This window comes from Gobius niger, assembly GCF_951799975.1.
Source record: "Gobius niger genome assembly, chromosome: 23".
Classification (NCBI taxonomy): domain Eukaryota; kingdom Metazoa; phylum Chordata; class Actinopteri; order Gobiiformes; family Gobiidae; genus Gobius; species Gobius niger.
In genome coordinates this window covers 2,657,775-2,729,481 of record NC_136874.1, presented here as the reverse complement: position 1 = coordinate 2,729,481, position 71,707 = coordinate 2,657,775, and the positions used below count along the sequence as shown (strand labels likewise).

At 43.3% G+C, this 71,707-nt stretch overlaps 2 protein-coding genes across 2 annotated transcripts in view; both read left to right on the top strand.

The window, feature by feature from the left end:
* Positions 1–30,436: 30,436 nt before the first annotated feature.
* Positions 30,437–57,548, top strand: LOC306981962 (sodium- and chloride-dependent GABA transporter 2-like; the record flags this gene model as incomplete). The annotated part of the gene is made up of 15 exons (XM_079581702.1): positions 30,437–30,484; positions 32,374–32,633; positions 33,990–34,124; positions 38,463–38,603; positions 40,923–41,013; positions 41,080–41,212; positions 43,006–43,140; positions 44,604–44,707; positions 46,686–46,810; positions 46,878–46,990; positions 48,236–48,373; positions 48,478–48,580; positions 56,167–56,267; positions 57,190–57,360; positions 57,423–57,548. Coding segments are annotated over exons 1-15 (1,878 nt in total). The 5' UTR covers positions 30,437–30,482.
* Positions 57,549–69,787: 12,239 nt separating this feature from the next.
* The window catches only part of adamts5 (ADAM metallopeptidase with thrombospondin type 1 motif, 5 (aggrecanase-2)), a 33,396-nt gene continuing 31,476 nt past the window's right edge, over positions 69,788–71,707 (top strand). The window contains 2 exon segments of the mRNA XM_079582007.1: positions 69,788–70,793; positions 70,795–71,067. Of these exon segments, the coding sequence (XP_079438133.1) occupies positions 70,032–70,793; positions 70,795–71,067 (1,035 nt within the window). The 5' untranslated portion in view covers positions 69,788–70,031.

Genomic DNA, 71,707 nt, shown 5'->3' with positions numbered 1-71,707 from the left:
ACTGTGTCTGCTTCTAAATCCTAATCCTGTAAAAACAAGTACTTGATCGCTCCAGAACTGGCCGTTTCTGTCCCAGCTTTGATTAGTTGCCGTTAGCGTTAGCGTGCTGTTGCTAGCTGCAGCATTTTGCGCGGCGATCAACAATTCAATATTGGAGGTTAAAACTAACTCAGTGATTGAATTCTCCAGATTCTGAGCTTCAAAATGACCTGCTGCATGTCCATGTTGACAAGGTTTAGTGAAACTTGTGTTTAACCTCTTAACTCCCACCTGAACCGAGAGGCTCTTTTTCCTCACGTCATCAGATTTTTTTCCCATAATTTTTTTGTTGGGTATTCAACTCATTTTTGTAACTTTTTTGTCTCATTTTTGTAATTTTTTCGTAATTTTTTGGTCAATTTCTTGTGACATTTTTGCCACTTTTTCATATTTTGTCACTTTTTTGTCACATTTCCATCATTGTTTTCGTCTCAGTTTTGTTGCTCTTTTCACAGCTTTTTTCCAGAAGCTTTTGGATTGGGGTAAAGCCAAACTGGAGAAAATGTGCTCGGTTCAGGTGGGGGTTAAGGGGTTAAAGGGGCTGGATGCAAGTTCGCCATTTTACACTCACTACTGCCACCTCAGGCCATATTTGTAACCGCACCTTCTGTATTAAGCTCGTGCATGACGGCAATTCGGACCCGAAGTGACACTTTTCTGAGTGCCAGGATTTTTGAGGCAGTTGTGGTGAACAGGTCTGAGCTCATTCTACACATCAGGACATGGCTGGAACATGTAGGGGGAGGAAAATACTTACTTTTAACATTTTTAAACTCCCTACAGTCCCTTTAACGAACTTGAAGCTAAACCCTTTTCATTGCGATGATTCTCTCCCCCCCTGAGGCCGAGGGAAAAAGGGGAAGTCTTTGTCATATTGTCGGTCCCGGAATTATTGGCTTTTTTGGGCGCTAGATCGGCCACTAGTCTGTTAGAGAAATAACAATGGTGTCCTGAGAGGATAGATGAAGAACAGGCAGCAGTCTGGATGTTTTATGCAGGAGACGTTTATTTACCATCAGTGCGGGACCTGGAGACATGAACTCGAGACATTGTGCTGGTCCTTCCATTCAAGTCTGTCTCTGCTTCCACAGAAAAGAGATAAATCCCCTCTCAGAGCGTCAGACTGATACACAAGCATTCAGTGGCTGAGAGCCTGAGCCCCACAGTCAAGGCTGTGACAGAGATACGACTGTACAGCCTGACCCAGTATGATACATAACAACTTAATGTTATCCTCTAACAGCCGATATTGTAAAATCGACTGGCTGATAAATCTGTCAGGCCTCAAATTTCCAGTCCGAATTTGTATATTACATATTTTTCACCAATAACTCACTTATTCATCAACTAAACAAAGTCTGAATGACTCAAACGCCGCCTTTGCTCTGCCCGATCCCGTCAGATCAGACGCTCAGCAGGGAAGGGCCTGATCCGTCTGTGGCTACAAAAGAAGCTTACCACCACCGAGTATGGAATGGTATGGAATTGGTAAAACAAATAAAGAGGAATACAAGTGTAAGGCATTATTATCATCATCATATACTGTATCACCAAAGCTTAAACCCACAGAAAGTTTGAAATGTACATCTTTCCTCAAATGTTTTTCTCCTGTTGCTTCACAATAATGATACTGGAGTACATGTCTTGACCTGCCGCTGACCCCTGTGCTGCCGCGCTCTGGGCTCCAGCCTCTTCCTCCGCCTCTGGTTTTTTGCCTGCACGGATCGGGTGAACATTGGGATTCAAGAATGTGTTATTTTGACCCATATTTTCCACACAGTCTGGGCGCTGCTGCTGCTGACTGCACTGGAACCGCCGCCGACCTCCAGCACGCACTTCCTCCTCTGCCCGCGTCCTCTCGGGCCGGGCGGGGCTCGACCGGGTGAACTGCGGAGAGGAGGGCGCCTGACCCGGGCGTGTCCGCGGAGAGAGGGCCCAGGTGGAACTGAAGAGACGGGAAGGAATGAAGCAGAGACGCAGATACTGTACGTTCACAAAGCTACGACCTCCTCCTTTCAAACGGCTCTTCAGGATCTCCACCTCACCCTGAACTTCTCCTGGTCCTGCTGGGCTGGTAGGTCACTCATTACTCTACGGCCCTTAGCACTGACTCTCACACTCCCTTATTCATAAACCGTCGTCATAAACCATTGGCTGATCCCACTATATCGTCTGTAAGGATTTGAGAGGAACTTCTTCATGACCTGCCTGATGCACATGAGTCTGTGGTAAATTCCATCCTTTGCTCCTGATCAGTGTAGGGGTGAAGTACGAGCGAGCACAAAAAAAAGAACTCAGTCACTTATAGGGCTGCAACTAACGATTATTTTGATAATCGATTAATCTACCGAGTATTTTTACGATTAATCGATTAATCGCTTGGCTGTGAAGCTAAAGTGGCATCACTTGAGGACATGTTGATGGGGCTCTTGGTGCCAATCCTGCTTTATGATTGGATGAGACACAGACAGATATTTATGAAATTTTCAATGTACAAAACACTACAAACCCAAACTTGAAAAACAAAGTAGGTTTCCATCAATAATAAAATATGTTCAAGTCATTTTTGCTCTTTTTAAGTCTGTGTTTACTAGAAAACTATTAATCGATTAATAAAATAGTTGACAACTATTTCAATAATCGATTAGTTGTTTCAGCCCTAGTCACTTATAAACCTTAATAAATCCTTAATAAATTAAATGGAAAATTCCCATGGTGCATTGCTTTTTGTAGTCCCTCTGGGGGTAATACAAGTGTTAATGGGATGATTGGGGGGAAGCCACAATTGCAACTTCGCTGCCTCTGGGTCAGAGTCACCAATACACACTAATGCAGGTATCTCCAACCAGTAGCTCGCCAAAGACTTTCTACATGTCTACACGCTTGATAACTCAAACTTTAAATGCATTTTCTGTTAGTTCTGAACATGCTGAACACAATCAGTGAACCGTTGGTTCAATACAGTAAAGTATAAGGACTAAACTCAAGTCACTTTCTTTGAAATACCATCTAGGCAAGTCATTCTTCTGGGTGAACTCCACCTAAGTTGTGTTTTTCTCAAGTGTTTTTGAACAAAAGTTGCTCTCCGATGTTCTTATTGTGTAAAAGTAGCTCGTCGGGTAAAAAAAGTTGGAGACCCCTGCACTAATGGAGTCACAAAGCTAACAGGCTAACACTGAAAGCTAACCGCGGGCTAGCGCCACTTAAACAGTGTTTACGTAGTACCTTAATTATTATACCAGCAACTGAATACAACCTTCATTTTTAGGTCTGGACCTTTATTATGAAATTTATATCAACAAATATGTTTATATAAATTTCAAATATGACAATGTGGATAATCTTCAATACCTTTTTTTTTTCTGGACATTTATTTTGAAATGTGTGTCAGTATATGAACAGTATATGAATGTATTTGCACTAAATTGGCACCAGTTGTTGACAGTATCTAACGCTTTAGCTCTTATCTCTTGTCATTTCCAGCGTCAGCCTTGAACATATTAAAGCCGCCTCTGTCGTCCGTACACATGTCACGATGAGGCGCTACACGCTGGTTTCTGTCGTCGCACTGGGATTCCTGCTCGTCCGTCAGCGTCGCTCCATTAAAACCTATTCACCGTCCACAGCTCGTCTCTCGATCCTGTCAGCGCCTCGCACGCATCGGGATTCCAACAAGTTCACCGCAAAGTAAACACAAAAACAAAGACGTGAACGGGACTTTTTTTTTACTTTTGGGGCCTCCGGTTGTTGCAGTGGCAGAGTGGTTAGCCCGTCTCGAGGCCGCGGCGGTGCGACCCCAGCTGTACCAGGCCGCCGGGGTCGTTTCCTGGACAGTACAGGAAGTGGCTGCAGGAGACGGGCTTTCCTCAGCGCTGAGTGATTGAAAGTGAAGTTGGAATAATACGAAGAGCGCAGACAGGAAGCAGTGGGAGATACGCCGCGTGGACGGACGGCACAAGGTCCCGCTAAATCGATCCAGCAGACGCTCCAGAGGAAAGGAGGGAACTGTACGGAGGATTTCTGCACTTAAAGGGATATTTCAGGGTTTTTGACATAGGGCCTCATTTCCTTATTATCCAGAGTGATCTTAACTCATGCAGTCCTTATATTTGAAGAGTTTAGTGGTGCGAGGCTAGTGCTAGGCTAGTGCATGTCTATGGTAACTAGTAGCCTGCATTAAAAACAGTCTGACCCAAGCACAAACACTTATAACACCAGACGACCCATATAAACGTCTGTGTCGACTGATGATGTTTGAAATATAACCATATTTTGCCTTTAAAATAACTTCCTGGTTGTAGCTACGCAGCGGCGGAGTGATCTTCTCGGTTACCGGATCTACTTGTTTACCTGCGGCTGCATCACTACACGTGGAATTCATAAAGGAGCTTTCTAAAAATCAGATATGGCAACGTTTGGAGGATGATTTAGAAGAGGTTTTTAATGCAGGCTACTAGTTACCATAGACATGCACTAGCCTAGCACTAGCCTAGCATCACTAAGCTCTTCAAATATAAGAACTGCATGAATTAAAACAAACAAAACACTCTGGATAACTTGGAAATGAGGCCCTATGTCAAAAATCCTGAAATATCCCTTTAAATTTGAGAAAGGAGTGAAACCGCGCCCCCAATTCGACGGTGGCCAAACAGTGTACTGCATCTATATTTATCATTAAGGAGGGGGTATTGTGCTTTTTTCACTCACACAGCACCAGTCTATATCACACTACAATGATGACCAAACCTTCTGTTGGTCTGTAACTGCAGTAAATTAGAATAACTGCCTTGTATAAAATGTCTCTCTCAAAATGGCTGTAGTGAATGTCTTGAAATAGGCCTCTGTCTCTTTAAGAACCTCTGACCCTTTAGACACGCCCCCTCCACACGCTGTCTGTGGCATCAGTGGGGAGGGGGTTCTGCTGAGGAGCAGTGGTTGGTTACTCGGCTGGTGACAAAAGCTCGGAGGCGTCTCCAGGAGGTGGGGGCGTTCCTAGGAGGACTCAGGCAAACCTATCCCTAAAATGGCCGCCATCAGAGTTTTTACAGAAAAAGTCCTTTTTGCGTAATACCCCCCCTTTAAGAATGAATGGGAGAAAGTTAGTCGACGTTTATCCACATTTCCAATACTTATTTTCTGTACTTATCGGCCTGCTATATACATATACTTTGTTATATATAGTAAAACTGACTAAATTACATTTGAGTCATATTTGACTGAAACTAAAAAGCATTTTCGTGCAGAAGACGAAGACTAAATCAACACTGCATCTCAGTATTTATGAGAGTTATTGAATATTTTGGTTTTCTTTACCGTTCGCAGCATCGAGAGGCCGACACGCAAACTCCTCTCACACAGACTTGACTTGGAATTCAACCCACAACCTCTTTAGCAGATTCCCAGCCCTGCTCCCGACAACGCCGAGCAATCCCAGCGATAGGAAATATTCGATTATTTCCCCCTCCTTGTGCGAGTACTTTTCCAGACCCTCCACTGACTCACCGACTTGGCCCGCGCTGCCAAACGCGCTGGCCTCGAAAGGCTTCGGCTTAAACGGAAAATTCCCATGGTGCATTGCTTCAGACGCTGTTGTAAAGTTTGTATACTGTGGGTTGAGGTGATGTCAGTGAGTGCGGGACACGCTCTGTTTACTTCGCCGCGCGTTACCGGGAAAAAGAAAGAACAGATGCAGCGATTTTTATCAAGAAGTAACATAAATATGGTTGAAAAGGCAAAAACAAACACTTCAGAAGTTCAAGAACCCTTTTTTTTCACCAGTAAAACCACCTGCAGTCTCACAAATGCTCATGTTTTCATTTGTTTATGGATGAAATGTCGTGCAGTGTCGCTTTAAGGTGTGTTAGTGAAACTGTCGAAATAAATAAGCTTCGAAACCAGTAAAAACTAGTGATGGGAGTTAATTATGGCCTTTATACTTAATTAATGCTATGCTTTATCACAGTTAAAGGGGGGGGGTGTTATGCAAAATGGACTTTCCATCATGTTATTATGTCATTCCCTCATTAAAAACATGGCTGAAGTGTTGCCTTGGCACATTCACGTATTTCTGAGTAATCTGTAAAAACTCTGATGGCGGCCATTTTAGGGATAGGTTTGCCTGAGTCCTCCTAGGAACGCCCCCACCTCCTGGAGACGCCTCCGAGCTTTCGTCACCAGCCGAGTAACCAACCACTGCTCCTCAGCAGAGCCCCCTCCCCACTGATGCCACAGACAGCGTGTGGAGGGGGCGTGTCTAAAGGCTCAGAGGTTCTTAAAGAGACAGAGGCCTATTTCAAGACATTCACTACAGCCATTTTGAGAGAGACATTTTATACAAGGCAGTTATTCTAATTTACTGCATTTACAGACCAGCAGAAGGTTTGCTCATCATTGTAGTGTGATATAGACTGGTGCTGTGTGACTGAAAAAAGCATAATACCCCCCCTTTAAAGCAGTACTAAGCAACTCATGCCCCTAGAGGCCACAGGTGTCCTAGCAGTAGAGCAAATACTAGAAGCCAAAGGGACAGAGGGATATTGTTCATCCAATTACACAATGGAGATAAGTTTTTTCACTCAAACTTTGCTGTAAATACTGTTTAAGTGGTGCTAGCCCGCAGTTAGCTTTGCCCGTTAGCCTGTTAGCTTCTTCCTCTACTGATTTTCATGGAGATGTGAGGCCTTTGTAACCATTTCAAACACTTCAATGACAGAAACAGCTTGATTTTTTTGGGAGAATGATCATTTTAACCTCTTAACCCCCACCGAAACCAAGGATTACCCAAATCTAAAAGCTTCTTGGAAAAATAGCGACAAAAACAAGAATGAAAACCCAACGAAAGAGCGACAAAAACGGAAAAGCAACAACACAATTTGGGAGACACGAGAAAAAAAAAACCATGTAAACACAGCACGTTAGCGTTAGCATTTAGCCTCTTCTTCTATCTTCACATGGTTTGGAGATATAGAGGAGAGGAGGCTAAATGCTAACGCTAATGTGCTGTGTTTACATGACTGAGGTACACATGAACTCGTCTAAGGTAAGAACATATCTCAGTCTGGAAAAACGGTGGCCTGTTCCTTTAAAAATGTGGAGGACAGTTTTGTTTTCCCTCTGTGACACAATAATAAATCAAATCCAGGAAATGCAGATGGAAGCGAAGCAGCAGAAGAAGAAAAGACTCATCAGATCTACTCCAGGTTTGCTCTAAAACCTGGTTAAAGCTCAGGAAGTCAAAAACCGGCATTTCCATCGTGTTTACAGTTTGACAAGGTCTTAGCGACGTATGCCCAAGAATGAAAGACACCCCCGACCCTCTCCTCTGCCCCCCCCCCCCTCCGAACCCCTGCTCCCTGCCCCACATCTGCAGACAATCTATCCACGCGCTCTGTCCAATGTTTCAGGCAGGAATCGCTGACTTTGCGCTTTGTTCTCCCTCTGTTTTCAGCCCGGCGATTACAGCGAGGAGTTCAGCGGTTTCGGGGGGATGACTCAGGCCCTTTTGAAGTCCGAGGACGCCGAAATGACTCGCGCCGCTCGCTGAAAAAGGTGATTTATGCTCTTTCTGAGGCTGAGGGACCGGATTCTACAAGTGGAGGATTCTCGGTGAAGTTCAAGCGTCGGGAAAGTGTCGGTTGAGGGGAAAACGAAAGCTACATTTGATGATGACGCTCGATGTAAAATTAGTCCTGAGCAGCTTGTTTGTGGAGGTCTGGGTGCTGCGCCTCCTGGGTTTGTCCCTGTTTCAGAGCGTGGTGTCCTGCACTGGTCAGCTCTTTCTCCGGTGCAGCTCCCTCCGCTCCACAACAGTCTTTCACCATCTTCTGAAGAGCATAGCAGACGAATATAAACTTATTCTCCAGTGAATGAACATTAGTCAGAGCAATAGTACGAGATTTGTGTGGTTTAGCTGGGAGTCTTGACCGGATACCTCCTCGTTTGTCCCTTCCTTGTTTCCTGTAGCACTTCTAAGACCGACAAAACTGTTGTCTTGTTTTCGTAGCTGTAGTTTTTTCCAAATTTTTCTTGCTTTTTAACACTTTTTTGCCATTTTCGCCACTTTTCGATCGTGTTTTTGTTGCTTTTTGTTCTTTAGTTCATCTAGAATCCACGGAACCTCTCAAAGGTCACAGCAAAGATGTACAGAAATAGTTTTTTGTTGGTGTCGTTGGAGTCGTTTTGTAATGCTAGCACAGTGGTTGTATTTTAAAGCAGTAACTCATGCCCCTAGAGGCCATAAGCGCCACTGCATGTTGTGTTTCTTTCACTTATTAATTGTCCGTGAGAGTCAATACTACGCTGACACTCAAAATTGGCTGTAAATACTGTTTAAGTGGCGCTAGCCCACACTTAGCTTAGCCTGTTAGCCTGTTAGCTTCTTCTTTGTGATTCTATTACTGTGTATTGTGCTTCCAGCTCAGTTCAGGGAAAGCTGCATTTGTGGTTTTCTGTCCAGAGACACCAGGGGGAGATGAAAGACCCCCCCCAATCATCCCATTAACACTTGTATCACCCCCAGAGGGACGACGGAGAGGATTTATTAAGGTAAACAAGTTGCTAGTACTGCTTTAAAGTTAGGTTTTCGTTCCACTCTTGCAAAAACATCTTCACTTCAGTCGCTCCTACAAACTCCACACTTTACAGACTTGGACTGAACAATATTGACAGAAAACCTGGCTCTATTAAGGGTGTATTCAGACCAGAAAAGTCCTTTGCTTCGCTTGTTTGTTCTGGATCAGAAGCAAACTTTTTTTTCCGTTTGCTGCAGTTGGTATTCAGACTGTACTTTTTGCAAGAGAACTATATTTTGTAAACACAGACACGTGTGTGACGATCGAGGCTGCCATTGGACGGCAAGGACCACAACAAATGAAATAAAAATGAACATTTGACGCTTACTGTGATAATAAAAGAAACGTGAGAGGCTAAACCACTGACCATTAACCTCAGCTTCACCGGAGCAGCTGGAGGAGGAGGTGTTTTGTGTGGATGAAGGGTCGTCTGAGCTGTTTGTTTCCATTATGTCCACAGGACAAACTGTTGGTCTTGATCCACTTTTCTTTAATGCGTCTGTACTTTCATTAAGTTTGGCGAAGTTTTTTCCACTTTGACACCACGCTGCGACGACCACGGCTGCTCAGGAGACGCTCAAAGCCTCTTGTGTTTGTGCATCTGCCCAAATATCCAGGAGCTCCAGGTCTGTCCACGTCTCATTGTTTGTAGCATCCATCCAGTATTAGCGTTAGCAGCCGCGAAGGGATAACTTTTCCCACGGTGCCTTGCTACGGTGGCTTGTTAAGCACAAAAAGGCGCATGTTTCCCGCAGTTGTTTATATTCAAACCTGGAGCAAACTGGACCAGAGTCCGTTTGGAAGCCGGACCGAGAGCGCCCCGGCCCAGTTGGAGTGTTTGCGAATACTTCACATTTTTTAGCACTACTGTCTTCCCCAGAAATGTAGGTCAAATTCCTTGAAACTCTGGAGAAAGAGGGCGGATGTTTTGGTGTTACGACACTAAACATTCAAACTCCATCCAAACTCGAACCCGGGACCTTCTCTCTGCGAGGCCAGAGCGTATATGCAGCTCAAACATCTTATTTGTGTGGGTAAATGTATCCGTACTACTCCCTGCTCGCCCATTCATCTTGTTTATGCTGCTTGTGGTGATGGGACCCAATCCAAAAAGGGTTCCCTCGAGGCCAGTTCCCGCTCCTCCACTCCATATCAGAGCATTGAACCCATCTGCGCCGCGTTAGGGAAGCAAAACAAGGCCTGCGAGCCGTCCGACTGCATCTCCGTGACCTCCACGTCGGCATAAAGACACGGGAGAGGAGCTGAGAGTTCAGGTCTAATCGCTTTCGAGGGTGTAGGCGCCCTGCGGAGTTAGATCATTTAAAGAAGTATGTCATGTGATGATGGAGTTACTTGTGGAGAAGATAAAAGTGAGTTTGAGAGGATTAGGAGGAGCTTTCTCAGTCTGACACATTTAGACTTCTCACTCAAAGCTTCTCTCCCAAACTCATGCTGCGTCCGAAACGAGCAGATTGGTAAGAGGTCTAACGCCAAACCGAATGTGGGTCAGTGTCCGCCATGATAAGCTTCCGAATCGATCTGTCAGTTAGGAAGGAGTTAGGGGAGGAGCCTCAATGCTAACTATCATAGCCACTTTAGCATAGGGACCTCTGGTGCTAACTATCATAGCCACTTTAGCATAGGGACCTTTGGTGCTAACTATCATAGCCACTTTAGCATAGGGACCTCTGATGTCAACTATCATAGCCACTTTAGCATAGGGACCTCTGATGCTAACTATCATAGCCACTTTAGCATAGGGACCTCTGATGCTAACTATCATAGCCACTTTAGCATAGGGACCTCTGATGCTAACTATCATAGCCACTTTAGCATAGGGACCTCTGATGCTAACTATCATAGCCACTTTAGCATAGGGACCTCTGATGCTAAGTATCATAGCCACTTTAGCATAGGGACCTCTGATGCTAACTATCATAGCCACTTTAGCATAGGGACCTCTGGTGCTAACTATCATAGCCACTTTAGCATAGGGACCTCTGGTGCTAACTATCATAGCCACTTTAGCATAGAGACCTCTGATGCTAACTATCATAGCCACTTTAGCATAGGGACCTCTGGTGCTAACTAACCGGTGATTAGGAGCTTTGTGCCGTCCCATAAGCCACTGCACCGCCAATCTTTTATCTTTCAAACATCACATGTTCATGTAAAAAGCAAAGATTAAAGCTAAACTGGGCTTTTTGTACAGAAGCCGTTTCTAAGCTTCACAGCAGGACGGTCCCGGGTTCGAACCCTCTGTGTAGTTTGCATGTTCTCCCCGTGTCTGCATAAAGTGTTAAATTGCTGTTTATCTTACTGGGTGAAGCTCTGCAGTGGGACTATCTCTGTCCCAGCCTTGACCTGGTGCTCAGACGTCCACCCTGAACCACTGAATGTTTCCCTCGCACATCAGTGTGACGCCGGACAGAGAGTTTCCCTCCAGCACAGGCAGCCTTGAGGGGTAAGGCGAGCGAAATGTCTCGAGTTCATGTTAATAAACTTCACCTGCATCAGACACCCCGGGCCAGAGCCTGAAGTTAGAAGCGACCAAGCTCTTCCACCAGTTTCCCTTGTTTTGAAGCGTGTGTTTTCCCATCTCTTCACGGGACAGTGCTCTTCGGGGCATGTCTGGCTCCTGTTGTTTGGGCGGGATGGGGATACACAGCCACATTCCTGACATATCCCGTTACACACACTGGTTTTGTACAGAAATTCCCTCCTGATCCCTCTTTTCTGTGGGACCGGGTGCCGGGCATGTCCAAGGAATTCGGGCTAAGTCAGCGGCGGCGGCGGAGCCTCCGGGAGATTTACGATTCTCGGTCGGGACGAGGCGCCTCATGGGAAAATATCGACACGTTTCCGATCGGTGATTCACGATCGCTTTACGTTTGTCTTGTATTAGCGACATTTTGGAAAGGTTTTCTCTAAAGGATGGGAAGGATTTCGGGGCCTGATTTATTGAGCTTTGAACAAGTTTGAGGATGTTTTTACACAGCACTATTTTTAAACAAGAACGTCTCTTGGGAATCACAGTTTTTCTCTATTGAGCCGTTTTCTGCCGGACTATAAACATATTTATCACATATAAATATTTATCCATCCCTCCTTCCCTCCTTTAATCCCTCCTTTAATCCCTCCTTTCCTCCTCCTTTCCTCACTCCCTCCCTCCTTCCCTCCCTCCCTCCTTTCCTCCCTCCTTTCCTTCCCTCCTTTCCTCCTCCTTCCCTCCTTCCCTCCTTCCCTCCTTTCCTCCTTCCCTCCTTCCCTCCTTCCCTCCTTTCCTCCCTCCTTTCCTTCCCTCCTTTCCTCCTCCTTTCCTCCTTCCCTCCTTCCCTCCTTCCCTCCTTCCCTCCTTTCCTCCCTCCTTTCCTTCCCTCCTTTCCTCCTCCTTCCCTCTTTTCCTCCTTCCCTCCTTCCCTCCTTCCCTCCTTTCCTCCCTCCTTTCCTTCCCTCCTTTCCTCCTCCTTTCCTCCTTCCCTCCTTCCCTCCTTCCCTCCTTTCCTCCCTCCTTTCCTTCCCTCCTTTCCTCCTCCTTTCCTCCCTCCCTCCTTCCCTCCTTCCCCCCTTTCCTCCCTCCTTCCCCCCTTTTCTCCCTCCTTTCCTCCTTCCCTCCTCCTTTCCTCACTCCTTCCCTCCTTTCCCCCCTTTTCTCCCTCCTTTCCTCCTTCCCCCTTTCCTCCCTCCTTCCCTCCCTCCCTCCTCCTTTCCTCCCTCCTTCCCTCCTTTCCTCCTCCTTTCCTCACTCCCTCCCTCCTTTCCTCCCTCCTTTCCTCCCTCCCTCCTTTCCTCCCTCCTTTCCTCCCTCCTTCCCTCCTTCCCTCCCTCCTTCCTTCCTCCCTCCTTTCCTTCCTCCCTCCTTCCCTCCTTTCCTCACTCCCTCCCTCCTTTCCTCCCTCCTTCCCTCCTTTTCCTCCCTCCTTTCCTCCCTCCTTCCCTCCTTTCCTCCCTCCTTCCCTCCTTTCCTCCCTCCCTCGCTCCTTCTCTCCTTTCCTTCTTTCTTTCCTTCCTAAAGACAGGATAAATACACAGGGCATGTCCAGACAAAGGGACTAAACGTTAGGGATGTTTCTCCAAATAAGGTTTTTGTCCTACTTTCCTCCCACCTGAACCCAGTGCAGTTTCTCCAGTTCAGCTTTACCCAAATCTACAAGCTCATAGACTGGAGAGCAACAGTGTAATGCCTCATTTTAAAGCAAAGGCAGTACATTTCCCCTTCATATTTATGTCTCCAGTAAAAGTTTGGAATGGATTTCTCTCCATTTGAAAAGTGTCTCTATCCGCCTGCAGTGTAAAAGCCTCTGACCCGGCCTGACTCCTCACGTCCTGCCGCTAACAGGACATGGGCAAAACTCCCCCGAGAGCTAAGTGTCTCCTTCCTTCCTTTGCCTGAGCTCCTGAGGCCTTTGGCCAGGCTTTCCCGCTCATTAACGCTGCCATTCAGATCACGCTCCCCGACTGCTTCTTTGGGACTGGAGTTCAAATTGGGGCAAAAAGAAAAAAAAAAGAAGAAAATATGGGGGGAAAAAATTAAAATGTGGGAAAATTGGGAGAAATTGTGGCATTGAAAAAAATGAAAAAAAATGAGAGGGAAATGGGGCAAAAAAAAGGGGGCAATATAGAAAAAATTGTAATTTACATGGGGGAAAATAGGGTAATAATAAGAAGGAAAAAAAGGGAAAAATTGGACAAACATTCAGGAAAAAAATGGGAGAAAAATATTTCATTTGAGCAGTAACAGTTACTTCCTTTTATACTGTCCCTGGATCAACAGCATCAAAACTGTGTGTGTGATTGTGTGTGTGTGTACTTGTACTTGCGACATTATGAGGACCATTTTTTGCCAACATATTTGGTGGTCCTCACTTATTTGAGGGACTGTTTAACCCCTTAACTCCCACCTGAACCGAGCACATTTTCTCCAGTTTGGCTTTACCCCAGTCCAAAAGCTTCTGGAAAAAAGGTGTGAAAATAGCAACAAAACTGAGACGAAAACAATGATGGAAATGTGACAAAAAAGACAAAAAAACAATGAAAAAAAAGTGACAAAAAATGTATGAAAAAGTGGCAAAAATGTGACAATGTGTGACAAAAAATGTACCAAAAATTGATTAAAAAAAATTGACGAAAAAATTGATGAAAAAATGACAAAAATGTCACAAAATGTGACAAAAAATTTACAAAAATGAGTTGAATACTCAACAAAAAAAATGATGGGAAAAAAAATCTGTTGACGTGAGGAAAAAGATCCTTTCGGTTCAGGCGGGAGTTAAGGGTCAAGATGTGGGGTTAGGATTAAGGTTAGGGGCCCTATCCTTAGGGTTTGGTCTGGGTAATACATTATGTCTGAGTGTCCTCACTAAGATAGAAGTACAAGTGTGTGTGTACTTGTACTTACGACATTGTGAGGACCAGTTTGAGTTTTTAACCAATTTTTCTCAACATTTTGGGTGGTCCTCACTTATTTGAAGGACTGTTTGAGGGTCACGTGTGAGGTTAGAGTTAGGATTAGGGTTAGGGTTATGGGGCCCTACCCTTAGTGTTAGGGTCTGGGTAATACATTCTGTTTGAGTGTCCTCACTAAGCTAGAAGTACAAGTGTGTGTGTGTGTGTAAGTTTTGGTGCCTGCTTTTGACTTTCACATAACTCACTCATCGCTGCGAGATATTTGGATGATCCGCCGCTTCAATCAAAAACATGAGCTCACGTGTCTCTTTTATAAGCGCCGTTTCCAAAGCCGTTTTACCTGTTCTCCGCATGAATGAACTCGACTCCTTCCAATGCAAACACCGGGGCAAACAGCATTTAATACAGTCAGAGTGAGTTTGCATTTTCCCGGCCTCGCCCACAGGTGTGCTTCAGGTGTGCTTCACGTGCTCCAGGTAAACGAGAGCCGACAGGCATCAGACTGCAGCTCGTGTGCCAGACCACGTCCAGGTGAGTGCAAAAACGTGTTTGATTTTAGCTCGGCAGCGATGATGATCTGCTCTTCGTCGCCTTTTGGGTCTTATGTGTAAAATCTTGAGATCCACGTGTTGTGCGTTAGTTTAGCAGCTCACAGTTTAGTTTTCTGCATATTTATCTGCTGAAAAAGTATAGAAATGACTGATATTTTTTGTTATAGTCGGTGTTTTTTGGCTGATGTAGTGATTACTCAACACTGATTTGAGAAAGAGGAAGGGAAGGAGAGAGGAAGAGAGGGGTCATAGAGGAGGGAGGGAGGAGAGGGGAGAGAAGGGAGAGAGCATAGAGGGGGAAAGAGAGGAGAGGGAGGTGGGGAAAGAGAAAGAGAGGGGTAATAGAGGAGAGAGCAGGAGAGAGGAAGAGAGGGGTAATAGAGGAGAGAGAGGAGGAGAGGGGAAAGAGGAAGGGAAGGAGAAAGGAGGAGAGGGGTGATAGAGGAGAGGGTGAGGAGAGAGGAAAAGGGGAGAGGAAAAGGAGTCAGGAGAGGAGAGAGGGAGAAGGAGAGTGGAAGAGAAGGGAGAGAGACTATAAAGGGGGAAAGAGAGGTGTAATAGAGGAGAGGGGTGATAGAGGAGAGGAAAAGGAGTGAGGAGAGGGAAGAGGAGAGAGAAAGGAAGAGAGGGGTCATAGAGGAGAGAGGGGAGAGACCATAGAGGGGGAAAGAGGAGAGGGAGGTGGGGAAAGAGAAAGAGAGGGGTAATAGAGGAGAGGGGAGGAGAGAGAGAAGGAGAGAGGAGAGAAGGGAGAGACCATAGGGAGAGAAGGGAGGGGTAATAGAGGAGAGGGACAGAGAGAGGAAGAAGAGAGAGGAAGAGAGGGGAGAAAAGGGGGAGAGACCATAGAGGGGGAAAGAGGAGAGGGAGGTGGGGAGAGAGAGAGAACTTCATCTGGCATGATACAACCCAACAGGTTTTCTTTTAATCTGCATTCAGATTCAGAAGACTTTATTTCTCCCTGAGGGGCCAAACATTCGTCCATCTCATATGTACAATCGGCCGAACACATACAAGTAAATAAAACAAGTCAGCGAGACGACAAACACGTGGAGCCATAACTGATCTAAACTTGTTATTCAACATTTCCCTCACGAGGCGACTTTCACGACCTTACATTACCTTTCATTACCTTTCATAACTTTCATAACTTTCATAATCCCAAAGCACGTGTTGTTAAAGTTCAAATATGTCTTGGCTTGTCACACATTCAAATCATCCCAGCCACTTCCTCTTCAGTCCTTTCTGTCAGAAACAACTATGGTTAGTGTTAGATCGTCTGCTCCGGAGGGACAGTCTGCTGTGAAAACGTGAGATGATATGACACAAGTTAAGGTTAGGGCCAGGGAAATGGTTTAACCTCTTAACTCCCGCCTGAACCGAGAGGATCTTTTTCCTCACGTCGTCAGATTTTTTTTCCAACATTTTTTTGTTGGGTGTTCAACTCATTTTTGTAACTTTTTTAGTAATTTTTTATCACATTTTTGTCATTTTGTCGTCAATTTTTAATACATTTTTTGTCACATTTTTGTACATTTTTTGTCACATTTTTGTCATTTTTTCGTCGTTTTTTCGTCAATTTTTTGTCAATTTTTCGTCCATTTTTCGTCAATTTTTCGTCAATTTCTTGTGACATTTTTGTGACATTTTTGCCACTTTTTCATAAATTTTTCGTCACTTTTTTGTCAATGTTTTCCCACTTTTTTGTCACATTTCCATCATTGTTTTTTTTTCCATCACTTTTTTCCAGAAGCTTTTGGACTGGGGTAAAGCCAAACTGGAGAAAATGTGCTCGGTTCAGGTGGGAGTTAAGGGGTTAACTTTAAGGATTAGGATTATTTGTTTTTTTAGACAAACCAACTCATAGATCTATACAAACTCACAGCAGACCGTCCCTCCGGAGCATACGATCTAGCACTAACCAACAACTAATGGCCGTCATTATTCAGCTTCCCTCGTGCACGGGTTTGCACGGGGATTAAAACAGCGTTGAGGATCTGCGGTCTGCTCTGATGCACCTCGAGCATCCTGACCACCGGCCGCAGAAACAATCCCACACGAGCTGCCCTCAGGCTACACTCGTCCATGACTCACCTGGGGGCGTGTCTGAGGTTGGTCACGTGACAAACTCGTGCGTTCTTGGCGGGGCAGGTGTCTCTCGGCATCACAACACACGCCGTTAGCTCGCTGCTATCTGCATATGTGAGCCAACTGCCCCAGGACCTGTGTGGATTGAGCATTATGTTCATTTCATGGCATTTATATCATTTATTTCTCTCTTTATTCTTCATTAACACATGACAAGAATGTACAGAGCCTCTCGTAGGTATTCATACACCTTGAACTTTTGCACATTTTGTCATGTTTACAACCCTAAACATAAAGATTTTGTTTTGATTTTTTTACTGAACGTTCACACACAAGTAACTGACAACTGTGAAGTGAAAGCAAAATGATACATGATTCTGTTTTTTTTTTTAAAATAGAAAAGTGAAAAGTGGGACTTGCATAAGTATTCATACAGCATGAATTAATACTTTGTGGAACCTCCTTTTGCTGTAATAACAGCACAAGTCTTTTGGGTTTGACTCTACAAGATTTGCACATGTAGAGACTGACATTTTAGCCCATTCCTCTTTACAAAACAACTCGAGCTCTGTCACATTAGAAGGAGAGCGTTTGTGAACAGCAGTTTTCAATTCTTTCTACAGATTTTCAAAAGGATTTAGGTCAGGACTTTGACTGGGCCATTCTAACACATTAATATGTTTTATTGAAACCACTCCATTGTAGATTTAGCTTTGTGCTCCGGGTCATTGTCCTGCTGAAGGTGAATCTCCACCCCAGCCTCAGTTCTCTTGTGACTCCAGCAGGTTTTCCTCCAAAATGTCTCTATATTTGGCTCCATCCATCTTAACAACTATTCTCACAATCTCCCCAGTCCCCGCTGAGGAAAAGCAGCCCCACAGCATGATGCCCCCCCCGTATATCTGACACTGGGGATGGTGCACTCAGGACCATGAGCAGTGTCAGGTTTGCTCCATACGTAACGTTTTACATTTGGGCCAAAAAGTTCAATTTTTGTCTCATCCGACCAAAGCTCCTTCTTCCACATGGAGCTGTGTCCTCCATATGACTTCTAGCAAACTTCAAACGGGATTTTTTATGGCCTCCTTTCAATAATGGCTGAATTCTTCCACTCGTCCATGAAGGCCAGATTTGTGTAGAGTATGACCATGTACAGATTCCCCCAGCTCAGCGGCAGGACTTCACAGTTCCTCCAGAGTTATCTTGGGGCACTTGGTTGTATTTCTCACCAGTGTTCTCCTTGTTCGCTCTGATATTTTATATGGACGACCGTGTCTTGGTAAGTTGGCAGTGGTGCTATACTCTTTCCATTTCTGAATGATGGATTGAACAGTTGCTCCGGGTGATGTTCAAATCTTGGGAAATCTTTGTATAACTTAACGCTCCTTTAAACGTCTCCACAGCTTTATCCCTGACCTCTCTGGTGCTCCTTGACCTTCATGATGTTGTTTAGTGACCGATACACTCCGACCACAGCTCTGAGGGCCTGAAAGAACAGCTGAAATTAAACTGAGAGTAGATTACACACAGGTGGCCTCTGTTTAACCGTTAGGCCAAGGTGTGAACATTCTGGAGTCATGAGGAATGTTTTAAAGGCAATTTATTTCACTCAGAAAATACTGTATGAATACTTATGCACGCCCCACTTTTCACTTTTCTATTTTTTGAAAAATAACATCATTTCGCTTTCACTTCACAGTTGTCTGTTACTTGTGTGTGAACGTTCAGTAAAAAAATCAAAATAAAATCTTTATGTTTAGGGCTGTAAACATGACAAAATGTGCAAAAGTTCAAGGTGTATGAATACTAACGAGAGGCTCTGTATTTAGTGGCGATTGGGACTGATGTGAGTTAGCCTTTAGCTCAGAGGACACAGATGCTAATCTCAAAAGGTCTGTATTCATTGAAGATTTCTAACTAGTTTTTGACCTCAACTAAATGTGGACAACAGCTGAGAACATCCTTTCTTTCCTTCTTTCTTTCTTTCCTTCTTTCCTTCTTTCCTTCTTTCTTCCTTCTTTCCTTCTTTCCTTCTTCCTTCTTTCTTTCCTTCTTCCTTCTTTCTTTCCTTCTTCCTTCTTTCTTTCCTTCTTTCTTCCTTCTTTCCTCCCTTCTTTCCTTCTTTCTTTCCTTCTTTCCTTCTTTCCTTCTTCCTTCTTTCTTTCCTTCTTCCTTCTTTCTTTCCTTCTTTCTTCCTTCTTTCCTCCCTTCTTTCCTTCTTTCTTCTTTCTTTCTTTCCTTCTTTCCTTCTTCCTTCTTTCTTTCTTTCTTTCTTTCTTTCCTTCCTTCTTTCTTTCCTTCTTTCTTCCTTCTTTCCTCCCTTCTTTCCTTCTTTCTTCTTTCTTTCTTTCTTTCCTTCTTTCCTTCTTCCTTCTTTCTTTCTTTCTTTCTTTCCTTCTTTCTTTCCTTCTTTCTTCCTTCTTTCATCCCTTCTTTCCTTCTTTCCTTCTTTCCTTCTTCCTTCTTTCTTTCCTTCTTTCTTCCTTCTTTCCTCCCTTCTTTCCTTCTTTCCTTCTTTCCTTCTTCCTTCTTTCCTCCCTTCCTTCTTTCTTTCCTTCTTTCCTTCTTTCCTTCTTTCCTTCTTCCTTCTTTCTTTCCTTCTTCCTTCTTTCTTTCCTTCCTTCTTTCCTTCTTTCCTTCTTTCCTTCTTTCATTCTTTCTTTCCTCCCTTATTTCCTTCTTTCCTTCTTTCTTCCTTCCTTCTTCCCTTCCTTCTTCCCTTCCTTCTTTCTTCCCTTCCTTCTTCCCTTCCTTCTTTCTTCCTTCCTTCCTTCCCTCCTTCCTTCCTTCCTTCTTCTTCAATTGAATCATTTTATTCCTGTATCGTCTGTGATTTCGATCCTGATATCTCCTGCACTCGTCTGGGACTTCGTAACTAACCTGTTTCTGTGCCGCCGGTTTTGCCTTATTATCGGGTCGACCCAGTGCCCCCCGACGCCGGACCCGCCGTTAAAACCTCCCCATAAACCTTCGCAGAAATCAGCCGTAAACCTTTGCAGCGCGGTGTAAAAATCACGATGGGGGGGGGCGGCTGTGAAACAATGAGGACTATGTATTTCCTGGAGCCCCCCCATCGCAAAGCTAACGGGGATTTGCTCGGGCCCGTGGGAAGAGAGGGAGGAAGATCGAGCGAGCGAGAGGAGGAATGCGGGCAATGTTTCGGAATTGCAAAAGCGTTTTACGACTTCCCGGCTCCTGACCTGCGGGGAAATAATTGGACAAATGAGGTATGGCTGGAGTGGGCATTGTTACCGGGGCCAAGTGGCATTGACTGGTTTTTTCGCTTTTAAAAAGGGGCCTCTTGGAAAGAAAAAGAAAAGCTCTACGGCGGAATTCGTTGTAATCCGTGGGTTAAGGCGAGACGCTGCAGGTGAATCGGGAAACTTTTTAAAATATCCATTTAAAACTTCTGCTGAAGATCAGAAGGAAAGGAAGGAAATGTATTACAAGTTTTCTGTCATTGTGTGTTTTAACCTCTTGCCACCCGCCTGAACCGAATGTGTAACACCTCATTTGAAAGCCACAAAGCTGATCTTTTTCCTCGCGTTGTTGCTGTGTTGTGTCACCTTTTTTATTTTTATTTTTTGTCACATTTTTGCTGAGTTTTTGTCTTTTTTTTTGGTTGAATTTTCGTCACTTTTTTGTTGAGTTTTTGTCACATTTGTGTTGGATTTTTGTCACATTTTTGTTGATTTTTTGTCACTTTTTAGTTGAATTTTTTCACATTTTTGTTGCATTTTTGTCACTTTTTTGTTGAGTTTTTGTCACATTTGTGTTGGATTTTTGTCACTTTTTTGTTGAGTTTTTCTCACTTTTTGGTTGAATTTTTGTCACTTTTTGGTTGAATTTTTGTCACTTTTTGGTTGAATTTTTGTCACTTTTTGGTTGAATTTTTGTCACTTTTTGGTTGAATTTTTGTCACTTTTGGTTGAATTTTTGTCACTTTTGGTTGAATTTTTGTCACTTTTTTGTTGAATTTTTGGTTGAATTTTTGTCACATTTTTGTTGAATTTTTGTCACATTTTTGTTGAATTTTTGTCACTTTTTGGTTGAATTTTTGTCACTTTTGGTTGAATTTTTGTCACTTTTTGGTTGAATTTTTGTCACTTTTGGTTGAATTTTTGTCACTTTTTTGTTGAATTTTTGGTTGAATTTTTGTCACATTTTTGTTGAATTTTTGTCACTTTTTGGTTGAATTTTTGTCACTTTTTGGTTGAATTTTTGTCACTTTTTGGTTGAATTTTTGTCACTTTTTGGTTGAATTTTTGTCACTTTTTGTTGAATTTTTGTCAAATTTTTGTCGAATTTTTGTCACATTTTTGTCAAATTTTTGTCTAATTTTTGTCACTTTTTGTTGGATTTTCGGCACATTTTTGTTGGATTTTTTCCCCATTTTTGTCACATTTTTGTTGCATTTACATCCTTGTTTTCTTCTCATTTTTTGTGGCTGTTTTGTTGCTTCTTTCCCCAAGAAGCTTTTTGATTGGGGTAAAGCCAAACTGGAGAAAATGGGATCCGCTCAGGTGGGAGATAAGGGGTTAACATGGAAATAAAGCGGTGACAAAATCTGAATAATTGATCGAGCCAGGTTTCAATTCAGGATGATTTTTTGTTGATATAAAGACTTTTTCAGAGAAGATTTTTTTTTTTTTTTTTTTTATTAGTGGGGAAATTTGGACAGAATTTAGAATTCACCTTGTTTTATTCAACAGAAATGAGATATTAAATAATCCCTCTGAATAAAACCTTGATATCATTTCAAGGCTTCAAAATGTGAAGTTTGCAGGAGAGACTAAAGTGGAGATATTGTGGCACCGATATGAGAAAAACGCAATTTCCCAAATAAATCTATGGAGAAACATTGAATCAGTGAATACATGATTTACTGTACTATACAAATAAAGCATTTCTCTAAAGTAAAAAGTGTCCATGTTTTTGGTTATTTTAGCCTTAAACTGTGCCCTCCAGAGCAGTAGGTGGCGCTGTGCAGGTGTAAAGTCAAATGCCACTGATTCACAACAAGGAAGAAGTTTTGTCGGCGTGAATTCAGGAGCATTTTTTCATGTTTTTGAAGCTAAAGTTAGTTTTTTCATGCGGTGGTCGATGCTAGTTTTCATGTCACTGTTTAAGTGGCGCTAGCCCGCAGTTAGCTTTGCCCGTTAGCCTGTTAGCTTCTTCTTCGTGATTCCATTAGTGTGTATTGGTGACTCCAACCCGGTGGCAGCGAAGTTGCTATTGCGGTTTTCTGGCCAGAGACACCAGGGGGAGATGAAAGACACTCCAAATCTCCCCAGAGAGACGACAAAAAGTATTTATTAACCTCTTAACTCCCACCTGAACCGAGCACATTTTCTACAGCTTTACCCCAATCCAAAAGCTTCTGGAAAAAAGATGTGAAAATAGCAACAAACCTGAGACGAAAACAATGATGAAAATGTGAAAAAAGTGAGAAAAAATTGACGAAAAAGTGACAAAAATTTGACAAAAAAGTGACAAAAATTTGACAAAAAAGTGAGAAAAATTTGACGAAAAATGACGAAAAAAATGACGAAAAAGTTATAACAATTTGACAAAAAAAATGCGAATAATTTGACTAAAAAGTGACAAAAAATGAACAAAAAAAATCGAAAAATTTGACGAAAAATTGAGAAAAAATGGACGAAAAAGTGATAAAAATGTGACAAAAAAAATGCGAGAAAGTGAAAAAAAAATGAACAAAAAATCGAAAAATTTGACGAAAAAGTGAGAAAATTTTGACGAAAAAATGGACGAAAAAGTGACCAAAAACTCACGAAAATTTGACAAAAATGAGACGACTGCCCAACAAAAAAAGTGATTTAAAAAAAAATCTGATGATGTGAGGAAAAAGATCAATTTAGTTTCGTAGGTCTTAGCTTTCAAATGAGGTGTTACACTGGCCTACAGGATTTGGGTAAAGCTGAACTGGAGAAAATGCTCTCGGTTCAGGGGGGAGTTAAGAGGTTAAGGTAAACAAGTTACTTAGTGCTGCTTTACAAAAAAACTTTACAATATTGACAAAAAGGCAAAGACAGAAAACTTGCAATACATTTTTTTCTTTCATTTATAAAAGTAATGGATGAATAGATTTCCCTCCATTACATTTGTTTCCTGATTCACTTGCAGCGCCTTAAATGAGTCCATTGTTTGCACTTGAATAACCATGATAATAAGTACAAGTAGTAAAACGTGCTACTATGAAGTACTTTGTTTGGTAGTAAACCCCGTGTTGTGCCGGTGTAACCTGAGCGGCCGCGTCGTTGCGCCGGAGCCTGGCGTTTTTACTGCTGCCATAAAGAGGAGATGGTGATAGACTGTGGAGGGAGCTGTGCAGGAGGAAGAGGAAGGACAAGGTGGAGCTGACCAGTGCAGGACACCACGCTCTGAGACGGGGACCGTTTCAGATGATCAGAGGAGACAGAGGGCAGCTACAGTTTCTCCATCCTCCAAGGTCATGCGGGTGGAGTGGCTGAAGGACAACGAGATCATCGACCCGGCCGAGGACAGGAACTTCTACATCACCGTGGACACAACCTGATCATCAAGCAGGCGCGTCTGTCCCACACGGCCAACTACACCTGTGTGGCCAAGAACATCGTGGCCAAGCGCAAGAGCTCCACCGCCGTGGTCATCGTCTACGGATTTCCCATCAACCAGTGCTCCTCCTGTGACCAAAACAGTGAAGATGGCGGCCGCGACACAACGATCTTTCACCAAAGAAAAAAAAAGAGTGGAAAAAGAGTTCTTTCACCAAAGAAAAAAAAAAGAGTGGTGCGCACTGAATGGGTGCTGCTGCCGGATGCTCTCTCATCGAATGCAATTTCTCCATCTGTGAGATCAATAAAGTACCATCTTATCTTATCTTATCTTAAAAGCCGCGGTGCAATGACACACGCCGTTAAACGCCAGCGCAGAGCGGCGGCGAGGCCGAGGCGCCCGCCCGCTCTCACCCGAGCGCCGAGTTCAGGGGCCGTAAAAGAAACAGAGGCGGCTAACGCGAAACAGAGACGCTCGGCAATTAGCATGTTAGCCTCAGGTTAAACCACACGGCGCAAAACAAGGGCCGGTTAATGAAGTACTTACATCCAAGTACACTTTTACTTTACTGGAGTACTTTTTACTTCATTTCAGAGGAAGCATCTGTACTTTCTACTGGTTTAGTCCTGGTTTAGCCCTGGTTTAGTCCTAGTTTAATCCTGGTTTAGCCCTGGTTTAATCTGGGTTTAGTCCTGGTTTAGTCCTGGTTTAGTCCTGGTTTAGTCCTGGTTTAGCCCTGGTTTAGTCCTAGTTTAATCCTGGTTTAGCCCTGGTTTAATCTGGGTTTAGTCCTGGTTTAGTCCTGGTTTAGTCCTGGTTTAGTCCTGGTTTAGCCCTGGTTTAGCCCTGGTTTAGCCCTGGTTTAGCCCTGGTTTAGTCCTGGTTTAGCCCTGGTTTAGTCATGGTTTAGTCCTGGTTTAGCCCTGGTTTAATCTGGGTTTAGTCCTGGTTTAGCCCTGGTTTAGTCCTGGTTTAGCCCTGGTTTAGTCATGGTTTAGTCCTGGTTTAGCCCTGGTTTAATCTGGGTTTAGTCCTGGTTTAGTCCTGGTTTAGTCCTGGTTTAGCCCTGGTTTAGTCCTGGTTTAGCCCTGGTTTAGTCTTGGTTTAGTCCTCGTTTAGCCCTAGTTTAGCCCTGGTTTAGTCCTGGTTTAGTCCTGGTTTAGCCCTGGTTTAGTCCTGGTTTAGTCCTCGTTTAGCCCTAGTTTAGCCCTAGTTTAGCCCTGGTTTAACCCTGGTTTAGTCCTGGTTTAGTCCTGGTTTAGCCCTGGTTTAGTCCTCGTTTAGCCCTGGTTTAGCCAAGGTTTAATCCTAGTTTAGTCCTGGTTTAATCCTGGTTTAGCCCTAGTTTAACCCTGGTTTAGCCCTGGTTTAGTCCTGGTTTAGCCCTGGTTTAGCCAAGGTTTAATCCTAGTTTAGTCCTGGTTTAGCCCTAGTTTAATCCTGGTTTAGCCCTAGTTTAACCCTGGTTTAGCCCTGGTTTAGTCCTGGTTTAGCCAAGGTTTAATCCTAGTTTAATCCTGGTTTAGTCCTGGTTTAGCCAAGGTTTAATCCTAGTTTAGTCCTGGTTTAATCCTGGTTTAGCCCTGGTTTAGCCCTGGTTTAGTCCTGGTTTAGTCCTGGTTTAGCCAAGGTTTAATCCTAGTTTAGCCCTGGTTTAGTCCTGGTTTAGCCAAGGTTTAATCCTAGTTTAATCCTGGTTTAGTCCTGGTTTAGCCAAGGTTTAATCCTAGTTTAGTCCTGGTTTAATCCTGGTTTAGCCCTAGTTTAACCCTGGTTTAGCCCTGGTTTAGTCCTGGTTTAGTCCTGGTTTAGCCAAGGTTTAATCCTAGTTTAGTCCTGGTTTAATCCTGGTTTAGCCCTAGTTTAGTCCTGGTTTAGCCCTGGTTTAGTCCTGGTTTAGTCCTGGTTTAGCCAAGGTTTAATCCTAGTTTAATCCTGGTTTAGCCCTGGTTTAGCCAAGGTTTAATCCTAGTTTAGTCCTGGTTTAATCCTGGTTTAGCCCTAGTTTAATCCTGGTTTAGCCCTAGTTTAATCCTGGTTTAGTCCTGGTTTAGCCCTGGTTTAATCTTTTGTTAATTTTTAAGGATTTCATTAGGAAATCCTTAAAAAAAAAACAGACAATGCTAACCAGGAAGCTAATGCTATCTTAATGCTACATACGCTAACGTTAGCAACGAGTGCCGTTTTTTTGCTTCTACTGAACAATTTGCTGAGAAAAAACATCCAGATTTTGACTTGACTTTGACTTGAAAAATTTCGACTCCCATGAGAGGTTTTTTTTTCTTCTTTTTCTTCTTACCTCTATCTACGTCACATCCTGTCAGTCGCTTAAAAACAAACCAAAATAAAACGAGAATAATCACAACAGTTCCATCTCACAAGTCATCTGTACCAAAGCCTTAACCCTGTCATGTACTTCATCCAGCAGATACTTCCTGGTGTAATAAAGTACACAGGCCTGTTATTACTCGCATGTATCGCCTTGTTCTGCACACGCTGTAAAGCCATAAAAGCATAAAGCGTTTCATCTTCAGCGTCGGCGCTCGTGGAGGGACTGAACGGCCCGTCCTGTCGTCGTTAATCAGTTCTGAGCTCGAGGTATGTGGCTCCTGGACCCACTTACTCGCTTTGTTTCGCTTCAGCACCGATGTGTGAGGAGCGCGGCCCACGTTAGCGCCACGTTAGCGCCACGTTAGCGCCTGAGGCTAGTCTGAGGTAAGTGTTTGAGCCGAGGACATGGGACAGACAAACCCACTCGTCAGGGCCATTCGAGGTCACGTTTTTACAGTTTCCACATTCGTTCTGGATAAATAAAGGTAAAAAACAAGATGTGAAGGTTCGTGTGTTGGGGTTTTGTATTGAGGAGCCAGTTTAACCCCTTAACCCCCACCTGAACCGAGCACATTTTCTCCAGTTTGCCTTTACTCCAGTCCAAAAGCTTCTGGAAAAAAGGTGAGAAAATAGCGACGAAACTGAGACGAAAACAATGATGGAAATGTGAAAAAAAAGTGACGAAAACGTTGACAAAAAATGACAAAAAAATGTGACAAAAAATGACAAAAATGTGGCAAAAACTGAAAAAAAAACTGGAAAAAAAAACTGAAAAAAAGGGACAAAATAGGACCAAAAAAATAGAAAAATGTGGCAAAAATGTGATAAAAATTTGACAAAAAAATGTGATAAAAAATTTACCAAAAAATAATAAAAATGTTATTAAAAATTGACAAAAAATGACAAAAAAAATGACAAAAATGTGATAAAAATTTGATACAAATTTGACAAAAAAATGACAAAAATGTGGCAAAAATGTGACTTTTTTTTTTTTTACAAAAATGTGATTAAAATTTGACCAAAAAATGACAAAAAAATGACAAAAAAATAAGAAAAAAATGACAAAAATGTGACAAAAAAATGTGACAAAAAAATACCAAAAAATGACAAAAATGTGACAAAAAATGACAAAAATGTGATTAAAATTTGACAAAAAAATGACAAAAAAATGACAACAAAAAAAGACGAAAATGTGACAAAAAAGTTACAAAAATGAGCTGAATACCCAACAAAAAAATGATGGAAAATAAATCTGATGACGTGAGGAAAAAGATCTTCTCGGTTCAGGCGGGAGTTAAGAGGTTAAGGTTAAAAAACACAAAGCGTCCATGACTTGAAAGTTCTTCAGGTTAACGGCACAAGGTCTTCCTGAGTCTGCAGAGCCGCGCCGGGACAGGGGTCTGCGGCTGAACAAGCTCCGCCCCCTCCTCGCCGTGCAGGCAGGGGTAGGCAACATCAGACCCGCGGGCCAATGGAATGAATTGGGACCACAGCTGATAATTTCATTTATTTACTTCCTCTTTCATTGTATGTAAAATCAGGTATCGGCCTTTAATGCAGCGTTGTGTTCATGACTTTAGTTGCTGTTGGAATTGCTGGGTTGTAGTTGACATCACAGCGTTCTAAAGGCCTGTACTATTATATACAGGAAAAATTATTTTGTTGTTGAGGAAATTTTTGGTGTTGTACAGAGAGATCATAAACCCAGTGACTGATATTAACGATCATTTTCCAAATTCATATATTTTCTTTTAGCTACGACTTGTGAAAGTGTAATGCGTTTAATAGGAATAACTGGCTCCTGGTCCGGTGACATCATCACATTCTAGAACCTGCAACCCAGCAATTAATGATTTTTTATAAATGTTTTCATTTACAAATGGGACCTTGTTTCTCCTCGTATGGTCCGCGGGGAAATGTTCTTGGTTCTACACCAGCACAGGCAGCATAAAGGAGGGTACTTCCCTCATAAAAAGAGATTCAGCCTGAACCTCCGTGGGATTTTAAAGAGGGGGTATTCTGCTTTTTTCACTCCCATAGCACCAGTCTATAACACACAACAATGACGACCAAACCTTCTGTTGGTCTGTAAATGCAGTAAATTAGAATAACTGCCTTGTATAAAATGTCTCTCTCAAAATGGCTGTAGTGAATGTCTTGAAATAGGCCTCTGTCTCTTTAAGAACCTCTGAGCCTTTAGACACGCCCCCTCCACACGCTGTCTGTGGCATCAGTGGGGAGGGGGTTCTGCTGAGGAGCAGTGGTTGGTTACTCGGCTCGGAGGCGTCTCCAGGAGGTGGGGGCGTTCCTAGGAGGACTCAGGCAAACCTATCCCTAAAATGGCCGCCATCAGAGTTTTTACAGATTACTCAGAAATACGTGAATGTGCCAAGGCAACACTTCAGCCATGTTTTTAATGAGGGAATGACAGAATAACATGATGTAAAGCTTGAAAAAGTCGATTTTGCACAATACCCCCCCTTTAATATATGTTCCCAATATATTTCTTGTACTTTTTTCCCCTCCCCCTCAGCATATTTCATTTCTGTGATAAAAATGTTTGATAGTCTGTTTCCAAACACATAAATAACAATAATTATTATGTAGCTTATTAAATCGTGCACCTGCTTGGTGAAGTACTGTTGTTACAGAGGACATACAAAACCAGGCTGCTGCGCGAGACAGCGACTTCCCCTCGTCGGTTTGCACGTTTGGACGCGTTCTCGGGGATAAAACACTCCACTTCCCATGAATCCTTGATGTTGATTTAGTAATGTGTTTGATAACGCGCTGCGTGATGCCTTCACTGACCTCAGCCCGTTACACGCGATGGTACAGTCGGCTCACCGCTGTAGCAGCTGCGGCTAGCCGGGACCGCACCACTTCGCGCTCCGGGGGTGGCCGCTGTTAGCTCACTCACGAACACGCCAAAGGTAGGCTCTAAATTAAATCTATCTGTATTTATATAAGGTTTATCACATATTTCGACGCATTTTCGGGAAAACAGAGCTTACGTTAAAAGAAAATGGCGGTGATAATGAGTCGTTTGTGTCGCGAACTCCCCCGTTTTCTCACGAGGAAGCGGTTCCCACGCTGTACATGTGGGGTATTTGTGGAAAGATTCATAGCGGCTGAATACTTTTCATTTTCGGGGGACTAAAGAGTGTTTTAATCCACTCCCCGAACATTCCCCGGGCGTGTTCGGGTTTCCGCCACGACATGGTGAAAGCCCGAGGCAAAGGTTTGTGTTTACAGGGAGTTATTGCCAATTTCTGAGACTCACAGTGTGGTCACGTTATTGTGGTGAAAATAGCGGTTGTTTCGCGTTATCAAACATATCGATGAGCCACAGCTTTGATCCATTTAAATCCACTCATGGAGATCGATTATTAGCTTTCTGTTTGATTATTTATCATCTGAGTAATGGCTGCATCAGGAAGTCAGGTTGTTCGGCTGTACCTGTGTAAATAAATGGCTAATATGACGGTAATAAGTGTCATTCCCGGTTTAAAACATGTGGTGTTTTTTCTATTTTGTGATGCTGTTAGTTAATTATATACCTCTGATAATATAATTTAAAACGCTTTTTGCATAATATAACTTGGGATTTGGATAATTTTGGTTGTGTCATCATTTAACGTGAGCCTGTGGGAGATTTAAGCTCTTTTTAACCCATTTCTAAGACTTATGTTACACATCTTGTGTTTTTTTGGTCATTGCTTCTTTGTTGTGTTTTTGACACTTTGTTTAACATTTTTGTCACATTTTTCTAACTTTATTGTCAATTTTTTGTCATTTTTTTTGCCACATTATTCTCGAATATTCGTCACATTTTTCTTACTTTTTTGTCACATTTTTGTACATTTTTCCTCAATTTTTTTACTCAATTTTTTGTCAATTTTTACCTTATTTTTTGTCACATTTTCATCACATTTTTCTTACTTTTTTGTCACATTTACGTCAAATTTTTGTAAATTTTTCCTCAATTTTTTGTCATTTTTTGCCACATTTTTCTCAAATATTCATCACATTTTTCTTACTTTTTGTCACTTTTTCGTTAAATTTTTGTCACATTTTCGTACATTTTTACTCAATTTTTTTACCTAATTTTTTGTCACATTTTCATCACATTTTTCTTACTTTTATGTCAGATTTTTGTCACATTTTCGTAAATTTTTCCTCAATTTTTTTGCTCAATTTTTTGTCACTTTTTCGTCACATTTATGTCACATTTTTGCAAATTTTTCCTCCATTTTTTGTCAATTTTTCCTCAATTTTTTGTCAATTTTTCATCACATTTTCATCACATTTTTCTTACTATTTTCTCACTTTCTTGTCAATTTTGTGCCACATTTCTGTCAAATTTTTTCCCCTAATTTTCGTAAAATTTTCCTCACATTTTTGTAACTTTTTTACTCCTCTTTTGACAGTTTTTTCAAGAATCTTTCCGATTTGGGTAGAGCCAAAATGGAGGAGATGTGCTCAGTTCCGGTGGGAGTTCAGAGGTTAATGTAGTTTGACAGTACTGAAGAAGCCTTTGTATATTTGCAGTACAACACAGTGATAGAATAATGGCCCATTGGTACAGTATGAGCCCATAATGAATCAATAACAAGCATTAAACCATGGGAAACTCAGAAAATTATCACCCAAATCTTGAATATTGTTGTGCTTTTGTTCTTGCGGAGCGAAGTGAGGATGACGCTCATGAAGCCAAACAATATCCTGTCCCGGTGCGGCAATAAAAACGGTTTTAACAGGATGACCGTCTAATATAAAGATTATTCTGAGGGCCGCAGCCTTGAGACGCCGGAGGTTTGGCGAGAGCTGCAGCTCACAGATAAAACCCACACACCCACGACCCTGAGCGAGATAAGTTTCCCCAAACCAAACCGTTTCCAAACAAAAGTCCACTTGTACTGGGACGGTTCTCGCTGCGAAGATGTAAGTCGACGCTTCAGTTTGTTTATGATTCCGGAGCCTCTTTTCTTTCTGCTTTTCTTTCTGCGTCTCACTGTCACTCGAGCCGCTGTGAGTGAGTGATGTTTTTGATCTCGCCTGTGATGAAGGGTTTGTGAAAGGCTTTGGAGGTAGAAAGGACGTGGATGTGTGGGTCCATATGCCGTATGAAGGAGCCGCTTTCGGATTCTTGGCGGTGCCGGTCGGCGAGCGCCACGTGGAGCACAAAGAGCTTTAGGCTGATCCAAACCTCACACTTTATCTCACATGTAGCAGACTGTGGGCTCTGTTCGCCGATTAGCTCAGGGCTGTTACTTTGTTCTTTTCCACTGAGGTTACATTTACTCATGTACTTTTTGAAGTAATCGGACTTCTTAGAGTTAGTGTTAACATATGGTGCTTTTCACTTGAAGTATCTGTACTCTCGAGTAAGGAAGATAGTTACTCTTTCCCTCCACAGTGAGTAGGTAAATAGTAGATAGGGTTTCAGGTCACATGACAGCGTTCTGAAGGCCTGTAGATACAGACGACATCTGGGGGGAGGGAAACAATCATTCAAAAACTACTTTAACAAACGCTGAATTATGAATTTACTTTTCTACTAAATAAAGATGCAAAGACATGGAGAGGAGCAAAGTGGTTCAACAGCCCATAGATACATTACAAAATGGAGAATGCTAACACGATGCTACGTGTTCCTTTAACCTCTTAACTCCCGCCTGAACCGAGAGGATCTTTTTCCTCACGTCATCAGATATTTTTCCATCATTTATTTGTTGGGTATTCAACTCATTTATGTAAAAAAAAAAATGGTCATGTTTTCTCACATTTTTGTCTTTCTTTTTTTTTTTTTTTTTTTTTTGTTGTTAAATTATGTCACATTTTTGTCATTTTTTTGTCCTTTTTTTGTCATTTTTTGTCACATTTTTGTCATTTTTTTTAAATCAAATTTGTGTCATTTTTTTGGTCATTTTTTTTGTCATTTTTTGTAACATTTTTGCCACTTTTTCATCCATTTTTCTGCGCTTTTTTGTCAATGTTTTCTCACATTTTTGTCACATTTCCATCATTGTTTTCGTCTCAGTTTTGTCGCTATTTTCACAGCTTTTTTCCAGAAGCTTTTGGACTGGGGTAAAGCCAAACTAGAGAAAATGTGCTCGGTTCAGGTGGGAGTTAAGGGGTTAAGCAGCGATAAAAAGAGAGAAAGGACATTATTACTCTCACTCTGCCACTGATAATTTACCAAAACTGTACCAAAAATGTCTATACAGAGTGAGCGCTCGCTTTCAACAAACAATCTTTGAAATTGCCATCACTGCAGCACGTAAGCTCCGCCTCCAGGTCTGTAGCCATAGGTAAAGAGTCTTTCTTTTTCCATTTGCCTAAAAAACTACTCTTATTCAGTCCTGGTTTAGTCCTGGTTTAGTTTAGCTCTGGGTTTTACAACCGGTGTCAGTCAGTCTCAGTCCTGACGCAGACCGTGGATTTGCCATCGCTATTACAAAGGTTTAGGAAGTTATAGCCTCCATTTGCGCTGAAGCGGCTCATTATCTGCACATGTTGTTGTTTTCTTAGACTCGCTGTGAGTCATATATATTGTCATCTGGAGAGAAAAAGAACCGAAAATTAGCACCGAAAGAATTTTAGTTTCCCCCGACCGGAGCTTTTCGGTCGGGGGAAACTAGTTGCATTATGTATTTATGGGCTGTTGAACCACTTTCCTCCTCTCCATGTCTTTCTTTATTGGGTAGAAAACTATATCAATAATTGTTAAAGGGACCAGATGCAAGTTGGTGTTTTTTCTACTCACTGCTGCCACCTCAGGTCTTCGGCGTAACTGCAGCTTCTGTATTAAACTCGTCTCTCTCCTCCAGGGGCGTGTTTGTTTCGCTGCCAGAGTCAATGATGGTGGACCAGCCGTCTCCGGAGCCGGGTCACACGCTCCTGGCCAAGGCGCCGCGGACCAATGGGAGCCTGGCCAACGGGAAAGACTCCGCCCCCTCCAGCGACCCGGAGCTGCTGGCCCGCGGGCAGTGGGCGAGCAAGGCGGAGTTCCTGCTGGCCGTGGCGGGGCAGATCATCGGCCTGGGCAACGTGTGGAGGTTCCCCTACCTCTGCTACAAGAACGGAGGAGGTGCGTGCTGCTTTACCCAAATCTAACAGCTTCTTACAGCCGACAGGCCAGTGGAACGCCGACAAAACTGAGCGAAATTGATCTTTTTCTTTACAATGTTGTCGACAGATTTTTGCCACTTTTTCATTGTTTTTTTGTTATTCTTTTGTTGCTTTTTCCTGGCTCTTTCTCTTGTGTTTTGGACCCATTTTTGTCACTTTTTTGCTGTGTTTTGTTGCTTTTTTTCTGCATTTTTTAATCGCATTTTTGCCAATTTTTTATTGTTTTTTCGTGATTATTTCGTGACTTCTTTATTGCATTTTCGTCACATTTTTGCCACTTTTTCAAATTTTTTTTGGTTGCTTTTTTCAGCATTTTTTTATCGCATTTTTGCCACTTTTTTATACTTTTCTGCCACTTTTTCATTGTTTTTTTTGTCACTCTTTTGTTGCTTTTTCCTGGCTCTTTCCCTTGTGTTTTGGACCCATTTTTGTCACTTTTTTACTGTGTTTTTTTGCTTTTTTTCTGCATTTTTTGATCGCATTTTTGCCAATTTTTTATTGTTTTTTCGTGATTATTTCGTGACTTCTTTATTGCATTTTCGTCACATTTTTGCCACTTTTTCATTTGTTTTTTTTTTGCTTTTTTCAGCATTTTTTTATCGCATTTTTCCCACTTTTTAAAATATTTTTTGGGACTTTTTCATTGTTTTTTTTCACTCTTTTGTTGCTTTTTCCTGGCTCTTTCTATTGTGTTTTGGACCCATTTTTGTCACTTTTTTACTGTGTTTTTTTGCTTTTTTTCTGCATTTTTTAATCGCATTTTTGCCACTTTTTTATTGTTTTTTTGTGACTTTTTTGCCACTTCTTTATTGCATTTTCGTCACATTTCTATCACTTTTTCATTGGTTTTTTTGCCACTTTTTTGTTGCGTTCACATCCTCGTTTACCTTTTGTTTTTGCCGCTATTTTGTCAAGAAGCTTTTAGAAAATGTAAAAAAAAAAATGGAGGGAATAAATTTTGAAAATACGGAGAACATGGGGAGAAAATTGGGGTAAAAATTGTAAAAAAAAAAATATATTGATGTTTGCCATTTTGCATATTTATGACTGTTTATCGCTTCATCATCGTTATCAAGAAAGTCCATATAGATATAGAGGTTTTTATTATTTTATTATTATTATTACTGAGAGGGCAATGGGTTCACTCCAGTATCTTTATGACGACTTTTACTTTTGCCCATTATCCGGAGGGTCAGTATTAGGCTCATCTTTCCCCACACACTCTTGCATGCGGCGTTAAACTGGAGACAAGGGGGTGGAGCTAAAAGAGGAAAATCTAGACTAAATCTGACCCCCTGCTCTCTGTTGATTCCAGGCGTGTTTTTTGTGCCGTACCTGCTGTTCCTGGTGCTCTGTGGAGTCCCCCTCTTCCTCTTGGAGACCTCGCTGGGACAGTTCACCAGCCTGGGGGGAGTCAGCGCCTGGAGGTCCATCTGCCCCCTGTTCGGAGGTGCGTCCCGCTCAAACTCATAGTGCTGTAGATGGTAGATTTTATTGATTTGGAAGGGAGGGGTTTTTAAGACACTGGCCTCGATGCTGTAAGCTCCAGTCAAGAAGCTTTTAAATTTGGATAAAGCTGGAGAAAACATGAAATTACTAAAAACTTGCAATACATTATTTTTCTCATATTTATATCACTAATGTTCAACAAAGGTTTCACATTAACATCTCAACATTTAATTTTTTCCCCCCATTCACCTGTAGCGTTCTTGCCTTAAAAAGGGATATTTCAGAATTTTGACAAAGGGCCTCATTTCCTAGTTATCCAGACTGAATTTTTTTTTTTTTTTATGGAGTCCTTATATTTGAAGAGTTTAGTGATGCTAGGCTAGTGCTAGGCTAGTGCATGTCTATGGTAACTAGTAGCCTGCATTAAAAACAGTCAGTGCACCTGAGGCAAATCACTTATAACCAGAGGTTACATAACCGAACATTCTCCGTCATTTACGGACTATTTTTTACTTTGACGGAAAATTTCAAAGGCCGTCCGTCATTTTGAAGGATTGAAAATCAAGTCGTAACGAAAAGAAAAACGCAGCTCTGCTGTTGTTCATAACGCGCGGGCTCTCTCTCTCTCTCTCTCTAAAGTTTCACACCGCGTCTTGTCTTGGATGAGCTCTTACAAGTTGTATCACTGCCTCGCTAGCGAACTTTCTTAACAACAACACGGGGAAGAAAACCACGATGCAAACGCCGTTAAAGGCTAATAATATCCTTCCCATCTGGAGCCGCTCTTCTCACGTACGTCTCAGGACGAGCTCATCTATGTCTCTCTCTCTCTTTCCCCCCGCGTGTGGTAGCGGCGGCGCTAGTGCAGTGATGTGAACTGGTAAACATTGTCCCGTTCACCCATCGTCTCTTACATTCCGTTAAAATTGAACAAATGCAAATAATAAGCTCCACTTTACATTTGTATGAGCGTAATCTGAGCCTTGATATTGAGGAGCCGGTGACTCTGAAAGTCGTCTCCTCTGAGACTTTTACGCACGAGTTTATACACATTTCTGTTGCAAAATGTACCAAGACTGTTCAGATCAGGTTTAGTTTAGCTCCATTTATCCTGCAATCTCACATTTTTACTAACATATAATATGCAGCCTATATATATATATATATACATTTATTTTAAAAAAAAAAGCTTATGAGAGATTAATTCATGATATTAATTCATTATATTTGATCAGCTTCCTGGTTGTTAGCAGATCAGCGGCGGAGTGATCTGCTCGGTTACCGGATCTACATTAGTTTGTTTACCTGCGGCCGCATTACTACATGTGGAATTCACAAAGGAGCTTCTACAATTCAGATATGGCAACGTGTGGAGGACGAGCCCATGATTTTGAAGAGGTTTTTAATGCAGGCTACTAGTTACCATAGACCTGCACTAGCCTAGCACTAGCCTAGCATCACTAAACTCTTCAAATATAAGGACTGCATGGACTAAAACATATATATCTTCAGAAATCAACAACACTCTTACTCAGGTCTTCTGGTGATTTATTTGAATCTTTATGACCTTACATCTCAGTCCCGACGCGCCGCCTTGTTCTCGCGGTTTCGTGAACTTTGTCGTTCATCACCCGCGCTCCTCAAACACACGGCCCTGATGTGCTGAAGTCTTGGCACGGGTTCAACCTCCGCTTATCACGGTGGCACCGCGCGCCCAGCAGCGAGACGCACACGCCGCAATCTTGTTTTGATTTGTCACTTTTGCTTTTTGCTTATCGCTGGGCCCTGACGCTCTAATGTTGACTTTCGGGCGGAGCTTTTGCACTTGAGGTTTGATTTGCCATTAGTATTATTTATTTACCAAGGCAGAGTTCAGTTCAGAGGCACACAGGGTTTCCACATTAAAAAGCATTGACTGGACTTGATTGTCGTTTTTTTAATTGCTATTATTATTTTTGTATTTTGTTTTTGAAGCACTTTTGTGGCTTTTTTGTCCCTCTTGTTTTCATCCCTGTTTTTGTCTCGTTATATCCATATTTTGATGCTTTTTGTCAAGAAGCTTTAAGATTTGAAAACGTGCCCAATTAAGGTGGGGGTGCCGACAATCCAGACCATTTTTCATGGTATTTGTAGCAGAGATGGCAGAGCCGCGGTCTGAGCCAGGACTAAACCAGGACTAAACCAGGACTAATCCAGGACTAAATAAGAAACTAGACTCTTAGACAAAGAGAAAAGTAGTGACAATGAGAAACACATGAGCTTTACCTTTAGCCGCAGAGCCTGAAGTTACTGCTGTTGTTTAAACTCCAGCTGCACCGGAGCGTTTGGATCAAAGATTGTCTCTGTAAAAGGTGAGGCTCACTCTGCATTAGCCATGTGTGGAACAGTTATGGTGCTTTGTCAGTGACAGAGTGAGCGCTCTCACTATGTAGCAGATCTGTGACGTGTGAGGAGCTTTCACTGTGGAACAGCTCAGTGAGTTTAGAAAAGTTTATCTTCAGTAAACGGTCCTGATGTGGATCTGGTCTGTTCCTGCAGCTCAGGAGGGAATAATGTCCCAACTCTCTTTTTATCACGGCTTTAGTGGGAATTCTGCTCAAAACATGAAGCTCCAGGTGACGCTGCTGCTCCTGTTTTCTGATGTGCCGTGTTTGAACTTCCTCCTGAACCAGACTTTTCCTGCACATTATTTTAACTCAATTAGAATAACACAGGTATCGAAAAAAGTACCGTTAAGGCACCGGTACCGAAAAGCAGGTATCGCTAAAGTAGTGGTATCGAAAAAAAAAAGAACGGTACCAGCCCTAGTCGTGAGCGTTAAGCGGCTGGAGAACTTCACGATTTGGTTGAATGACGGGATCAGGAAGTCGAGTTATGACCAGAGTCTGTGTCACTGCAGCTCGACTCTGTAAACAGCCTTTGATTCGTCAGCATGTCAGGAAGTGTTGAGTTCTCGTACGTCTCTGAGGTGAAGCACAGACCCGGGTTGTGGAGACGTTGTTGACGGCTCTTATCGCCGTGTCCATCGGGCGGAGGGAAAACACGGCGCTCACTCACACAGGGGTGTTTCACACAGAGGTCGTGAAGTTTCTGTGAGGGCGGGGTCTGCCCCCCCGCCTCACAAACGAGTCTGTGATAATTAAACTGTGCGGTTTGTAAAGAGTTGTTTATTTAACGGATCATTCTCACATTATATTTGTTTGGTGATTGTGAATAGATCCGGTGCAGGAGGTGTTTCAGTCCGTTGTGCCGGTGTTTGTAGGTTTTATGAATCAGCTCGTGGCGACATCACTTCCCGGTTCATGGGTAGGAGAAGAAGGAGACAGGAGAAGGAGACAGGAGAAGGAGATAGAAGAAAGGAGGATGAGACAGGAGAAGAACGAGAAAGGAGAAAAGAGAAGGTGGAAGAGAAGGAGACAGGAGAAAGGAGAAGGGAGAAGGTGGAAGGAGAAAAGAGAAAAGAGAAAAGAGAAGGAGAAAGGAGAAAAGAGAAGGTGGAAGAGAAGGAGACATGGGAAGGAGACAGGAGATGGAGACAGGAGACATGGGAAGGAGACAGAAGAAAGGAGATGGAGACAGGAGAAGGAGACGGGAGATGGAGACAGGAGAAGGAGAAGGAGACAGGAGAAGGAGACGGGAGATGGAGACAGGAGAAGGAGAAGGAGACAGGAGAAGGAGACGGGAGAAGGAGAAGGAGACAGGAGAAGGAGATGGAGACAGGAGAAGGAGAAGGAGACAGGAGAAGGAGACGGGAGATGGAGACAGAAGAAAGGAGATGGAGACATGGGAAGGAGACAGGAGAAGGAGACAGAAGAAAGGAGAAGGTGGAAGGAGAAGGAGACAGAAGAAAGGAGACAGGAGAAGGAGACAGAAGAAAGGAGACGGTAGAAGGAGAAGGAGACAGAAGAAAGGAGAAGGAGACAGGAGAAGGAGAGAAGAAAGGAGAAGGAGACAGAAGGAGAAAAGAGAAGAAAAAAGGAGAAGAGAGAGGGAGAAAGAAGGAAAAAGAAGGAAAAGAGAGTAGAGAAGGAGCAGAACGTAGAAGAAGAAAAGAGAAAAAGAGGAGAAGAGAGAAGGAGAAAGGTAAAGGAGAAAGAGAAACTTGAGAAATGTTCAACTTGTGTCACTGTCTCCGAGCACAACCACCATTCAGCGAGGGTTTAATGGACAGAATCATCCACAGAATAACAAACCACAGCCTCTCTTCAAACCTCTTCAGCTCATCCTTTTCTCCCAGAGCTCCAGACACTTGTGTGGAGAGGCTTCTGTGGATGAATGAGCGCTTTGTCTTCATGTCGTTAGCCTTTAAAGCTGTTTCTCTCTCTCTGTGTGTCTGCAGGTCTGGGATACGCGTCGCAGGTGATGATCCTCCACGGCTGTGTTTACTACATCATCATCCTGGCCTGGGCTCTGCTCTACCTGAGCTACAGCTTCCAGGCGGAGCTGCCCTGGTCCCACTGCAACAACTCCTGGAACACTGGTTAGTCCTCACAGTGCGTGAATTACAAGGCATGACAGGCATTCAATATGTGCAGTTTATTTGGTGGGGAAATGGTGACATTGAGCTACTTTCTTACTCCGTAATTCCAAATCTATCATTTTGCTTTTTACTGGAATGGATACACATCTTTAGAAATGAAAGGAAAGTCTGACTGGGCTCTTTCCAATGCAAAAAGTCAGGAAGTGCTTTATTTGTCATTGTACAATTGTCATCCTCTGAAACGGGGCACCACCTCCTGGGTTTGTCCCTGTTTCAGAGCGTGGTGTCCTGCACTGGTCACCTCCTTCGGTTCTGGAGATATCGGACTTTTATCTGCATTATATCGGCCGATAGCTTATTGTAAAATACTTGGGACGATGGTAAATCAGGCCCAAAGAGCTTTACAGTGAAGAACCAGTCACCCATTCACTCTCATTCATACACCTATGAAGTGTCTTGCCCAAGGACACAACAACAGTGCGCACTATCGAGAGCTGGGATTAGAACCCCTGACCTTCCGATCTTGAGACGACCTGCTCAACTACCTGCACCATCGCCCCAGTGCACTCACCACGATACACTCATGTCCAAAACGTATCGCGATACAAGATATTGGTCCAGGGACTTGGTTATTTCAGCTAAAATAAATATTTTTTAATTTATTTTCCCCACATTTTTCATTTTATTTTGTCCCTATCTTTAGATTTATTTCCCTTAAAGGGGGGGTATTATGCAAAATCAACTTTTTCAAGCAACATCATGTTATTCTGTCATTCCCTCATTAAAAACATGCCTGAAGTGTTGCCTTGGCACATTCACGTATTTTCGAGTAATCTGTACAAACTCTGATGGCGGCCATTTTAGGGATAAAACGCCTGATTCCTTCAGGGAACGCCCTCGACCTCCAGGATACGCCTCCGACCTTTCGTCACCAGCCGAGTAACCAACCACTGCTCCTCAGCAGAACCCCCTCCCCGCAGTGTCTACAACTACTCGAAGCAGCCTTTACGATGATCACACAATGAGCCTGGCTTTACGCATTTGTGGTTTATTGCAGACTTTTCATCAACAATGAGCTGTAGTCGATTATAACAAGCTAACTGGTAACCTCGAAAAACCATTGTCCACTTGCGGAGATAATGTCCGTCTTTTGAATCGTATGGGCTCCTGCAGATCCTGGTGTCGTCCATGGGGGTATTGCTGGGTTGCAGGTGACATCACAGTGTTCTAAAGGCCTATGCGATTGTATAGAGGAAAAAATATTTTGTTTTTGAGGAAATGTTTGGTCTTGTACAGAGAGATCATGGACCCAGTGACTGATATTAATGATCATTTTTCTAATTCATACATTTTCTTTTTAGCTACGACTTGTGGAAGTGTAATGCTGTTAATAGGAAAAACTGGCCCCTGCCCCCCACTAGGTCCGGTGACATCATCACATTCTAGAAGCTGCAACCCAGCAATAGTTAGAGATCCATAGGGCATGGCAGTTGCAAAGAGATAACCTCCAAACAGCAGTTATTTTTCAGGCAAGAGCCCCTTCCAAGCGTCCGGTGTGGAAGGTTCGTCTCCAAATCATATCCTGTGTGGCCATTGTTCCCAAAGTGATAAACAGTAGCTCCTTTCCAACAATAAAAATTAAAATGCACCGATCGTAGTTTCAATATTGTTGAGACAACGAGCGCAGTGTTGTTGTGATGCCACAGACAGCGTGTGGAGGGGGCGTGTCGGAAAGGGTCAGAGGTTCTTAAAGAGACAGGGGCCTATTTCAAGTCATTTGCTACGGCCATTTTGAAAGAGCAATTTTATACAAGGCAGTTATTCTAATTTACTGCATTGACAGATCAACAGAAGGTTTGGTCATCATTGTAGTGTGATATAGACTGGTGCTATGTGACTGAAAAAAGCATAATACCCCCTCTTTAATTTTTTTTTACCAATGTTTGCCCCATTTTCCTAAAAAAAAATCTTATTTTTTGCCCTCATTTTTTCTCATTTTTCCATTATTCTCCCTTATTTTCGCTCACATTATTCGTAATATTTTCCCTATTCCCGCCCAAGTTATTCCCACATTTTTTTCCGCATTTTGCCACAATTCCTCCCAGTCTTCCCCCATTTTGTCCCAACTTATCCCCCATTTTTCACACATTTCTTGAACCCGTAAATGTGCAGATCTTCCACACATTATTCTTCTGTTTTGGGACACAGTATCGTTCAGGTATCGGTATCGAAAACCAAGTATCGTTAAAGTACTGGTCGATCCGATACACTCATCACGACACAGCTGCATAAATCCGTGTTCTTTTGTCTCTCTTTCAGCCTCCTGTTTCCTCTTCGACCAGGCGAACCGCTCCTCCAACGGGACGGTCCTGCCTGAGAACGCCACCTCCCCCGTCATGGAGTTCTGGGAGTGAGTTCCCGTCCCGTCAGGTTTGCACAAACATTAAACAGATTAAACAAAGCGCGGTGTTTCCAGGAGGGAGGTCCTGCACCTGTCCGATAACCTGGACCGCCTGGGGCCCGTGAGCTGGAAACTGGCCGTGTGTCTGCTGGCGGTTTGGGTCGTCTGCTACTTCTGCGTCTGGAAGGGAGTCAAGTCCACAGGGAAGGTACGGGACGGGCCTGCGGTTTCGCACGCCGTGTCTAATGGGCTTCGTCAGGCTGGAACTCGCGCCTCGGTGTTGATTTGGGTTTGGCAGCAATTAGCGTCAATATATCAGGGTTTGATTTCCTGTGTTTGTTATTTATGGAGGAGAGTGATGAAGGTTTAAACATTACCTAATCAAATTCCTGCTAAAAACATTTGCGTTGCCAGGTCTCAGCAGCTAAACCTGCCCAGAACCAGGAGATAGACGGCACCGATGCGGACTTTTATTATTATTCAAATCTTTTTATTGTTTTAAATTTAAGAACAACAAACACAAACAACAATAACAATAAAACAGCGGCAGTCGGTGCTCACAAATAAGGACAAAGACAGATGAAACAAAAGGGAGACATCTAATTAAGCATAAGTGATATTGTTAGAGATGATCGTTATCAACAAAATAAAATGGTTACATACATGATACAATAGGTAGAAAGAAAGTAAGTAAAGAGATATGGGCTATACTCTGAAATCAGACTTAAAAAAATTGAGGAATGGTTGCCAGATCTTGTAGTATGTTTGGAGGGAGCCATTCACGGTATGTCGTAAATGTTCTAATTTTAAATGAGACATGACTTCCTCCATTAGGCCCTTTAAAGAAGGTGGGGCATTTTTTTTCCAATTGAGTAGAATCAAGCGTCTTGCCATTAATGTTATAAAAGCTGTTGCACAGGCCTGATGCCCCGTTACAAAGATAATTACCGATGCGGACTTTAACGGTTCCGACCACGGGCGTAGGTTTGAGTGGGGGCCGTGGGGACACAGTCTTTGTTTCGTGTTGATTGGGCAAATATTAGCGGAGAAAGTGGTGTTTTCGGGAGCTTCTGTCTGTTTATGAAGCCTTGTTACATGAGATGCATTTATGTGGATGAGGGGAAGAGAGGAGGAGAAGAGAGGAGAGGAGAAAAGAGGAGAGGAGAGGGGAAGAGGAGAAAAGAGAAGAGAGGAGAAAGGGGTGTTTTCGGGAGCTGCTGTCTGTTTATGAAGCCTTGTTACATGTGATGCATTTACGTCTCTGACGGAAACAGAGGAGAGGAGGGGAGGAGGGGAAGAGGAGAGAAGAGAAGAGAGGAGAGAAGAGAAGAGAGGAGAAAAGGGAAGAGAGGAGAAAAGAGAAGAGAGGAGAACAGAGAGGAGAAGAGAGGAGAGAAGAGAAAAGAGAAGAGGGGAGAAAAGAGGGGAGAGAAGAGAGGAGAAAAGAGAAGGGGGGAGAGAAGAGAAGAGTGGAGAGAAGAGAAAAGAGAAGAGTAAAGAGAAGAGAAGAGGGGAGAAAAGAGAAGAGTGGAGAAAAGAGAAGAGAAAAGAGAAGAGTAAAGAGAAGAGAAGAGGGGAGAAAAGAGGGGAGAGAAGAGAAGAGAGAAGAGAAGAGGGGAGAGAAGAGAAGAGTGGAGAAAAGAGAAGAGAAAAGAGAAGAGTAAAGAGAAGAGAAGAGGGGAGAGAAGAGTGGAGAGAAGAGAAAAGAGAAGAGGGGAGAGGACGAGGAGAGCATAAAACGGCATAAGAATCGCCAGAACTGTTAGCCGCGAGTTAGCGGCTAGTTAGCAGCATTGCCAACATTAGCCTGTGTGTTGTAAACACTGCAGACGCTGCAGCGCTAACAACATTTAGCTCTGGTTAAATCCAGCTCAGACTCTGATTTAGGGAGTGTCGTCTGTAATAAAGTCAGATCTATGTGGAATATATAAACATAAGGAATAGTTCTTCATACACTTGTTAAGTAGTCATTAAGTGTCGCATTCATCTCCTGTGTCGTAGGTGGTGTATCTGACCGCGACCTTCCCGTACCTCATGCTGTTCGTGCTGCTGATTCGAGGGGCCACTCTTCCCGGAGCCACACAGGGAATCATCTACTACCTCAACCCCAACGTCACCCGCCTCGCAGACCCACAGGTAACCCGGCTTTTTAGAGCGAGAAATGAAGCCTGTGTGAGCAGAAGATGCTAAAGGGAGGCTCCGCTCACCGTCAGCCCTATAGATTTCCATTGACATAACACTAAACACCACTTTAGCTCTCGTAAACCCACATAATGAAAGCTACAATCACCTTTTGCCCTTTTGAGCGCTCGGTCCGTCAGCGTGGACCGTTTTTAGCTCGAGCGGTCCCTCCCAAATGTTCTCAAATACACCGCCTCCGGGCCAGAGTCTCCCTGGTTTTCTGAATAAATCTGAGAGGGATTTGGAGCAGAGGCGTAGGTTAACGACAGCAGCATGTTCCGCCCCGGGCCACACTCGTCTTAACTTTTTGGATGCGGTTCAGAAAGTTGGAAGCGTCCGGTGTATTTTTGTGCTCGGAGTGTATATTGTCTTTAGTCTGGAGGGAGAGGAGGAAAGTGAGGGACGGGCTTTTGCAGACGGCGGATTAGATCATTTTTACAGACGGGGCCTTGAAGTAGATTTTGTTTCATTTCACAGTTTTCAGGGAGTCTTGTTCCCAGAGTTGACCCCGTTGTACATGTTTTTAATGGTGAGAAATGAGGAAACATGCAAACTACTCATAAAGGACTGAGACAAGTGTAGGATCAGGACTTGGTCTGGTCAACTGTGGGCAGAAATCTTTACTGTCACTGATGAAGCTTCTTGGATGAGGAGAGGGGAGAGGAGAAGGAAGAGAGGGGGAGAAGAGAGGAAAGGAGAAGAGAGGAGAGGAGTAGAGAAGAGAGAAGAGAGAAGAGAAGGGAAGAGAGAGAGGAGAGAAGAGAGGAGAAGAGAGAAGAGAGAAGAGAGGGAAGAGAGAGGAGAGAAGAGAAGAGAGAAGAGAAGGGAAGAGAGAGAGGAGAGAGGAGAGGGGAAGAGAGGAGAAGAAACCTTCTCTGATGAAGCTTCTTGAATGAGAGGCGTTGTGTTCTTCCACTTCAGCTGCAAAGTACAGATGTCATTTTTTTGCTAAGTTTTTGTCACATTTTTGTTGAATTTTTGTCACTTTTTGGTTGAATTTTTGTCACTTTTTGGTTGCGTTTACATCCTTGTTTTTTTTTTCATATTTTGTGGCTGTTTTGATGCTTTTTTCCGAAGAAGCTTTTTGATTAGGGTAAAGCCAAAGGAAAGAAAATGGGGTCCGTTCAGGTGGGAGTTAAGAGGTTTAATAAAGATTTTAAAAAAATATATATAATAAATAATACTTTGCCCCAGTATTTAGGTATTAAATAATCATGAGGATTAAATGTGACTTCCTTATGCCTGTATAAGCCCTGATTTGTATTACCTCCTCTTTGATGCCTTCCTTTAGTCTTGAGTGTTTATTTTGGGATATTATCCATGTGCTCTGGGGTCTTATTAAAGTCACTGCTTGGTAGAAAACCTTCATTTCTTCTGAAGGAGCGACTTGTAACGCCCGCCTCTGCTCTGTCCTGCAGGTGTGGATGGACGCCGGCACTCAGATCTTCTTCTCCTACGGCATCGGCCTGGGCAGCCTCACCGCTCTCGGCAGCTACAACAAGTTCAACAACGACTGCTACAAGTGAGACGCAGCTCTGAGCGACTCGTGTCCGTCCCGCTGGCGCTCGCTTCGAGTCTTATCTCCTGTGGGCGGAGTCTCGGGCTGGAGCTGCAGGAATGGGAGGAATGGAAAGAGAAAACACAGACCACACCTCAAAGAAAAGCCCTCGGTTTCCCATAGACTGACTCGCCCACATTCACCCAGCTGAGAGCTCCTGCCGCTGCAATCACCGTCTTTAACTGCAGACGAAAGTATAGCAAGAACTTTTATTGCGTTGTTAAAATCAGTGTCTCTAATCACGTCGACATCGGTGGCCAATCCAGGCGTTTTGAGTGAAGACTGAAAAATGAATTTGCATTGCGATTTGAACATTTTATCTTTAGCTTATGTTTTATTGCAGTTGAGCTTTGAGCTGACAAAAAAAATGACAAAAATGTGACAAAAAAATTGACAAAAATGTGACAAAAAATGACAAAAAAATGACAAAAAATGACAAAAAAAATGACAAAAATGTGACAAAAAATGACATCAAATTTATTAAAAAATTGACATCAAATTTATTAAAAAATGACAAAAACATGACAAAAAAATGACATAAAATGTTGCAAAAAAATGACAAAATCTATTTAAAAAATTGACAAAAATGTGACAAAAAAAGACAAAATTTATTTAAAACATTTTATCTTTAGCTTTTGTTCTATTGCAGTTGAGCTTTGAGCTGCAGGTAAACTTCTAAAACACTGTTAAACATCTGCATGAAGCTGAGATATAATCAAAAAGACACAAATCTGCGAGAGAGCTGTCAGAAAAACTGTTTTAATCAGTCTATAATAAATGTGACCGCTGTAGCTAAAGCCTCAAGGTGGGGGGGGGGCATAGCCTATATATTTCATCCTTGGATACAGGCCCTGTCCATGCAAAGTCAAGCTGAGGACCAAACACAAAGATGTTTTATCAGTCCAGTGTATCGTCCATACGAGCCGGCGTTTTGAGGGTCTGTAACTGAACATTTTCCAAACCAGGTCCCAGAGGAAAGATCTGAAAACGCCGTTTACGAGGCTCAGTTGTTATTTTGACTGAAACGATGACATCACAAAACTGAGACGAAAACAACCACGGAAATGTGACAAAAAAGCGAGAAAACATTGACAAAAGTGACGAAAAATTGATGAAAAAGTGGCAAAAATGTCTCAAGAAATTGACAAAAAAATGATAAAAAAATGACAAAAATGTGATAAAAAATGACATAAAATTTATTCAAAAATTGACAAAAAATGACATAAAATGTTGTTATTTTGACTAAAACGATGAAATCACAGCTCCAGAGTCTGTGATCCATAATCTACTGACCTTATAATGAGTTTTCCTCATGGATCTATGATGGTTTGACTCCGCCCCTCTTTGCTCCACTGCCGTCCACACGCCACGGCCAAGTCTGTGTTTTTGGACTGACAGTAAAAGTCGCTGACAGGTTTCTCTGCTTGAGTCCCGTTACGTCTGAAGAATAAACTCTCCTCCTCACCCATAGACTGTAAAAAAATAATGGACGTCTTCTGCTCACTCCTCCCCGTTTACCATAATGACCACGGTCGAGGGGGAAGTCATGGATGATTTACAGACTCCTCCTCCCCAGCTCTGACGAAGCATGTTCCTAAATAGGGCATAAGGGCGGGATTTTCACCGTAGACTCCGCCCTTGTGTGACGTGTAGCTCGCGCTGCTCCAATGCTAACAGTCCAGCCCTCATTAAGTACGAGATTTCTACAATTCTTCTGACAAAAAACAACCTGAAAAGCAGCGGTTATATGTCTTATATTCGCATACATGGATCAAACTTTGGTGAATTGTTGCTACGCTCACACCAGCAGGACGCCTCTTTCTCTCCTCCCTCTCTGGCACCTGTTCTCTCCTTCCCTTCCCTTCGGCGTTGGGCAAAAACTTTTAATAAATGGCACCATGAAGCTTCCGTGTTTAACGTGTTTCCTCCGGTCTTGTTGCAGAGACTCCTTCAAGCTGTGCCTTCTCAACAGCGGCACCAGTTTCCTCGCCGGGTTCGCCATCTTCTCCGTCCTGGGCTTCATGGCGGAGGAGCAGGGGGTTCACATCTCCACGGTGGCTCAGTCAGGTGCAGTAACGCTCAGACAGGTTTAAACGCCGTGGAAAATGACTCTAATCTAATGTTGTGTTGACAGGTCCGGGCCTGGCGTTCATCGCGTACCCCCGCGCCGTGTCCATGATGCCGCTGCCGCAGCTGTGGTCGGTTTGCTTCTTCCTCATGATCATCATGCTGGGACTCGACACACAGGTGCGAACGACAGGTCACTGCTACGATTAAAACTCCCACAACAAGGTCTCTGGGAGCTTTCACAAACCCCGTCTGAAGCCTGGTCCGGTTAAGACGAACTCTGAGTCATTTGGTTTGTGAAAGCGAGCGAGCCAGAGACCGGAACAAAAACAGGAAGTGAAAGTTGCCGGAACTCTCTTTGGGGCATCGTGCCAAACCAAACCAAACCGACCCAACCAAAGCAAACAAGAAGCACAACAGAAAACAGAGGAGACTTCAGATTCAGAAGACTATTAACCCCTTAACTCCCACCTGAACCGAGCACATTTTAAAGCAGTTTGGCTTTACCCCAGTCCAAAAGCTTCTGGAAAAAAGCAACAAAACTGAGACGAAAACAACGACGGAAATGTGACAAAAAAGCGAGAAAACATTGACAAAAGTGATGAAAAATTTATGAAAAAGTGGCAAAAATGTCTCAAGAAATTGACAAAAAATAAATTGACAAAAAATTGACCAAAAAATGACCAAAAAAATTGACAAAAAAAGACAAAAAAATGACATAAATGTGACAAAAATAGCCAAAAAAAGACAAAAATGTGACAAAAAAATGTCCAAAAAAAAGTCAAAAAATGACAAAAAAAAGGCAAAAAAATGTGACAAAAAATGACAAAAAATGTGACAAAAATGTGACAAAAAAATGACAAAAGTGTGACAAAAAAATGACAAAAATGTGACCAAAAAATGACAAAAAATGTGACAAAAATTGACAAAAAAAGACAAAAAATGACAAAAAAAATGACAAAAATGTGACAAAATTTTTTTTTTTTTAAAGTTACAAAAATGAGTTGAATACCCAACAAAAAAATGACAAAAAATGACATAAATGTGACAAAAAAAAAGACAAAAAAGACAAAAAAAATGACAAAAATGTGACAAAAAAAAAAAAAAAAAAGTTACAAAAATGAGCTGAATACCCAACAAAAAAATGATGGAAAAAAAAATCTGATGACGTGAGGAAAAAGATCCTCTCGGTTCAGGCGGGAGTTAAGAGGTTAATGTGCATCTTCCCGGCTAAACATTCATCCATCTGATAAATACAGCACATAGAAGAAGAATGTGCCTTACACCCACAAAGAAATAAAATAAATCAGCAAGACAACAATAACCTGGAGCCATAATTGATCTAAGACGACACATTAATGATTAAAATGAGACAACAGATAACGATTCTTTTGAAATAAGCTGCTCTGACGGTTCCTTTTGCAGTTCGTGAGTCTGGAGGCTTTGATGACGTCGGTGACAGACCTGTACCCTCAGCTGATCAGGAGGGGGCGCCGGCGAGAGCTGCTGCTGCTGTTCATCTGCGTGGTGTGTCTGCTCATCGGGCTGGTCATGGTCACTCCGGTAAGACGCTCTGGAGAAGATGTTTGTCAGATGTGGGGAAAGTGAATCAAAAACCCCGTCTGAAGTACCGGACTGCAGTACATGTACCTCCTGTGTTGTTCCAGGGCGGGCTGTACGTGTTTCAGATCTACGACCACTTCTCCTGCAGCGGGGCCAGTCTCCTGCTGCTGTCCATCTTCCAGTCTCTGGCCATCGGCTGGGTCTACGGTGAGCACGCTTTACTCTTTACCTCCTCCTGAAAGTCTGCTCTGGTTCTCTGGGGTCTTGTGTAAAAGCTGCTAAACCTGTCGTGTAGAAAAGTAGCTCAAAAGCCCAGATTTTAACCCCATGATTGCAAATTCTGAAGCTCAATATATTGAGGCTGGAAAATATCGCGATAAACGATACTATTGGCTTGTTGCACGGTGTGGCTATGCTAGTTCCTCTGACCTGAAGGTGTGAGCGCCTGGACTTCCTGTCTGTTTTCTTTTCCTGGAATAAAAATCATATTTTCTAAAGATTACGTTGTGGGCGGTGAGTTCCCGGTAGATGATCATTTACTGTGTGTTCAAATCATGACAAGTGACATGACAACAAGATCAGAGACGCCTGTGATCATGAAGGATTGATAGTTTGTCTTGAAGCTAAAAGCTAACATGCTATAAAAGAATATATATAAAAGCACTATTTCAAGTTGTGTAATGCATTAACCCCTTAACTCCCACCTGAACCGAGCACATTTTCTCGATGAAAACAATGATGGAAAAGTGGCAAAAATGTCACAAAAATGTCACGAGAAATTGACAAAAACTGACGAAAAATTACAAAAATGTGACAAAAAAATGACAAAAAAGTGACAAAAATGAAAGAAAAAAAAAATCTGATGACGTGAGGAAAAAAGATCCTCTCGGTTCAGGTGGGAGTTAAGAGGTTAAATTAGCCTTTAGCTTCAAGACAAACTCCCTGATCCTCACAAACATAAACGTCTCCTCTATGGAAATATTTCTACCAGGAACTCACAGGTCTAAGCTCATCTTAATGGAAATGAATACGAACAGGAAGTACAGGCGCCCACAGCTTCAGCTCAGAGGAACTAGCCACGTAGCCACACCGTGCAACAAGCCGATTGATATTGTTGGAGACGTGTAAATGAGAAGCAACCTCCCTCTCTCTCTGTACAGCTGCATTTTTGCCGTTTTCTGTGAACTGCATTTGTAGTTTCCGTGTTCCTTATTGTTTTGTCTTTGCTGTGTTTTCATGAGGTTCAGTGGATTTTGTTGCTGTGATATTGTTCTGGCTCATAATAATAATGCATCGGTTTTTCTGTAGCGCTTTTATGGACACTCAAAGGCGCTTTACATTAATTGTTCACTCCGTACTTGGTGTTGGTAAGCTACTATTGTTGCCACAGCCGCCCTGGGGTAGACTGACGGAAGCGAGGCAACCAGTCTGCGTCATTGGCGCCACCCACCACTAGAGCTGGGTACCGTTAAGGGGGCGGTATCCATTTTTTTCGGTGCTAATTTTCGGTACTTTTTCTCTCCAAATGTCAATAAATGATCCACAGTGAGTCTAAAAAAGCCTGAACTCATGAGCAGCTTCAGCACAAATGCAGAAGCAAAGCTGTAACTTACTCACACTTCAGTCATTATCAGAGATGGCAGAGCCGCGGACTGAGCCAGGACTAAACCAGGACTGAACCAGGACTAAACCAGGACTAAAACAGGACTAAACCAGGACTAAACCAGGACTGAATAAGAAACTAGACTCTTAGACAAAGAGAAAAGAAGTGACAACGAGAAACACATGTGCTTTACCTTTACCTTTAGCTTTACCTTTAGCTTTACCTTTAGCTTTAGCTTTAGCTTTAGCTTTAGCTTTACCTTTAGCTTTACCTTTAGCTTTAGCTTTACCTTTACCTTTACCTTTACCTTTACCTTTAGCTTTAGCTTTACCTTTAGCTTTACCTTTAGCTTTACCTTTAGCTTTAGCTTTACCTTTAGCTTTAGCTTTACCTTTAGCTTTACCTTTAGCTTTAGCTTTAGCTTTACCTTTACCTTTAGCTTTAGCTTTATCCCCGCAGAGCCTGAAGTTACTGTTGTTTAAACTCCAGCTGCACCGGAGCGTTTGGATCAAAGATTGTCTCTGGAAAAGGTGAGGCTCACTCTGCATTAGCCATGTTTGGAACAGTTATGGTGCTTTGTCAGTGACAGAGTGAGCGCTCTCACTTTGTAACAGATCTGTGACGTGTGAGGAGCTTTCACTGTGGAACAGCTCAGTGAGTTTAGAAAAGTTTATCTTCAGTAAACGGTCCTGATGTGGATCTGGTCTGTTCCTGCAGCTCAGGAGGGAATAATGTCCCAACTCTCTTTTTATCACGGCTTTAGTGGGAATTCTGCTCAAAACATGAAGTCACAGGTGACGCTGCTGCTCCTGTTTTCTGACGTGCCGTGTTTGGACTTCCTCCTGAACCAGACTTTTCATAAACGTTATTTTAACTCAATTAAAATAAAGGTACCGAAAAGCAGGTATCGTTAGTGGTATCGAAAAAATATGAACGGTACCCAGCCCTACTCACCACCACCAACCACTCACTCACTCACTACCCAGGCTTCCTCGTGTTTCCCAAACGGTCTCCCATCCAAGGCCCTTCCCTGCTGAGCGTCTGAGGTCTGACGGGATCGGGCGGAGCAGAGGCATTATGGGTAATGGAGGGTTCACTGGAGAATAAAACGCATTAACTGCTAAGCTCTTCCCGGAGATGGGGAAAGACTGTGGTGGAGCGGAGGGAGCCACTTCAGCCGGGAGAGAGTGGGACATGAGCAGACAAATGAGGGACTGGGAAAATGAGGAAGGAGGTGGAGGAGGTGACCAGTGCAGGACACCACGCTCTGAAACATTCTGTATTTTTGCTTTCATTAAAAACGATCGTGATGAGACAGTTTTCCCAGTGTCCGTGTCTGCAGTGAGGTTGAGGTTGAGGTATACTGTGTTCTCAGCGCTGAAAGTCGACTCTCTTGTTATCAGGGCGCTCGTAAAAGTCTGAAGTATTCCCCCCCCCCTCGCCGGCGCTCCCCCCCTCGTCCCCCCCCCTCGTCGGCTCTCCCCCGTCGTGCGCAGACCGGGCACCGAGCCAAGGGCCGGCCTGTCTCCTCCCCATCCTAAATCAGAGCAGTCCGGGGGCCCCGGGGAGCCGCTACTCCTCGAGACTCAGGGGCCCCGGCCACAGAAAGAGGCGCTTGTTTGGGAAGAAAGGCAATTACGAAGAGAAGCCGAGTGCCTTTAGAGCCACTTCAGCCGGGAGGGACTGGCACGTACGCAGACAAAGGAGCGACAGGGGGGACGTTTTTAATTGTAAAGCTGATTCTTCATCATTGTAGCTACATTAGGATAAAAGTGAACTCATGAACATGTCCAGGTGTGGAGGAAACTGAAACTGAAAACACTGGAAGGATTGTTTACGTCTGATGGAAAAGTCTGTCATGAAAATGCAAATGTCATTTACATGAACAAGGGGGAGGTGCTTATAAGTCAACTCCCTTTGAGGGGGGAAAGAAAAGAAATGTAACTGCTCAAATAGACTACTACTACTACTGAAAAAATGGGTTAAAAAAGAGGAAAAATTTGGGGGAAAATAGGAAAAATTAGGTAAAAAAAGAGGGGAAAATTGGGTAAAAAAAAGAGGAAAAAATCTGGTAAAAAAAAGAGGGGAAAATTTGAGGAAAAAATTTGTAAAAAGAGGGAAAAAATGGGTTAAAAAAAAGAGGAAAAAATTGGTGAAAATCTTTTGGTAAAAAATAATTGTTTGGAAAATGGGGGCAAAGGATTAGAAAAAATCTGAAAAAAATCAGGGAAATAAGGGAAAAAATTCAGAAAAACTGAATAAAATTAGGGGAGAAAATGTTTAAGATACGGGAAAATAAGGTGGGAATATTTGGGGGAAAAAAGACTGAAAGCTTCTGGACTGGAGCTCACAATCTATTGGCCAGTGTAATGCCTCATTTGAAAGCTAAGACCCTCAAAACTAGTTGCGTTTATGTTGCTTTTTGTAACTTTTCATTGCTTTAAAATTGTTTTTTCTGCCCTTTTGTGCTACTGATCAGAACAATTATCTTTATAGCAACAAAGAAAGGTAAAATAAGATGTTTTCCAGCACATTTTTGCACATTTCTGATGGTTTGCAACCGTCTTCATCATCGTTACTGAGAAAGTCTCCAAAGACACTGAGCCCGGGGGAGTTAGACCGAGGAAAAACCCCGGGAATGTGGTCTGAGGGCATAATTGGTTCCTGGAGGAAGCCGCTTTCCGGCGCTCAGCGGTAACACTTCAGGCTCAGCCACTGTTCGCCTCATTCGCCTCATTAGCCTCTTTAGCCTTTTTTACGACGCCGGGCTCGACACTCGGTTAAAACTGTACCAAACAATAGTGTCCACATGTGGCGGCAGGAATATGAACCGATGAAGCCGTCTGAGGCGAGACGCTGCAGGTGGATGTGTTCAGAGTTAAGAAAATAAGCTGATCTCACCCGTTACCATGTTTATTTATGACATTTTCCTGGAAATCATTACACAACACGGCGGCGCTCCCTCGTCTTTCCCGCCCTCATTCACTCACAAATACTCACATGTTTGGTATCCACGTGTAGCACAAAAGGCTGTGACCGAGATGACGCTGTAATCCACATATGGTCATCTCGTTTGTGGGAGACAGCAGTGGCTAAAGACGGGAGAAATATACACGCGCTAGAGCTGTTTTCTTTACACTTATGTTATAACATCTAGTGTTGGGCGATTAATAAATATAAATATTCCCAATCACAACAATTTGTGTCATACAGATAGAACAGTCGGCGTGAGCTTCTAGTCTTCTCTCTAGTCCCACTAATAGCAGCAAAGCACTTCCTGCCGTCCCTACAAAATAAAAGTCGTCACTGTTCCTGCAAATGGAAGAGCTTTATTGTGAGTCAGACTTAAGAATATCGCTACGACATGAGCAGAATAGATCCCCACACTCACCCTGTTTATCCAACAATTATTTCAGTTTTTTTTTTTTTATATATATCTTCACCCTAATTTTTCCACTATTTGTCTATTTTACCCAAAATATTTTTAATTTTTTTTTACAATTCTTTCTGTTTTTTTAACCATTTTTTTTTCTCTTTTTTTATTTAATTTTTTTTTTTCTTTTTTTTTTCTCTTTTTTTAACCAATTTTTTTCTCAACCAATTTTTTTTCTCTTTTTTTACCCATTTTTTACCCTTTTTACCCATTTCAAACTAATGTAGTATAATGTAGTAGTATGTGAGCACTGTGTTTGGAGGAGTTTGTCAATGAATCGCCCATTCCTACTTTTTATACAAGGCTCCATTGAATTAAATTATATCATATCGTCATATCGTGATTCATACCGACAAATATCGTGATACAAGTTTAGGTCCATATCGCACAAACTTTCCAGACTTGGGCTTAACACGATTCTGAAGGAGTTTTCAAAGGATTTATCGAGCTTTGAAACCCAAAAACAATTCTTTACAGATTGTTTTTCACTTATAACTGACTTATTCAAGAACTGAACTAGACATTATGTACATTTTGTTGCATACAATGTCTTATTTGTATGAAAACCTGCAGTAATACCATAATCTACAGCAGAAGTTTCCAACCCAAGCCTTTCATGTTTTCGAGCTCTGAACTCCAAAATAACAGCTTTTCCCATTGTACATAAAAGGGAGCGTGATTAACCAAACATGGCGGCTTACGCGAGTTTAAAGAAGACTGAGAAACGGCGCCATCTTCTGTCAAATCTCCAGGCGACGCGTTAAACTAAGCTGGTATTTACAGGTGAGAGAAGTTACAAAGTTCTTTATGAATTATGTAGATGTTTGAGAAAGTGTTTCGCGTTTCGGATATTTGCACTTGTTAGGCTTTCGTCGTGGTTCTCAAACTGGGGTCATGTGTGTTGTTTGTCTCTGAAAACAGTTTAAAGCTGAGCACACGCTACACGGCTTCTTTACCCGGTTTTGCTGTAGTTCTCAGTGGAGGTGAGGCTTCCCGAGTCGTGGCGAGTCGAAGGCAGAGCAAAGTGACACACGAAAGAGAGAAACACTGTAGAAACTTTACTTTTCATTTTCAAGCGACTAATGGCCACGCAAAACAGCACGTTCGCCTCATAGCATAATTGCCTTGCTCACATTTCAGTGTTTATGACTTCGGCCCCGTCCGAAACGAGCAGATTGGTAAGCGGTCTAACACCAAAGCGTCCGCCATGATAAGAAGCCTCCGAGTTGGGCTATCAGGAAGGAAGTAGTTAGGAAAAGGAGCCTCGATGCTAACTATCATAGCCACTTTAGCATATGGACCTCTGATGCTAACTATCATAGCCACTTTAACATAGGAACCTCTGGTGCTAACTATCATAGCCACTTTAGCATAGGGACCTCTGATGCTAACTATCATAGCCACTTTAGCATAGGGACCTCTGGGGCTAACTATCATAGCCACTTTAGCATAGGGACCTCTGATGCTAACTATCATAGCCACTTTAGCATAGGGACCTCTGGTGCTAACTATCATAGCCACTTTAGCATAGGGACCTCTGATGCTAACTATCATAGCCACTTTAGCATAGGGACCTCTGATGCTAACTATCATAGCCACTTTAGCATAGGGACCTCTGATGCTAACTATCATAGCCACTTTAGCATAGGGACCTCTGATGCTAACTATCATAGCCACTTTAGCATAGGGACCTCTGATGCTAACTATCATAGCCACTTTAGCATAGGGACCTCTGATGCTAACTCACCGGTGATAAGGAGCTATGTGCCATCCCATAAGCCACTGCGTCAATCCCCCCCACCCCCCTCGCCCCCACCCTCGAGTGATTCATGCGCAACCACTGTTGATTGACAGGAGCACATTTAATAATAAAAATATGTAATAAGATTCGGCACAAGCCAAACTTTATAAAAGTGACAGAATCCATGTTGTCGTCCCCACAGCTCAGTCACATGTCAGGGTTAAAGAGGAAACTCAGGAAACGGATTAAATGAAGACAGTTTGTGCTTTTGTTTCATTTAGTAGACTCAGTAAACGGATTAAATGCTTTTGTTTTCATTTAGTAGAAACTTAAGCACGTGGATCATTTGCTGCTGTAGCTTTATGAAACAGCTGTGGAGATAAAATGAGGCTTTTTTCTCCTTAAATGTCTTTGCTTGGACACTATGTTGTTGTTGGACACTGTACAGTAGGGGGCGGCGTGCGCTTTTGTTTGCCTGCCAATAACCTTAAAGAAGAACCACTGTTGGTGATGTCACTTCCCCTTCCCCTGGGTAAGGACGGTCGAATGGGGCAAATGCTGCTGAAGCTCCAGTTCACTAACTGCATCTAACAGTCGACCCATGAAAGGTTAAGGATTAGTTGCTAGTGTTAGCACTGAGAGGCTATAATGTGATGGTTTCGGACGTAGCCGTAGGCGACTATGCTATGAGGCTAACGAAAAGTTTTTAAAGGAACAGGCACATGACACTGCTGACCAATCGGGACACTCGCATGTTTCAGAAGGTCTATCTTTGCTGGTCTGGGGTCAGTTTTTCTTTCCCAAAATTAGAAATCTTTGAAGACTGAATGGTGTAGTCTGTGCTCAGCTTCAGAATCGTTGCTACTGGTATTTTCCTCCTCGTTTCCTGGTGTTTAGCCGTGCCCTTTGTTGATAAAAACTTAAAACACAGACGACCCGAGTGTTTCACAGAGAAATGCAACTTTCCCGAAGCCCGTGAAGTGAACTTCAGACTGTGTCTTCTCTCGTCCCTGTAGGAGCCAAGCGCTTCAGTGGAAACATCAAGGAGATGATCGGCTACAGCCCCATGAGCGTGTTCCAAGTGTGCTGGAAGTACTGCACCCCGACCGTCTGCACCGTGAGTCTGACAGAACCGGGGCCACCGCCTTTATACAGGCACCGGGGGGGGGGTCAAAAAACAAACTCCAACATGGCGGCGCTCCCTGGTCTTTCCCCAAGCTATGCATTCACAAATACTGACATGTTCGGTATCCACGTGTAGCAGGAAAGGGTGTGACCGAGATGACGCTGTAATAATCCAAATATGGTCATTTCCTGCGTGGGAGAAATATACACAGGGCACATGTGCAGATAAAGTGACTGTACTGTAGGACCTTCTATCCATCCTCTCCTTTCTTTCCTTTCCTTTTCTTCCTTTCTTTCTTTCCTCCTTTCTTTCCTTTTCTTCCTTCCTTTTTTCCTTCCTAGGTCTTTCTTTCTTTCCTTCCTTTTTCTTTCTTTCCTTCCTTCCATTTTCTTTCTTCTTTCTTTCTTTCTTTCTTTCCTTCTTTCCTTCTTTTCCTTCCTTTTTTTCCTTCTTTCTTCCCATTCCTTCCTTTTTCTTTCCTCCTTCCTTCCTTCCTTCCATTTTCTGTCTTTCTTTCTTTCTTTCCATCCTCCCCTTTTCTTCCTTCCTTCCTCTTTTTTCCTTCCTTTTTCTTTCTTTCTTTCCATTTTATTTCCTTCTTTCTTATCTTCTTCCTTCCTTTTTTTCCTTCCTTCCTTCCATTTTCTTTCTTTCTGTCTTTCTTCCTTCCTTTTTCTTTCCTTCTTTTTCTTTCCTTCCAGACTCTGTTATCCAAATATGGTCGTTTCCTGTGTGGGAGACCGCAGTGGCTAAAGACGGGAGAAACATACACAGGGCACAAAGTTACTCCTACAGAATCCACACTGTACCGGCTTGAACTAAACAATATTTTCATGTTTTTTCCAGATAGATTTCTAATATCTAATTAATAAACCCCTTTCTTTCCTGACTTCTGGTCTGCTCCGTCCTCCAGGCCACGTTCATCTTCTCGCTGGTCCGCTGGGCTCCTCTCAGTCTGGGGAAGGGGCTGGTGGCTCCGGTCTGGGCCTCGGTCCTGGGCTGGATCCTCACGCTGTCGTCCGTGTGTCTGCTGCCGATGTGGGCCGTCTACGCCTTCCTGACCACCCCGGGGACCGCCCGACAGGTACCACTCCCAGCAAAACCACTGAGACAAGCCCCGCACTCACAAACCTCTCCCCTCGGCAGCGTTTCCAGCGCCTGGTCCAGCCGTCCCCGGAGTTCAGACTGGCCTCGCACTCCTACAGCCCGGCGCTGCCCCTGAGGGAGAAGGAGCCGCTCGGCCACGACGCCAAGGCCAACGGCGTCCTGTAAACGCCCCCTCACTTCTCTCATTATCGTTTAGTCTCGTCGATGTGTTGAAGCCGTTGCGGACCAGGCCCCGGTGTGTGCGGAGGTCAGGTGTGTGTGGTACTCGCCGGGAATGTCCGGGAAGTTATTGGAGCCGATCAACGGAGACGATGACGAGGCTTAAACGGGGAATTCAAAAGCAATAGATTAAGGCTGGGCGATATTGACCAAAAAAAATACTTTTGGAGCAATGTTTTTGCAGAAATATACAAAAATGTGCTGGAAAACAATCTTCATTCAACTTTCTTTGTCGCTCAGAAAGATAATTGTCCTGATCTGGCAACAAAAGGGCAGAAAAACACTTCCCACATTTCTTTCTGAACGTTTTTTCCCCCCCATTTTACTTTTTTTTTTCCAATAGCGCACCATTTTTAAACAATTGCCCACTTTTTTTTTCTTAATTTTTTCAAATTGTTTTGAATTTTAAAAAAAATCAGAAAACAATGGAAAATGTTCCTGTTTTCCCCATTTTTTTCTCCCCAATTTTTTTTCTTTTTTATTAGAATATTTTCCAATCCTTTCCCTTTGTCCCCCATTTTTTTCTAATTTTCTTTCCCCATTTCCCCCTTGTTTTTTCGTTTTTTCCTCAATTCCTCTATTTTCCCCCCATTTTTTCTACATTTTCCCCCATTCCTTTATGAATGTTTCTGCCAATTCCCATTATTTTGTGAAATTTTCTTCCCAATTTTCCCCCTATTTTTCCTCATTTTTTGCTTTTTTATTAGATTTTTTTTTCCTATTTTATCTAATTTTTTCCCTAATTTGTCAATTTTTTCCCACCAATTTTTCCCCTAAATTTTCCCCTTTTTTTCTCTATTTTACCAATTTTTTATCCCAATTTTCCTCTCATTTTTCTCAATTCTTTCCCCCCATTTTTTTCTTATTTTTTCCCCATATCCCCCATTTATTTATTCTTCTAAATTTCCCCCTATTTTCTCCTCGTTTTTCCCTTTTTTTCTAAATTATTTTTTACCTATTTCTTCCTACAATTTTACCATTTCTTCTCCCCTCTCCTTTTTATTTATCATTTTTTTCCACATATCTTGGGAGATAAACTCGATATTATACTTTTGCATATCTTCCAAACCTCGATCCCGATATGATCTTATAAACCAGGGGGAGGCAACGTCAGGCCCAGGGGCCAAATCCGGCTCTCCGGCACAGAAACTCCGGCCCGGAAGATGCTTTTGAGAAACACTATCAGACATAACCTCTCCGCCGGCGGCCATTTTGAAAACTTGCCTCCCCTGTTGTAGACGACGTATCGCCCAGCTCTAAACAGGACTCATGACATTGCACAACTCTTCTTACAGCAAAAGATTGTCAAATGCAAAAACGATGGTCAAAAACTTACTTAAGGGCAGTTTTCGCTGGAATTGTTTATCATGTTTTTGCTCCAAAGTTCCCCGTTGTGCCCGATTTTACTTGATCACGTCTGCGGACTTAAACACACAGTATCCGGGCATTGAAAAGCCTTAAACTTTGGCTTGGTGCTGCCTGAGTTATGATAAATATATGTGGTATAAGATTTCTGACCTCTTCTGTTTTAGAGACTCCGTGAGTCCGACGTGTTTTTATTCTAATGGTTTGACCTTTGTTTAAATGATGTTGAGCAGTTCATCTGCCTGAAGTATTCTGACTAATGCAGTAACGTGTATTTTTATTTTGTACCTTGTTTTTGTACAAGTGCACATCATGTTCACATCAAGTGTCTTCATCCAAAGGTTTCACGCTGATCACATGCAATAATGTTGTAAACTTGTTAATCAATGACAACTCTGGAGCTGCACAATATGAGCCGAAAGCAAAGTTTTGGGATATTTATATTAGGGCTGGGACAAAATATCGCTTTGCAAAATATCATGATACTTTGTTTTGATGCGTGTATCGATACAGACGGAATATACATGCGTTTCCAATGACATCACGCAGAGTTCTGGCGGCCATTTTGAATACCGAAGTAGAATAATGCAGTACTACAACATGTAACAATATGTCTACTCAAAATGAAAAACTGGCATTATGTACTCGGAATCATTTCTCAAGAACGGGTGTCCAAAGTGCGGACCGCGGGCCAAATGTGGCCCTCAGACCAATTTTTGGTGGCCCTCGGGCTGCTTGCTGAATCAGTCACATCATCAGAGACGGTCCTTTTTATTTAATATGTAATAATTCTACACAATTCTAACCTAACAACTAGCATTTTATTGTGAGACAGAGCTGGCATTAAGGTTTTAAGCATAAATAAAGGCGTGAGGCACAATTTAAACCTCTGCTACTCGAAGGTTTCGTGGAACTAACCACCGACCCATGGCCCTTTACCCCAGGTACGCTCCAATATCTGGCCCCCCATGAAAAAAGTTTGGACACCCCTGCTCAAGAAGATAAGTTATAACCTTTCTCTGTGATTTCATGTCAACAGAGTCTCAGTCAGTCAGTGTTTAAGCTGCTCAAGACGTTAGCATGCTACCGGTTAGCACCTGCTTCGACAGGATAAACACATGTGGCTCACATTTATGAACACTGAGGAAATACTACAGTCACTGCTCTGACCTCTGTCACGTGTTGTATCCAAGGCTCGATGTTCGTGGTTCAGGGCTGAAGCTAAATGCTAACCGGTAGCATGCTAGCATCTTAAACACTGACTCACTTTTGACTGTTATCTTCCTGTGCAATGATTACGATTACATAAAAATGTCACAGTCAATCCAACGCCTTTCATTTTCATCCTGAGTTGAGATATTGTGATTAGTCGGTTTTCAAAATGGCCGCCATAACAACGAAAGTCACATGACAGGAAAGCATGTATACGATAAGCTTATCTATGACACACAAATAAAGTCTAAATCGGGCCAATGTAGATGTTTTTACAGCGGATTATTTTGTTTATTTATTTAGTTTCTTTATTTCAGGCAAATAATACAAAAACAAAATGGAACTTTATTTGGGGTAAAATATCTGTCTGTTTTAACCCCTTAACTCCCACCTGAACCGAGCACATTTTCTCCAGCTTTAACCCAATCCAAAAGCTTCTGGAAAAAAGGTGTGAAAATAGCAACAAAACTGAGACGAAAACAAGGATGAAAATGTGAAAAAAGTGATGAAAAATTGATGAAAAATTTAGAAAAATTAACAAAAATTGACAAAAATTGGACAAAAAATTGAGTAAAAATTGACGAAAAAGTGACAAAAAATGGACAAAAAAATTACAAAAAAACGGCAAAAATTGACAAAAATTTGACGAAAAATTGAGGAAAAAATGGACAAAAAAGTGATAAGAATTTGACAAAAAAAAGTGAATAATTTGACGAGAAAGTGACAAAAAAGTGACAAAAAAAATTGCCAAAAAAATCGAAAAAGTGATGAAAAAAAATCTGATGATGTGAGGAAAAAGATCAATTTAGTTTTGTAGGTCTTAGCTTTCAAATGAGGCGTTACACTGGCCCACAGGATTTGGGTCAAGCTGAACTGGAGAAAATGCTCTCGGTTCAGGCGGGAGTGAAGACTTATGATACAGTATATATTCCAATCAACAAAGTATCGCAGTATGTATCGTATCAAACCCTCATTATTCGATTGTGGCAAAAGCGTATCGTCCCAGCCCTCAATATATTCACCAAATATTACAAAAATCATGTGAATCTTAATATTACATGCAATAATTCGGCGAAACATCGTGCAGCCCTGAACCACAACCTTTACTACTTCTACTTCTACTTCTACTACTGCTGTATCATGGGAGATCCGACTGGCTTTACTTGAAATGTACAAGAAAAATCAAGTTTGAGTTTACTCTTCAAAAAGCTGGAATAAAGGTTTTCAATGTGGGGCTCGCGCACGGCCCCGTTTACGTTCGGAATGTTTTATCCGTTATTATTTTTTCCCCGATGCAGCTGTTGTTCTTTGCACTGTCAAAACTCCCGACGCGGCTCGAGTTACACAAACAGTAATCGTGCCTCGTTACTTTTATTTAACGCACAACTTTGTAACTTTACTTTGAAGAATTAAAAGAAGGAATTGTACTTTTTTTTTTTCCAGCACTTGTGTCTTGTGTGGTGCTTTTCAGACTTTCTCACGCTTCTTATTTCAGGGAAGATTTTAATGAAGCTGCTGACAGGAAGTGACATAGGTAAAGGTAAAGTTTGACTCGTTTCCCATTGACTTAGCATCGTCAAAAGACCAAGGGCCAGTGTTGTACATCATATACTGGAAAAATGTCCATCGTGAATGAGATAAATGACTTAAAATCGCTTGAATAAAGGTTTTTGAAATAATATAAGATCGGATAAAAACACCAAGGCCAATTGAACAAATAGAAATCCCACTGGAAATCAAACAAATTAACTTTTACTGTAAAACAAATATTTATTTTTCACTTGAAATTATACAAAATAATCTGAATTAAGAAAGAACTTGTGCTTGTTCCATTGGCAAGAATAGGTTTTATCTGCTCTAAGACCAGACCAAATCTACTCAATCTTTACATTTAATGCCTTAATTCAAGTATTCAAGTATTCTTAGAGTATTCTTTTAGGTTTATGGCCTAAAAGGGTGCTCTGCTAAGACATTTAAAGGAATTTACAGTATTTTTAACATTTCTAGAGTGGTTTCTAGAGCAAACTCCTCCACGCACAAAACCATGCAGCTGCTTCTGGAGAACCACTCTTTTAGGCCTTTTTTTTTTTATGAACAGGAGCGCTCGGCTCGGGCGCTCGGCTCGGTGGGCAGAGACAGACAGACAGAGCTAATGCTGATGCTAATGAAGTACAAAAACAAACAGAGCGATGACGGCGTGATACCTGTCTCTTCCCCCCGAGCGTGAGCGCTGTCGGTAAAGGCACAACGTGAATGTCTCCAACAGCGGCTGTGACGAGTCTAAATCAATAACTAATCAGCACTGAGTAGAGGCTGACGGAGGCAAAGGAGGGATTCTTCTAAAGGATCGGGTTGCCAGATCATGCAAATAAATCCCCCACAATCTTACTTGTTTCCTTCACTGTAAAATCGGGAGATCAGCGAGAGAAATGACTGCGCGGGAGACAGGGTTAAAAATCGTGAGTCTCCCGCGTGAATCGGGAGAGTTAAGTATGGAAAAATACCTCCAGAAAACACTTATATTTCTCACAAAAATGAGTATTCCATAGTGGTAGAGGTACAATATATCATATAAATGCCTATACTTAACTTTAGGAATGGCTAAAACAGCAGATGCAGATCCTTTAAGAACCACTGATGTAAAACATTGGTATTTATGGACAAAAGTTCTTCACTTTCGGCTACAGCGGTGAGGTTCTTCCCCTGGTGTTTTGGCAAAGATGAAAATCGGCCTCCATGACACAAACTTGGGACTGGGACTGAAAAACAGCCCTGGACTCAGGTCAGCCTGGCCCAAATTAGCGTAAATGCGACACTTTCACAAATACATATGTTTACCTCTGACCGCCCGCCTTAACCGAGAGCATTTTCTCCAGTTCGGCTAAAAGCTTCTTGACTGGAGAGCAACACTGTAACGCCTCATTTGAAGCTAAAATCTAGAAAAGTGATGGTAACTTTTTGTCATGTTGTCGGTGCATTTTTGTCATGTTTTTGTTGCTTTTTCATTACTTTTTTGTGGCTTTTTGCCGTGTTTTTGTCTCTTGTTTTTTGGGGGTTTTTTCATGTTGTTTTTTCCTTGCTTTGTCGTCACGTTTTCGTCACATTTTGTTGTGTTTTTGTCACTTTTTTGTCGCTTATCCAGCACATTTTTGTTTTTGGATGCTTTTCTTTTAACCCCTTAACTCCCACCTGAACCGAGCACATTTTCTCCAGTTTGGCTTTACCCCAGTCCAAAAGCTTCTGGAAAAAAGCTGTGAAAATAGCAACAAAACTGAGACGAAAACAATGATGGAAATGTGACAAAAAAGTGACAAATTATGAAAAAGTGGCAAAAAGAAATAAAAAGAAATGACAAAAAAATGTGACAAAATGTGACAAAAAAAACACAAAAATGTGGCAAAAATATGATAAAAAATTTGACCAAAAATGTGACAAAAAAAATAAAAATAAATAAAAAAATGGGACAATTTTTTTTATTATTTTTTTTTACAAAAATAGCAACAAAACTGAGACGAAAACAATGATGGAAATGTGACAAAAAAGTGAGAAAACATTGACGAAAAAGTGACGAAAAAGTGGCAAAAATGTCACAAAAAAAGTGACAAAAAATACAAAAATGTCACAAAAATGTCACAAGAAATTGATAAAAAATTGACGAAAAAATGACAAAAAACGTGATAAAAATTTGACAAAAAAAATACAAAAATGTGACAAAAAAGTGACAAGAAATTGACGGAAAAAATGACAAAAAAGTTACAAAAATGAGTTGAGTATCCAACAAAAAAAATGATGGGAAAAAAAAATCTGATGACGTGAGGAAAAAGATCCTCTCGGTTCAGGCGGGCGTTAAGAGGTTAAGCTTTTAGATTTGGGTAAAGCTCCGTTTTGCCCGGGGATAAGGGTAAGGTAAAGTGAGAGGCCAGACCGGTGGCCCTGGAGCCGGTGGCCCGTCTGTGCTCTTCCAGAACGGACATATGGCCAGTCCGCCCCTGGCCACCACAGAGTCACAAGAGTAAGTACTGAGAGATGGATTTACAATTTCCCATATAATTCTACAGAGAAACGACGACTTAAAGCAAAAAGCTAAACGTGTAGCTGTAAAGATCAGGCCGTTCATTTGTCTCGAAGTGGAAGTTTCTTCGTTAAAGAAAGCAAAGCTGGGGCAAAATCCGGAAACCGAGCTTGTGAGATGCCGCATATCAGCGTTTTCGTTTGAAATTAACCGAAAATGACGGTCTCGCTCCCTGTTCCGCTCATCCCTCAGTTTCTTCCCCCGTCCCCTCCCTCCTCGTCCTCCTCGTCCTCCTCTTCCTCCTCTCTCTCGCTCTTGGATCAGCTTAATCCCCATCATCTAAAACTGTCACATCCGGCGCCAGTTCCAACCATATGGACGCCCCGCTCTCCCTCCTTCCCACTCGCAGCCACACATTTAGTCTTTTTTTCTCCCTCCTCTAAAGTGTGGTCCAGAGCACGTGCGGCGGAGGCTTGTGCCCGGCCACGTGTGATCGTTTCCGAGGGAGGGGGCGAGGCTGGGGGGGGGGGGGGGGAGTGTGGTATCCAATATGGTTAATTGACAAGTGGAGGGGTTTACATAACACGGAGCGAACAGAGGAAATGTGCTTTAAGAGAGGAGGGAGCGAGAGACGAGTGATTAAGATCAGGATCCAGGTCACATTTTAAACACGGCCACTGGAGAGAAGAGGCGGAAAACATGTCTTCATACTGTCGTCTGTCCCGAGCCTGTCCACGGTTCACACGAGGGGTTGTAGCTTCATTTGTGCACTTTTGTTATTCGATACCAATGGCTGCTCTGCTTTGTGACGACGAGACTAGTGGCCGCCATTGCTGTAGTACCTCCATGTAGCCGCCCATTAGAAAGCACTGCACTTTAGACACGTTAAAGCCTGGTTTCTAACATTCTTAAACTTTCTACAGCTAGATATTGCTCCTTTTTTTTTTTTTTTTTTACAAGTAAGTACAAACAGAGTGTGGTTCCCATGCTAAAAATGCAAATGCAAATCCCCACATAGTTCAACATAGTAGCTATAATACAATACATATGCTGTTCTAACTTCACCCCCGTTTGGATTTGAATTACTGTGATTTTAAAACCTTGTCAGAAAAGTAACAAAAATTCTGTGTTTTCCCCCTGAAGTGGGCCTGGCGTTTCTGTGCGATATCCTCGCGTTGCCTCTGGCCTCGTAAAAGTCGCACCGTGGAGTCTGCGCCTCTGTTGTTTACGGCAGGGATCACCATTGACAGTTGGGTGAGAGGGGGAGGCGGGCGGGGGAGAGGGGTGAACCTGAGGGGAGGGCTGCGTAAGGCGCTGTAGACTTTCTGGGTGGCACCAAGTTTTAAACCGTTACATCGAAGCTCAGTTGTTTTAATTGTACAGATGTTATTGGTGTCGTTTCTCGAGTGTGTTTAAGGTTCATGAGTGAGTCTTCTCCCCACAGATGTCTGAGTTTGCAGAATACTAAAGGAGAGCAGGTGTAGTGCTTTTAAAGAGGGGGATTCTGCTTTTTTCAGTCACACAGCACCAGTCTATATCACACTACAATGATGAGCAAACCTTCTGTTGGTCTGTAAATGCAGTAAATCAGAATAACTGCCTTGTATAAAATGTCTCTCTCAAAATGGCTGTAGTGAATGTCTTGAAATAGGCCTCTGTCTCTTTAAGAACCTCTGAGCCTTTAGACACGCCCCCTCCACACGCTGTCTGTGGCATCAGTGGGGAGGGGGTTCTGCTGAGGAGCAGTGGTTGGTTACTCGGCTGGTGACGAAAGCTCGGAGGCGTCTCCAGGAGGTGGGGGCGTTCCTAGGAGGACTCGGGCAAAGCTATCCCTAAAATGGCCGCCATCAGAGTTTCTACAGATTACTCAAAAATACATGAATGTGCCAAGGCAACACTTCAGGCATGTTTTTAATGAGGGAACGACAATAACATGATGTAAAGCTGGAAAAGTCCATTTTGCATAATACCCCCACTTTAAAGGGACTATATGGAGTTTAAAAACGTTAAAACGAAGTATTTTCCAGCCATGTCCTAATGTGTAGAATGAGCTCAGACCTGTTCATATCATTTATTTTCATTTTACGGCTCTTCACAACACAAGTAGAAGCTCCTTTGACTTGAATGTGATTTTCCAACGTTCTACCGGTCATTATTTTCTGATAGTGTGACTGTAAATGACTGTAATGCAGGTCTTTCATATCAGTCCAGTATTAGAGACACTGACTCTGTCCTCGTCCGTAAGAGAGAAGTCGGGGAATCTTGTGAAGTTAACATGAGCCCGACTTCCTACTTACTCAGAGGTTCATCATCATTCCTCCAACTGCACCTTTAACTATTTGCCGCAGAAATCATTAAATAAACCTTTGGGCTTCATTAAAGTGTGTGAAGTTTATGTTGTGTGTGTTCACTTGCAAATGGCCGAATAATAAACGGGATACTGTGAAGAACGCTGGTCATTATGGGGAAAATAAGAACCTTGAGGGCGTCGGGTTCGCCTTGTCTGTGCTACAATTTGCACGGTTCAGTCCTGGCTCAGGGGCCCGTCTCACCCGGGGGGAGTTACGGCTCCTCGGACTGATTATGCGATGACTCTGAGACGTCCTGTGGAGACGAGGGGAGTCTCCAGGTCTCCAAGACGTTTCTGAGATGATCAAGCCGAGATCAAGATCAAACCCGGTCTAAAAAACCTCGACATTTTACTAAAGTTTGTCTGAATGTCTAAACTGACTAAAGTGTGAAGCTGCAGACGACCCTGAGCGCCGCGACTGCTGCTTCTGCTGCTTCTGCTGCTTCTGCTGCTTCTGCTGCTTCTGCTGCTTCTTCTACTTCTACTTCTTCTACTTCTTCTACTTCTTCTACTTCTTCTACTTCTACTTCTTCTGCTGCTTCTGCTACTTCTTCTACTTCTTCTACTTCTGCTACTTCTGCTGCTTCTGCTACTTCTGCTACTTCTTCTACTTCTTCTACTTCTGCTACTTCTGCTACTTCTTCTGCTACTTCTTCTACTTCTTCTACTTCTTCTACTTCTTCTGCTGCTTCTGCTGCTTCTTCTACTTCTTCTGCTACTTCTTCTACTTCTTCTACTTCTTCTACTTCTTCTACTTCTGCTACTTCTGCTACTTCTTCTGCTACTTCTTCTACTTCTTCTACTTCTTCTACTTCTTCTGCTACTTCTGCTACTTCTGCTACTTCTTCTACTTCTACTTCTTCTGCTGCTTCTGCTACTTCTTCTGCTACTTCTTCTACTTCTTCTACTTCTTCTGCTGCTTCTGCTACTTCTGCTGCTTCTGCTACTTCTTCTACTTCTTCTACTTCTGCTACTTCTGCTGCTTCTGATACTTCTTCTACTTCTGCTACTTCTTCTACTTCTACTACTTCTGCTGCTTCTTCTACTTCTTCTACTTCTACTTCTTCTGCTGCTTCTGCTACTTCTTCTACTTCTTCTACTTCTGCTACTTCTTCTACTTCTTCTACTTCTTCTACTTCTGCTACTTCTACTACTTCTGCTACTTCTTCTACTTCTGCTACTTCTTCTACTTCTTCTACTTCTTCTGCTGCTTCTGCTACTTCTTCTACTTCTTCTACTTCTTCTGCTGCTTCTGCTGCTTCTTCTACTTCTTCTACTTCTGCTACTTCTTCTACTTCTTCTACTTCTTCTACTTCTGCTACTTCTGCTGCTTCTTCTACTTCTTCTGCTGCTTCTACTTCTTCTACTTCTGCTACTTCTTCTACTTCTTCTACTTCTGCTGCTTCTGCTACTTCTTCTACTTCTACTACTTCTTCTACTTCTTCTACTTCTGCTACTTCTTCTACTTCTACTTCTACTTCTTCTGCTGCTTCTGCTACTTCTTCTACTTCTGCTACTTCTTCTACTTCTACTTCTTCTGCTGCTTCTGCTACTTCTACTTCTTCTGCTGCTTCTGCTACTTCTGCTACTTCTGCTACTTCTTCTACTTCTTCTACTTCTTCTACTTCTACTTCTTCTGCTGCTTCTGCTACTTCTTCTACTTCTTCTACTTCTGCTACTTCTTCTACTTCTACTTCTTCTGCTGCTTCTGCTACTTCTTCTACTTCTGCTACTTCTTCTTCTACTTCTACTTCTTCTGCTTCTGCTACTTCTGCTACTTCTTCTACTTCTGCTGCTTCTGCTACTTCTACTTCTTCTGCTTCTGCTACTTCTTCTACTTCTTCTGCTTCTGCTACTTCTTCTACTTCTTCTACTTCTTCTACTTCTTCTACTTCTGCTACTTCTTCTATTTCTACTTCTTCTGCTGCTTCTGCTACTTCTTCTACTTCTGCTACTTCTTCTACTTCTACTTCTTCTGCTGCTTCTGCTACTTCTACTACTTCTACTACTTCTACTACTTCTTCTGCTGCTGCTTCTGCTACTTCTACTACTTCTTCTTCTGCTTCTGCTACTTCTTCTACTTCTGCTACTTCTACTACTTCTTCTTCTGCTTCTGCTACTTCTTCTACTTCTGCTACTTCTGCTGCTTCTGCTACTTCTGCTACTTCTTCTACTTCTGCTACTTCTTCTACTTCTTCTGCTACTTCTTCTACTTCTTCTACTTCTGCTGCTTCTACTTCTTCTTCTACTTCTTCTACTTCTTCTACTTCTACTTCTTCTGCTACTTCTGCTACATCTGCTACTTCTTCTACTTCTGCTACTTCTTCTTCTACTTCTTCTACTTCTGCTGCTTCTGCTACTTCTTCTACTTCTGCTACTTCTGCTTCTTCTGCTGCTTCTGCTACTTGTCCTCCGGTCCGCCTGCCCCGGGCCGCTCTGCCAGAGTGAAGGCGGTGGTGGATTAGTGCAGCTGACGTGGGGCTTTCCTCCAACACAAAAGCCGCAACTCGAGACGCTCTTCTCAAATTCTGCCCCAGTCACGGCTCGGAAAAAACAAAAACCCTCCCCTCACTGCAAGAGGCAAAGCTTTACTCTCAATGTCGTTCTTCATCTTTAGCTTCGCTTCTATCAGATGAATCCTCAGCCCTGTAGATGTTAGATGATGGACAACGGACCAAACTTGTGGACAAACACTTGCAGATCTCGTCACCTCTTTAGAGATGTTTGTGTTTTGAGGAGTTATTCCGTGACTCAGCAGTAAATGAATGTCTAGGCAGGTTTAAGAGCCGACTTGGCCGCTGTCATAGTGTTTGTTTATGAGCTGAGCCGGGACGGGGTCTGCGCGGCGCGGAGGGGACCGGTGTAAACAAACTCCATCACTGCTGTGGAGACACCTGTCCTCCAGCGCGCGTGTTCTCTCACTCAAGCGCGCATACATTATCTATGAGGCGTCAGCGCAACTCTCAGTCATGGCTTCAATTATTAACAGCCGAGGGAAAGTGGAAAAGTCAAATATGTGAGGCTGATGTTGTTACGCAACGCGCTGCGGCGGAGGCTCTCGGACGTGACCCGCGCGCTCCAGGTCAGACGTACAGCATTTAAAGTGTGGGTTTGGCTTCGTAAATGGACTAATGATGGAGAGAGGGGAGGCAGGGTAAACACAGGGTAAACACGCCTCTGTCACAGTGGAGCAGGCTGGCGGATGCGGGACAGCATTGTTGTGTTCGCTGAGAGTGAGAGGAGGATGAGGAGCTGTGGAGAGAGAGGGAGGAGCGCGGAAAGGGGCCGGACTTCTCTCGCTCTCTATTAAGAGCAAACTTTGTTTTTGTTCTCCAAGTTGAGCCTGAGCCTGCTCTGGGGTCTGGCTGGAGCTGGGGACGGTCTGTATGGAGCGGCGGGACTCGCGGAGGATGCGCTGTTCGGGGGCACTGCCTGTGCGCCCGGGCCGTTTGTAGTGGACATCCCGTTCCCGTGGATGTGATCAGTGACCATGCTGCGGCTGCGGCTGCTCGCTGCGTGTGTGGCGCTGCTGCTGGAGCTCGGAGCGGCGGACACTTTCCAGGGCTTCTACCTGCCACCTGTGAACGGCTCCGGGCTGGCGCCTGCGCGCAGGACGGACGGCATCGTGCGGACCATTGACCGGATTTACCACGGAGGGGGCAAAGTGGGCTACCTGCTGTACCTGGACGGCGCGCGCTTCCAGCTGGACATGGAGCGGGACGAGCTGCTGCTGTCGCCGCACTTCAGTCCACAGTACGTGCTCGCGGCGGTGGGCGAGCGCGCCGCGTCTGTGCCGCGCGAGTGTGTTTACCGCGGCACCGTGGACTCCAGCCCGGAGTCTCTGGCGGTGTTCAACCTCTGCGGCGGGGGGCTCGAGGGATTCTTTGCCGTGGAGCACGCGCGCTATTCTATCACACCGATTGTACGAGCCAGGGGACACGAGCACGACATGCGCGCGCTGCAGGACAGGGATGCGGAGCGCGCGCTACACGTGTTTACGCGGGAGAGTTTCAGCTTTGAAGCGGCAGTGGACGCTCGGGACAGCTGTGGCACGCGGGACTCGCGCAGAGGACGCAGGCACGCGCCAGGACGGAAGGAGCGGCGGAGGAAAATCAGGAGCGGTGCGCGCGCGGAGGACAGTCCTGATGCGCGGACACGATGGAGCCGGTTTATGTCCCCGGCACCGGGCGCGCGCCGCAGACGCTCCGTGTCCAGAGCGCGGCACGTGGAGCTGCTGCTGGTCGCGGACGAGGACCATGACCAAAAAGTACGGCAAGGACCTGAACCACTACCTGCTCACGCTCGCGACCATCGCGTCCAAACTGTACGGGCACGCGAGCATCGAGAACCCCATCCGCCTGACGGTGGTGAAGCAGATCACGGTGACCGAGAAGGAGCGCGGGCTGGACATCAGCAAGAACGCGGCGGCCACGCTCAAGAGCTTCTGCAAATGGCAGCACCAGCAGAACCCGCTGGACGACGACCACCAGCAGCACCACGACGCGGCCATCCTCTTCACCAGGCAGGTAAACGAGCACGCGCATCCTCTTCACCAGGCAGGTAAACGAGCGCGCGCATCCTCTTCACCAGGCAGGTAAACGAGCACGCGCATCCTCTTCACCAGGCAGGTAAACGAGCACGCGCATCCTCTTCACCAGGCAGGTAAACGAGCGCGCGCATCCTCTTCACCAGGCAGGTAAACGAGCGCGCGCATCCTCTTCACCAGGCAGGTAAACGAGCACGCGCATCCTCTTCACCAGGCAGGTAAACGAGCACGCGCATCCTCTTCACCAGGCAGGTAAACGAGCACGCGCATCCTCTTCACCAGGCAGGTAAACGAGCACGCGCATCCTCTTCACCAGGCAGGTAAACGAGCGCGCGCATCCTCTTCACCAGGCAGGTAGACGAGCACGCGCCTCACGCACGCTCCAGGGCCCGCGCGCGCCGTGACGACACATGTTTATGTTTTGATGCGGCACGCGGTCACCGCTCTCTCTGAACACTTTGTCCGCGAGGCGCCTCCGGGCTCTGCCGCGGACTGTGGCGCGTGCGAGGCGGTAATCACGAACAGGTGCGCGGTGAATGTTTTCAGAAGGAAAACGAACCGATCAGTCGATGCATCACGAATGGGCTGCACTTTGTTAGTCAGGTCTGTCTCGTCTCCAG